Source organism: Thalia democratica, chromosome 9, assembly GCF_965202585.1.
Source record: "Thalia democratica chromosome 9, ktThaDemo2.hap1.1, whole genome shotgun sequence".
NCBI classification, from domain to species: domain Eukaryota; kingdom Metazoa; phylum Chordata; class Thaliacea; order Salpida; family Salpidae; genus Thalia; species Thalia democratica.
Window position 1 is genome coordinate 13,489,542 of NC_139173.1, and position 63,654 is coordinate 13,553,195.

Genomic DNA, 63,654 nt, shown 5'->3' on the forward strand with positions numbered 1-63,654 from the left:
TAATGATTTGTAGTATTAACCTTAACTATGTTTCTTTGTGAAATAAAAAATATTTGATTATTTTTGAAATAAAATTAAAAAAATTAGTTATACGCATAGTTTGCGTCGCATACCTATTTTTCGTTTCTGTTTATAATAAGAATATTATTTAATTACTACTTTAATTATTGTTGTTGAAAGTGCAGGCTTTTAGTTTTCTTTTATTTTTTGCACGTATATCTTTTTTTTTAGTTTTGAGGTAAACATTATACAAATAAGTTAAAGGTTCTTAACAATGACCGTTTTCCTAGTCTTTTTTGCTAGCATTTTATTTTGCTTAATGATAATAGTTTGTACAACTTTTCCATCGATTTTTACAAACATTTTTTTTAGAGTTTTGAAACGAATTTTTATACTTTTATTTTCTTTTAAATGGTGTTATTTAGTTTCTGTAATAGATAGTTTCAAATCAATTTTCCCATTTGCGTTTAACTTATCTATTTAAAACAAATTATAAAAATTAGCTAGCTTTTGGTCTTACAAAAAAAAAGATAAAAGTTTACCCAGCTTAGGTCTAAAGTTATTATATCAGCAAAGTATTTGCCAGTTTTTCAAAGAGCTAAAACTTATAAAAACTTTCTTAACTATTAAATCTGAAGCTTTTCAAAACGTCAAGAAAATTTTTGATTTTTACTTTTATAAGAATATCGAATTTCTACTAAATTTAGCACAGGAAATACTTATTGAAATATTCAAGTTATCTTATACATCATATTTATTTTTTTTGCATAAAAAGCTGTATATCTATAAAACAAAAATCGTGCAAAATTTAAAATTTTCCGAAAAATTTATTCAGGCTTATGGTATAAAAAAAAATTAAAAAAAAAACGTTTACAACATCATTAAACTCATTTTAATAAGTATGTTTAAAAAAAAAAGTTGAAAAAAAATTATTATTTTTGGAGAAAAGCTTGTAATTAAAAAAAAAAAATTCAAAATTTTAAAAGCGGCCCCACTCAAAAAGTCAAACCCCAATCCAATGGATTTTTTTAAATTAAGGACCGTTCTTTAAAAAAAAAATAAAAGTTTTTAATTAGCTATTAAGATAAGGAAAATAATTGGGTCTTAAGTTTGGACAATTTTATAAAATTAGAAAAAACACAGTCAAGCTAAGTTCACAGCTCATATATATCATTCATATATCTTAACTAGACAATTCTTAGCAAAGCTATTTGAGGGTTTTCTTGCTCAAGTGCTAAGAGTTTAGGTAAAACTTGAATGGGTCATATATTCTAAAAACAATAATTTATTGGGAAAAAAATATAATTGTGTCATGAAACTTACTATACAAGTATATTAAAAATAAAAATTATTAAAAAAATGTTTATTCTTGCATAAAAGGCTGTAAACCTTAAAATAAAAAAAATGTGCAAAATTGGAGTTTTTCTGAAAATTTTTTTAGGCTTATGGTATAAAAAAAAATTGGAAAAAAAAATTACCAGTTTAAACTTAGTACAATAAGTATGTTAAAAAAAAAATAAAAAAAAAATATTGTTTTTGGAGAAAAGCTTGTAAAATTAAAAAAATAGAAAAAAACTCATAATTTTTAAAGGGGCCTCACTACAAAAGTCAAACCCCAATTCGATGGAAATTATTTTGAAACCAAAGGAAAAGAACATTCTTTAGAATAAAAAAAAAAGTTCCAAGTTAGCATTGAAAATTTGAAAATAACTGGTTTTAAAGTTTGGTTAAAAAAAAATTACAAAAAAGCCGTTCAAGCCAAGTTTGCGCTTGTAACTACATTTCCCTCATTACAAATTTTACATTATAATGGCAATATTGTATGATTTTGGAATTCTTTTGACTGTATTTTGTTAATATATTTCAACATTGATCCTTGTTAATTGGCCTGATAGCATAAGGTACCCCAATCATGGCTTTGAAAACTCTGAGTTGAAGGTTGCAAGAATGAAACCAAGTAGAAGACATATACAAAGTAATGTCTTTTGTTGTGAACATTGTATTCTTTCAAATCATGGTTTCCCAAACTTTTTTCATCATGCCCCTTTTTGAAGAAATCTTTGATTTCCGGCCTAGTTAACCTATTTATTTTGAACTTTTTTGATAAATTTTGGCTGACTCAGGCTTGTTTAATTGTTTTTATGCAAAAAAACAATCATAAAAACACTGGGTATTTTTTTCTTAATCTTAAGTTAATTTATTTGACTTGAATTTTTAAAGTTTATTTCAAGTCCTTTTGTTATTTTTTAGTATTTTCAGACAATTAAGCTTGATTTAAAGTATTTTTTTTAGGTTTTTGCTGATTTAAATTAGTTTTATATCTGTTTCAAAAGACAGACATCCTAAATTTAGGTAAACCAATTTCATATTTTTAGTTATTTCAGTTGTTTTTAATTTTATTTGTTAAAAATTTTAATTTTATGTTTATTTAACTCACTTGAAACACTTTTATTATTATTTTATTATCAGAATATTTGTTATGTTATAACATTTTTATTTTCTAAGTTAACTGTTCAGTATTAGAGGTGATTTAATTTTTTGTAGTTTAAACAAATTTAATAAATTACTAGTGCTAGATTTTATTAATTAAAACTGAATAGTTTACAAATCAATAAAACAAATAAGACAAATTTTAATAATTTTAAATTTTTACATACCTACAAGCACATATACTAGAAATTTATAGACTCAATTAAAAAATACATTGAGCTCTTCCAGTGTTATGATAATATTTGATATTGGTTGCTATACACTCGAAATAACTCAAGAAAGATTTAAACTAAAAATAAACTCAAGCTGACTCAAAAAAGTTTTTATTTTTTTTAATAAAAATCTTAGGATAGCTCATAATTAAAAATTTTAAATCTCAGATCGTTTTTTTATAGATCTCAGATGTGATCTAGTTTATCAACTTCAAATATTTTGTTGTTTTACAACTAGTTTTGTTAAAGAACTTAACTTTTATTGATACCAAAATGTTATTTAAATTTTGATTTTAGTCTTTTTAAAATCTTGAAAAACTCAGGATAATTCAGCACATTTTAAAGTCACTCAGGGTAGTTTTTGGTCACTCAGGACAGTTTTTTTGACTCAAAGAGTGGTAACCCTGGTTATGCTGCTGACCAGTTCTTTTCTTATGCCAACTATCTACCCTGGAGTTCATTTCATAAATACTGTTCTAGGCTATCCTGGAGAACTTTTGATATGAATTCAACAACTTACAATATCTGTATTCTTTTCCACAAATATCTAGCTTAAAACAAGCTGGAAAATTATTTTGCTTTCCACTTCTTACAAAATAACCACTTTTGTTGTAAGCTAAGTTAGAACCAATTTTTAGAACGTAAACATATTCCTCTAACAAGTTGGTGTTATAACTTATTTCTATGTATATAAAGTAGTAGTCCTCTGTTATAACATCTTTCATGTAGAACATTTGATCTTCCTTATCCACAATTGGGTGATCCATTTTAACCATTAAAATCTCCTTATCAACCATTGGATCTTTCACATTAAACATTATATCTTCTATATTCACCATTGAATATTCCTCATCAGCCATTTCACATTGAACATAAGATCTTCAACTTTGAACAATCCATCTTCCTTATTAACCAATGTATCTTCCATATTTAAAGATAGTATCTTCCTTATTGACCATCAGATCTTCCATAATAAATATTGGATCTTTGTTATCAACCGCAGGAACTTCCACATTGAACATTTGATCCTCCTTAATGGGTACTGGAACTTCCTCATTGGACCTTTGATCCTTCACATTAAACATTGATCTTTAGAGGACACATTTAACCTTTTTTATAAAAATTAATATCTTAATAATAGGGGGGGGGGGTAGGCCATGTTTTTTACAAGTTGATCTTATTTTATAGAGTTTTTACTAAGCTTCAAGTTGCTTTTTACCGTTTTTAAAAATTTGAATTAGTTTTTGAGATATGACCGGCCAAAGTCGGGCCGCATAACAGGTTCCTTATGGGGAAGGAAAAACTAAAATGGCAAAAAAAGACTAATGCATTCAAAATCTATCTCCTCCTTCATTTTTTAAGCAATCTTCTTCAAACTTTCACAGTCTATTCTTTATACAATAAAAAAAAAACGTTATTTGTGACTTTAAAAAATTTCAAGTAAAAATACCTTTTTTTTTGAAAAAAAAAATTTTTTTTTGATAAAAAATCACTTTTTTTTTAAATTTTTGTCATAAAATTTTTATTTTTTAAAATTATTAAAATTCACAAATAACGTTTTTTTCTTGTAATGTAAGGAACATTTCCTGAAAATTTGAAGAAGATTGCTTGAAAAATGAAGGAAAAGATAGATTTTAAAGCCCGTTTTTAAAAACTCGAGAAAAACGGCTTTAAAGTTACCCTTTATATACCCTTTATTAAGACAACCCTTTATATAACCGGTCATAAAAAAAAAGTTACTTAATATTTTTAAAATCTAAAAAAAGCATCTGAAAGATTATGAAATTTACTATAATATAAGTCTATATGTTATTTTTGGTCGAAAAATGGCTTCTACCCCCCCTATGGCCTTAAGAGTTACTAGGTTTCACCATTAATCATTTCAATTCTTATTTGACCAAAAATAAAGTCTTTTAAGTTCTAAAAGTTGTTTTAGTCTAACAACTGCCATAAACATACTTGAAAACTTAAACAATACTAATTTTAGTCTGTAGAACAGGAATTCCCAAAATGGGCCATATGGTCCCCTTGAGGACCATCATAGAAAATAAGGGGGCTATAAGCTGCTAAGGGACCAAAGAGCAATCCATGAATAGTACATGGGCCATAATTTGAAAATTACACAAGATATCTGGAGTTGATGGTGAAAAGCAAAAAAAAAAAAAGGTCTCAGGTGTTACTTTTAAAACTTACATCACATATATCAAGATAACCAATTATTAAAAAAAAATCTAGATCCGGAAGAATACTAAATTTATGTATATTTTTGAGATATGTTTTTTGAGGAGGCCAATGCAAGTTTAGTTTCTTCAAAGGGGGTGTTATGAAAAAGTTTTGGAAACCCTACTGTGAGCTCACTGTATCATACTTTATTATCTACTATTATCTTCATAGGTAGTTAAATTATTTAAAACTAAATAAACTTAACAAAATGAATTAGGAGTTATTTTTTTAGAACAATCCCAAAAAGTTTAGTAACATTACTGTCTATATTCAGTGATTAATTACCAAACACTAGGTATCAAGTAACATTGTAAGTAGCTTGCTTAAAATTCACAAAAAAATTTATAATCAATTATCAAGTTTATTCTATTACAAAATACAACATTTCTTATTCAACCAAGAGTTGGCAAGGGTATTAGTCAATGACATATGACTAGCATTAGTCAGAAAATGCAAGGTGATTTAGTAACGATCAAATAAGGTAATGTTGTGTATGATATACACAAAGGTTAAAATGATTTTATAAGTTTTAAGTTAAAATTTAAAATAGAGAACCTGAACCAGTTAAACAGCTTTAAATCAAATATCTAACCTGAAAAATAAAGAAAGCATCATTTTTTTGGAATGCGTTTTACTTTAACTACTTTCTTAAATGATTGAAAGCTATTTTTTGTAAAAAACTGTTAATACTAAAAAAAGAATAAAAATAATAATTTTTGAAATAAAAAATACTTGAAATTTAAAAAATTAGTACACTTGTTTAATAATTTTAAATTAATATGAGATAGAGAATAATTTTATTTTTATAATTTAATATTGATATTTTTGATTGAAAATCATAATTGTTTTGATTTTAAGACTCTAGTTTATAAAAAAATGTCCAATTTTGATATTCCTTGTACTACTAATACCAATATAAAAACAAAAGTTTATGTTCAGCGTGACTATACAGAAGGAATGATTCCAAAATTTCAAGATAAAATGCCTCCTGAATTAGATGGACTGATTGATCCTGAAGTGTTTCAAAATACAATTAATAAACTTAATTTGCTTTACAAGGAAGCAGAAACTATTGATTCTAAAACTTATTGTGAAGGAATTTTATCCTGTTTATCCGGATATTTGATTTTATTATGTTCTAAAACAAAGTATGAAAAATGTCTTAAGAAAGTAAAACAGTTACTGAAAGAAGAAAATGATAATGTTTACTGGCCTAAAAATGTTCTTATTGTTGATCCGTACTCTAATGGATTACGCTCTATAGAAATTAGAATATACAACTGACAAAAAAAAGAATTGTTCAAAAGATAATTGTAATTTTAAGATTGTTTGGTAAGTTTTAAGTGACTACATCTGATTAGAAGTTCTATATTTGTGCAACTTTTGATTAAAACCAAAATAATTTAACTTAAGTATTTAAAGTAAGGTTTAAGAATTTAAGCTTTACATTATAGTCTTTAGTTTATTAAATTTCATTTTAAGTTAAGAATGCAAAAGTGGCCATTTTTTTCTCATTTTAAAGTTATTAATTTATTAATAGTAAATGTTTTTTTAATTATTAAATAATACCAATTCAACAATTATTGCTGCGATTTATAACTAAATCTTGTTGTATGTAGATAAAGTTTACCTAAGCAGTTTTTGACAACAAACTATTCTTATAACAACTTTTAAGGAAAATATACTTTAAAAAACATTGGTTTTGTGTTTGTATGTTGCTTAACATTTTTTTAGAATATTTTTTTATACAAGGTAAAATGCAATTTTAAAAATTATAAATTGTAATAACTAATTTATATTTAATAAAACTAATACTATTAGATGAGAAATAATATAGTCATTTTTTAAAGATTATAATAACCAGCCATTTATGTAAAGTTCTTGTATCAATTTACTTACTGTAAAAAAAGTTTAAAAAACTAAATAGTTTTTAATCTAGTACTAGTTGTAAATGTGCTTAACCTACTTTTTTTTGCTTGAATTTTTATTTCTCTTGTGAATTGTTTTTTTTTAGCAAACATGATTTTTTTTTCATTCCAGCATCAAGTTAGCTTATTGTCTTGGGAAAGAGACACATTGAAAGTCAATAAGGCTTTATTTTATGCAAATCTTAAATTAAGTTTTATATTTTTTAGCAAACAATGTTTTGTATACAAACAATTTAGATTTAATTTAAAGATGTGATAATTAAAGATTAAAACTTATGTTTATCTTTGACTGATCTAATTTTGAATACTTTTATACTGTATATTTAATTTGAATAAATGATTTGCTTTTAAAATTTGTATATAAAATCTGACTTAACAAATGTCTAATGTTTTTGTTAAGGAATGTCATCTCACCAAATATGTTTTAAATTTATATTATTCCTTCAAAAATAATCGCATTTTTAATAAAAAAAGAAAAAATAAAGCAATAAGTACTTAAGATAGGTGTGTATCTTGAAAATTATCTTTAAAAGTTGTAAGTTTAATAACTGCATAAAAACGAATGAAGTAAAACAATACAGCTTTTTATTAAGATATTGTTTACAGATGTCGTTTGATAGCTAAAATTAAGTTTTAGTCCTGTTAAGTTACATACAACTGTTTTTTAAGTATTCTAAGTCAGTTTTGCCCGTTAACCTCGCGATTACTAGAAAATCATGAAACTTTACCTAATTTCTTTTGAATTGTAAACGAAAATCCTAGTCTTAACATTTTTTTGTTATTTCTAACTATGTTTAACCATTTGTTAATAACAATTGTCAAATATGAATTTAGTACCTGAATAATCTAACAGACAAACACTTATTTATTTTTAAACAGTAGCAGAAAAAAAAATCTTAACTATCCAAAATGTTTTTATTAATTTATTTTAACTTGCTAATTTTAATATCTAATTGACCAAAGTTAAACTACCTTATACTGCTCGATAAAATAAATAAATTTATTATAAAATTCAATGTTAAGTCAACTATATGAAAAAATTTATATTGAATTTTTTTTTATTGATTAGTAAACATCATTCTTAGCTAAAACTAAAAATGACTTTTACAGAAAACTTAATAAATATAAAAGACTGTATAAAATAGTTTCGCATACATGTTTCAATTTAGATACTTAACAACAAGTAATTTCGGTTTAAGTTATAAAATTTGCTGGGTATCTTTAATAACAACGAAAATAGTTTTCAGAGGTTTGTAGAGATTGTTTACTTTAAAGTTAATTGTTCAAGTTAATTAATAATTATAAAGGTTTGTATTAGCAGAAACGCGTTATTAATTCTAACGGTGTTTCGATAAATTTCTATATTAGATTTACCACTTTTTTTTTTGATAAGTTATATCACTTAGTATTAAGATTTTTTTCCAAATATAAGTTGTTCGTTGAATCAGGAAAAATTAATTAGTTACCATTTTTACATATATATGTTTAATACACATTTTTATCTCCAAAAATAAATGCGCAAGCCAGATTTTACCTGCAGGGCGTATGATGTCCACCCTTAATCTATTAGAAGTTGATTGAACAAAAAATTTATTAATTTAATTAGTATTCAAAATTACAAACTAATTTACCTTATGTTTTATTACTTTTGAAATCTTTTACAACAAAATTTAGTTTCATACCGACACCATTACATTATTTTACAACGAATGTATTGAAGTTTTTAGTAAGAATTAGTTCTAGAGGAGTATAACTTTTTGGTTATAAAATTGTCTCATCGAACACTAGCATGTCAAATTTTGTCCGTTTCTAAACTTCCTACTCTTGTACAAACATTTAATGGAAGTCATATAACTCGAAAAACTAAAAAAAGCTCTTTACTTTCTTCTTAGGCTAGAGAATATAAATTAGAGAATCTACAAAAAAGATTTTCTGACTACTTGACACAAGACTACTTTCTAGTGCAGGGGTCGGTAGGCAGTTGGTGCTCGCGGGCCAAATTTCAAATTTTCAAAATCTTTGCGGGCTGCAGTTTTAGTTTTAGTGACCTTTAAATAAACTTTTGATTTTAGTTATAGTCACACTAAAGAAAGTTTTACTTTTATGAAGTTTATCATTTTAAGTAACTTTTAGCTACACATAAAACGCCTAACTAAATTATACATAAATATTGGAATAAAATTTAGATTGACTAATATACTCAAGTCTTAACAAACTACGTACTGTCTTAAACTTTTAATAAGATAAACTTAGAAATTTTATTAAATTAATTACCATCTAGTTTTCTATGATAACCGAGCTTCAAAAATATTTTCGGGGCACTTAAATACATTTTTTATATAATAAACCGCTTTTCATACTTTAAAAGTATTTAAAAGTTTTTTTTTTTTAAATAGTTTTAATTTTTTTAAAAATTAAGTAATTAGTTAAGTAAACAAAACCTATATCTACTTGTATGGTAAAATACTATTTTTTTTAATAATTAATACTCAAATACTTTCATAAAATAGCTTATTAATATTAAGTTAGTTTTTTACATGGTTGCTACTTAAAAAGCAAAAACTACTGATTTATATCAAACCAGACTATTTTATTAAAAGTTGAAAAAGCTAAAAACTTGCTGTATATCAAACGTAAGCACCTAATTAAAATATCATCATTACAAAAAAGTACATAATATTTAAGTAGGCTTGAAAAAAATACAATTAATAAACTACACTATAGTCATACAAACTATTATGTGAATTCGGAGATTTATTCAAAGTGATTGAAATAAAGGTTTTACATACACCTGAGTTTTAAAAAACGCCTTAAACAGGTTTAACTTAGTCAGAGTTTTTCAAATTTTTAAACTAGCCTGTTTTTTGGCAACCCTGTTTAAAATAAAGTTCAAAAAATAAAGAAATAAAAAAGCTTATCATTTATTAATTAAATATATTTAAAAATATGCATTACAAGTCAGCTTGAATAGACAATTAAGTTTCTTAAATATTTTTCAATAAAGTATAAAATTCATTAAGTTATTAATGAAGTAAAAAATAACATATGTTTTATTGAGCATTATAGTAATTCTTTATCTGTAATAAATTATTGCTTTTAAAAAAAGTAAATGTGAAATATAAAACGAGCAATGAGAATTAAAAACACCTTAGTTAGGAATTAATGCAAGAAATAAAAAATAAAACAAATTGCCTAATTCAGTTTCAACAAAGCACATGATAATCTTCCTGTAACTAAAGAATTATCAGAAAAAATTGTTAAGGCTAATTATAAAGTAGCAATAGTAATTACTAAAAAGGAGATACCGTTAAGAATTGAAAACTTTTTTTAACAAAATGTTTTGACGGTAGTAAAATATTTTTGTTTATTTTTTCAATGACAACAAGAATTCGTGTTTAGATGTCTGAAAATTATAAAGCCGAATAAAACATACGTTAATAAAGGTTAATACGTTAGGCTTAGGACGTTAATTAATCTGTTAAGATGAGAGCATTGATACAACAGATACTGCTCATCTGAGAATTTTTATGAAAGGTGTTTTTACTTATTATAAATTTTTGAATAATTTTTAGGTTTAATTCCAATGTCAAGTACAACAATAGATAAAGATTTCTAGGTGTTTTCAAGTTTTTGTAAACAATGTTGCTACTACAATTATTGCTAGATACATGATGGTAATATGATTTTGTTTAAAACCAGATCTTTGACTAGTGTTGTTTATCAATTAACTTCATTCAGTAATAAACTAGTAATCATTATGTGCGAAGACAACAGTCTTAAAAAGATTATGAAATTAACAATTTAAGTAGTGAACACAATTTTGTCAAACAAACTTTACCACCGACAGTTTCGAAAAGTAGTAGAAAAACAAAAGGTCAATACGTTGACCTAGTTTACTTTTAGCTTGTTCTTTGGTTTAGTTTTTGTTTGATAATATAACGAGTCTATAAGTTAATAAATGAAATTGGATTATTTCTTAAAAGTAAAATATAAATATTATTGATTATAAAGATAAAAATTTGATACTGATTTTATCATTTCTGATATGTCTTACATCGCAACTTAAAAACCTAACTCGGTATAACAAGAAAAAAAAAGTTATTTCATGAGATATGGTACAATATTACGATTTTTGAAATAAAGTTAAGATTAATTTTCAGACAAAAAAGAAAAAGCTGTTTATATTTCCACTGCTTTTGAAAATATAAAACTAAAAACAGATTTTGAATTTTTAGATGCAATTAAAAACTTATCACACGAATTTTCCAAACGACTTTCAAACCTTAAGTTATTAGAAAATAAATTTAGACCCTTTAAAACTTCCATAAAAAAGTATTTTGTTAAAGTGTAGCGCAAATTTACAACCAAAGTTTACTACGTGCGATAGCTTGACTAATTTTTTTTTAGTTATAAGTTCAGGAGAGTTAAAATTTATTAAAGAAAGCGAAAAAATGGCAAAAGAAACAAAAATTTACCAAGAAATATTGTTTGAAAAATAAAAGTATATACCTAACCTTACTATTTTAATTTATATCATATATATTATTTTTAAAATGTCTGTACACACTTGAATTTTACTTATAGAAACAATAATAGTTTAAAAATAATTTTAAACTTAACTTAATATAACTAAGTAGTAAATAAAAAAGTGGTTCAAAAAATTAGCATTTGAGTACATTTGTGTTCATAAGAATTAATTTAAAATGTACAGAAATCTTCCAAAAACTCAAAATGTTTCGAAACCAAAATATAACAAACGCAAGTTTTTATTGTTATGTAATTTTTGATGTGTTTGTGTACACTTAAATATGACATATAGTTATAAAACATCTGTAGAAGAAACATACGTATAAATTACATGTAAACTACATATTTGATTTGTAAAAAAATGATATTTTAGATAATTAATGTGCATCACTCTTGTACATAACGGAAAACATTTGTATTTAGTATATTTATAAAATAAGTATTATATATAAAACTTACTAAATCCAATCATTCTTTAAACTCCATTTCAGATAATAACTTGCTGTTGTAAATAGATTTTTTTTTTGAAATTTTGAATAGAATACTAGTCAAATAATAATCTGTGTTTTTCACATTTTTAAGCTAAAGCAGTAAAGTGTTTTAATTTGTCTAAAATGTTATACAGGGACTTAAAACGAAATTAATCAAATTAAATCAAACTACCGAAAAAAAAATTTACTTAAAATAAATTTTTGCTCAGCGGGCCACATTTACATGCTCGCGGGCCACATAACTTTCTTTCGCGGGCCGCATTCAATTCAAAAAATAAACGTGCTCGCGGGCTGCAGTTGGCCCGCGAGCCGCACTTTGCCGACCCCTGTTCTAGTGCTTTTGTAAGCAAAACTTTAAAGAATATTTTTATTATTGTAAAACTAAGCAGTTTCAGAAAGGTAAACAATTTTTTTTTTAGTCTCAGTCAGTTGTATGACCAAGACTTCATTTTAACTTGAGCTCGCTTCACGTCACATTAAAGTCTAAGCCAGGGGTCGGCAGGCAGTCGGTGCTTGCGGGCCAAAATTCAAGTTCCCAAAATCTTCGCGGGCCGCATTTTTAGTTTTAGTGGCATTTTAATTTTATTTTTGTTTTAGTTTCAGTCACTCTACGGAAAAATTTTACTTTTAATTACTTTAATATTTGTAAATGACTGTTAGCTAGACATAATTTAAGTTTAAATTACAAATATTTATTAGAATAAATTTACTTTGACTAATAAACTTAAGTTTAATATTAACTTTATATAATAAATATTTATATTATTTATAATATCTACTTAATAAATACTAACTTTCTTAAACACTTAATAAGCTAAACTTGTTTTTTTTTTACTTATAGCCTAACTTTCTATAATAACCGAGCTTGAAAAACATTTTTGGGACACTTTTATACATTTTTTATATTTTGAAAATATTGACATTTGAAAACAACTTTTTGCGTCTAAAATTTTTCGTTTTCAGTTATTAAAAAAGTCAATAATTAGTTATTTAAATCAAAATAATACCTATTTTTGTTATAGAAAATCTAAAACAAGTTCTTTAACATAATTAATGGTCGAATACTTTAATAAAATACATTGTTAGTAATTAATTAGCTTTTTTCATGGTTGCCACTTTAAAAGCAAAAAATGTCTGAGTTATATCAAACCAGCTTAAATTTATTAAAGTAAAAAAATTTAAAAATTTGCTGTAAAACAAGGTTAAATACCTAACTAAAATATCATCATTAAAAAAATAGCAACATATTTAAAAAGACAAGAAAAAAACAATTAGTGAGCTACACTGCACATAAAAATATTCTGAGATTTCGTAGATTTATTCAAAGTGTTTGAAATAGATGCTTAACACACACTTGAGTTGTTAAAAAATATCTTTAATAAGTATAAAATAACCTGAGTTTTTCAATTTTTTAAACTAGCCTGTGTGTTTGTCAACGCTGTTTAGATTAAAGTTCCAAAAAAAAAAAGAAATAAAAAAGTTTATTAACAGTAAGTTAAAAATATAGCAAAAAAATCATAATAAGTCAGCTTGAATTGACAATTAAGTTACTTAAATATTTCTAACAAAAATATAAAATTTTATTAAGCCATTAAAGAAGAAGAAAAAACTTTTTAAGCATTATAGCAATCTTTATCTGCAATAAAAATGTTGTACTTAAAAAGAGTAAATGTAAAATATAAGACAAGCTACAAGAATTAATAAACGTTAGTAAGGAGTTTGTGGATAAACAAAAAAAAATTGCCTAATTCAGTTCCAACTAAGCACATGATCATTTTCAGTAACTACAGACTGATCAGTAAAACTTTCAAGGCAAGTTACAAAGTAGAAAAATTAACTAATAGAAATAAGTTGTTCTTTAGAATTTTACAAATTTTAAAAGAATTTGTGTTGGCGGTAGCAAAATGTTTTTGTTCATTTCTTCAATAAAAACAAGAAGTCGTGTTTAGGAAATGTCTTAAGATTATAAGCCGCATAAATCAAATTAGGACTTTAATAAATATTTAAGATGAGAATACTGATACAACAAAATTTATTCATTTAATTCTAGATTCTACTAGAATACCTACGTTCTACTATAGGTGTTGTTTTTACTTTGACATTTTAGATATGTTTCAAGTTTTAGTTCAATGCAACGCACAAAATAAGGCAAAGACATTTTAAAAGCAAAAGTGCGATGCAGCAATATAAAGTTTTTTAAAATTAAACTTTTTGCTTCTCACTATAAAATAAAATTAAACTGCAGAAAATTATTTAAAAATACTGTTAAACTACTTTAAATGTGTTTTTTTAATAAAAAAAATATTTGTATGGTAGATTTCATGTGTCAAAATGAAAATTCACTACTTTACATGTATACAACATTTAAAATTCAAGGTTTTTTTTTAAATTCTCAATTTCAAGGATTTTTTAGTATTTTTAAAGCATAAATTGTAAATTTCAAAGCTTATCCGGATTTCAAGTTTTTTAACAACACTGATGTATACAATTAATTAAATAATATTTCAAATTAAATCAGCTGCAAGATTTTAAGTTTAACATATATTTTAATGAAAACGAACACTGTATATCGAACAAAACATACATCAATAGTTTAATATGCCACTCCTTAAAGCAAAAAAGCCAGCTTGAGTGACAAAAATAGTCTGATTTTTAGTATACAAAAGGCAATTCAATCCAAAACTTAAAAAATAATAAATTGGCCTGAAATTTAACGTCTTCAAATAGTCATAGTCTGAATGTTTTGCAATGTTTAGTTGTTTAGATGCTTGAATTTGAACTATTTTGATTAAAAATGTACAAACTTAATAAATTTACCATACCTAAATCTAGCTTGTATTAAATAGCTATTTCCAAAAAACAGCAACTGTGTATATCAGTATGCAACGCATAAAAAATAACTTAGTTTGCGAAAAAGATTGTTTGTAAAATGAAAATATACACCAGACAAAAACTGTTTAACTTATGTCTTATACATTTTTTATAATGTGGTTGTACACAACTAGATATTACATGTAGAAACAACTATCTTAGAAAGTTATGCATGTACTAAACTTAATCTAACTTAGTTATTTAATAAAAAATTGGTTTAAAATATATGGACCTTTGTATATTGGTGTGCATAAGAATTTGTTTAAAGTGCACAGATAACTTCTAAAAAATCTAAACGTGTCAAAACCAAAATAAAATGAACTTAATTTCTTATTGCTACGTAATTTTAAGTGTTCTTATGCTCTCTAAAATATAATACATAAAACTAAAATCATCTATAAAATAGACTTATGAATAAAAAATCTAAAAAATATCTAAACTGTAAATAAATGATATCGTAGTTAATTTTCTGTTCATTACTTTCGTACAAAATGGAAAACATATGCATGTAGTTTATTTACTAAATACATGTTATATAAGTAATTTCCTGAAACCAAGCACTTTTAACACTGTTTTTTTCAGATAATAAGTTGCTGTTGTGAGAAGTGAATTGTTATAAAACTGAGATAAAAAAAACTTGTTATAAAATCCTGATGGAATGCTAATCTGTCTTTTCACATTTTTAAACTAAAGTATCAAAATATTTTAATTCTTTTAAAATGATATACAGGAACTAAAACGAGATACTAAAACAAATTTAACAAAATAACAATTAAAAATCTTCAAATATATTTGTGCTCAGCGGGCCACTTTTACATGCTCGCGGATTAGATTTTCTTTCTAGGGCCGCATTCCATTCAAAAAAATTACATGCTCGCGGGCCGCAGATTTATCCTTCGAAGGCCGCATTTGGCCCGCGGGCCGCAGTTTGCCGACCCCTGGTCTAAGCCTTAGCTCTTATGACTTTTACTGATGCCTACTTAGATTTTTTTATTTCTTACTTATATTTGTATATTTTTTACGTTAGTTTTAACTATAACAGTTTATTAAAACAGTATACCATAGTAGATATAAAAAATGATATTTAATTAAAAAAGATTGATTATTATCGAAACTAGTCGTTTGAATTAAATTAAACTTTTTACTTAAGTGCATTTAAAAATTATAAAACTAAATACCCGTACATTGCCTTTTTAGAACCGGATCCGATCGGATCTCAATTTGAAAAAATATACGGATCCGACTGGATATGAATATGAAAAAAGATTTGGATCCAAAATTTGTTGATCCGGTAAATCACTAGTTTTTATTGAATTGATTAAGTTTGAAATGTTCTCAATGAAATTTAAATGTTTTTGCAGTTATTGATATTAAGTTCAACCAGGGAAAAATTAATTTATTACCATATTTTCATATATGTGTTTATTACAAATTTTATCTCAAAAAGAATAACTGCAAAACAGATTTAATTTCCAGGCCGTATGTTATCCACCCTTTTTTTTATAAAATTTGATTTGAAAAATTGATTCAACTGAAAATTAAAAACCATAATTTGTTTATTTAACTTTATTAACTATTAACTAGTACATAATAAAATGCTAAAAGTCGGAAAAGTATGGCCAATTGGCCGGACTTTGCTCGCCAAGCAGAATCATTTGGCATGATACGTAGTTTTCATCTTGAGAACAAATTTGTACAAAGTAACTAACAATGAGCTTTGTTAAAAAAACTGTGCAATTACTTTGATATTTCGTACTTAATACTACTTAGAATATTTTTATTTCAATAAAAGTTTGCGTTAAAAGTTTTACTAATATGTTCGGGCAACAAAATGCTTTTCTAATGATCTACTTAAAAATTATCTTGATCCGGCAGGATATTACCTTTTTAGATCCAGATTCGCCTGGATCTCAATTTATAAAAAATATTTGGCCAGAACTTAATTAAATAATGACATTTATGGATTCTATAGATAACTACTATCGAGTTAAGCTCATTTTTACCAACATATAAAGATACTGATTTAATTTACTAATGAGCAGTAACTCTTTCTAAAGACTTTAGCTAGGTATAACCAGCATTTGTTTGGCCACCATCAAAAAGTTGAGCGGTTTCGCGCCATCAATAATGAATAATGAAGTTTACATACGACCATCAACAACAGTATCCGAGGTCGTAGGTTGTTTTAGATGCTGTTGTTGATGATCGTGTGTAAATTTCATTATTTATTGTTATAATTAGTTATAACAAATATTTTTATTAATATAACATTTTCTTGTTATTACTTTTACCTTGTTTTAAATTTTTAAAAGATCATTTTTTTGAATGATTAACTTCTTAATTTTTTTATTTTATTTATACAAACAACTTAATATAGAAAGTTGAAATTAGTCAAAACTTTGTTAAAAGAAGCCTCAAGCAGGGACTTCAAAAAACTTAAAGTAATATAAAATCGTAATTTGGTTTTAAAAATATATATATTATATCAGTTTTTATGTTTTAGAACAACCGAATGAAAAGGATTTTAAAGAATTTTAATCAGAAACTTAATACAGGTTTAGGGTTTCCAATACACTGGGCTTCCTGAGTAAAGCTGAAAATTTACTAAATAAAGTAATTCTCATTGCTTTACCTTTTTGCCTAGTGCTAGCTAAATCAGTTTCTTATTATATGTTGACTTGTTAATGAACTAAACTATTGTGTAATACAATGTACTAACGAATTTTAAAGCAAAACAACTAGATTAGAGTTTTTAATGAGAATAATTTTAAAGCAATAGCATGTATATAAAACTAGTTTATCTTTCATATTATTTTCATTGTTCATTAAAATCTTTGTCATCATTAAAGAATAATGATTACTGAATATTCAATTTTTAAGAAATACTAAAATAATTACTAAGCTTGCAAACATTTGCACTTTTGGTGTTGCTCCATAAATTAAAAAAATTGTTTAAGAAATGCAAGAAAATAGTTTTTAAGGTTTTTTTTGAAGCGTTACTTTTCTTAATTGCATAAGAATTAACACGACATATTTTAACGAATGTTTATATCTCTTAGACACTGTTGTTTTAAAGACTCATCATCATCTCAATGCTACCTTTTTAGATTTTGACATTATTATTATTGATCCAGCTATTAAAGGATTGTCTTGCTGTAAACTGTTCATTGTTTTTTTTACTATGAAATGTGAGAATATAAGATTTCCTCGGCTATTCAGTTATAATAGCTGTTTCTGATATTATACATGGGCTGTTTCAAAAATTTAAAGGCTGAAAACTAAAAAGAAACTGCTGGAGCTGAAAAGAAGACTTTGTAAAATTAAAACTTGATCGCAATAGTGATATATTTCAATAAATAGTGTAAGGTGAGTAGAGTCTTAACCTATCGAGATTGAGCTGTTGAAATATGGAAAAGTTAAAAATAAATAATTTTTTGTAGTTAAAAAAAAAAAAGAAACCACCAGATGTTAAGTACTTTACCACCAAATTATCATTTATTATTGATATAATAACATTATGGTTGGTTTTAAGATTTTGAGTAATTTATAGCAAGATTGAACTTTTCGAAAATATTTAGAAAGCCTATGTTATCTTAACCTGTTGCTATTATATATTATAATATTTTTTCTACAGTTTTACTATTTGCTTATTATCTATAGCTAATAATTTTGCTTGTCTTGTTATAAGACTGTAAACTATATGTGATAACCACTATAACTGCTTAATGTGGTCTGATACTCGAAGTTGTATTATCAAACCTTTATGTTAACTTAAGTTTAGTCTTAAGGCATGCGAATGTCCAGGCATAGGCTCTGTATAATTTTGCCGATGTTTTCTTCGATTAACTGCTTTAAAGTAAACTTTATTCCAAAAAAATTATAATAAATAAAGACAAATAATCACAATGAAAAAACCACCGTTAAAAGTATGTAAAAAAGTTGAAGTCAGCAGGTCGCTAACTATTTGAAATTTGTTCATAGTAGATTTCCGAAGAAAAATTTCTGTGAACACCAGTTTCTTAAGTTATTGCAGTTTTATATTAAAAATATTCTTCAGTTGTGTTTTATTTTTATACTTGTTGTATATTTAAAACCTATCAGAAAATATTAAAAATATAGTTTGCTTTGATCCGGCCTTTTAACGATAATTTACTTATTATTTTGTACCAACGGATAACTAATTCATTAAAGGATAACTTATTCTAAAAATTAGCATTAAGTTTTTATTTTGAAAAATGGCTTAAAAAATCAGAGCAGCTGTAAAATAATACAATACATTTTAAATACCATTTAAGTATCTTCTAACTATTTTTAAACTAAAATAGAAATCTTTTTTATCGTAAATTTAATTTTTCATTAAAAAAAAATAAGAAAATTTGTAATTTAAAAGACCTGGAAGAAATTCCGAAAAAACTAGTGGTCTGCCCGTAAAGTAACAACCAAAAAAACAATTGCTAATGAAATTTTTTTCTTTTAAAGTCATACCTTTTTTTTATGTCTTTTAATGTGGCTGGAATTTTTAAATTTAGTTACTAGAAAAAAACTCAAAAAGCGATTAACTATTGAGTTAATAGTCGCTTTGAGTTTTTAAAACAGGCTACATTATTGATCCTTTATAACAATTATGTTGTTAAAAATAATTGTGGTTTTACTTTTTATTTTTGTAGTACTAAGTTTATAAAACTGTGTAATCTTTAGACAAAAAGTAATATAAGCAATATAAAATACGTTATTTATCCTATAAAAATTTCATTATACCGTTTTTTAAAAATAACCAAAAATACTTTAGTTTAATTTAAAGTATAGATTTATCGTTTTTATATAGACAGTTAAGAAGTTTTTTTGTCTGTTAATGGTAATTAGTTTAAAAAAATTCTAATGGTTTGATTACAATGTTTTTAGTAATGCTTGGGTAAAATTTTACTTTGTCAAACTTTAGGAAGCTATAGTTTTTTTTAAACCTAGAACTTTTAAATCAGTTAATTACTTACGTTTTGTAATTATTTAAGTTTATAATTTGATCTATATTGATTTACTTTTGTCTAACAAATATCTGAAGCCGATTGAAAGCTACTTTTTTCTTGGTAATACTCACAATTTTTTAAGAGATTTGTTTATTTTTTACTATCGCTGTTACCCCTAGCTCTTGGTCGGTAAGCGGTTCACAAATTTAATTTTGCGCGGGTTGGAACTGAGCGGTTCCCGTTTGCTGATATGATTAGCAATGCCAGCTTTGTCTTTTGCCCTACAACGTTTTTTACATTGTTCACTTAGCAAGACAGCTTGTACGCTCGTTTCGAACACAAAGTTTTCGGTCAAAGAAAATATAGGCGAGAGCCTAGTTCGAAGCGGTATGATTAAACCTTAATGGATAGAAATTCGATGCAAAACTTATTATTTGGCTATAATTATTGAAATCTAAATATTTAGAGAAAATTTATTCAAAATTACATCCGAGCGGCTTTAACAGTGATCTCTGACTTTCAATTTTTTTGTTATATAAAGCAAACTCTATAAAAATCAATGGTTACTTTTTGTAAATGTGTCGACGACTGAAGTTCGATATTGCAACGTTAACTTAGAGTTTTCAAATTCGTCATTAAGGACTTCTACGCCATCAAACCATACATTCTATATGCTTAACTTTTATAGATTTTATTGTGAAAACAATACATAGCCAACTTATACATATATTAAATCTTTGTGTGTTTTTAAAATATAACTTTACAAGTATTTCGCGTTTTTAAAATTTGTAAAAATTTATTTTTTTTTTGTTTAATGAAGTGATCTAAAAAATTTAACTGCAACTTTTTTTCACTAAAGCTAATGAAAAAATCATTCCGTCTAAAATCATCATCTAACTAATTTAACACTTTAAAATATCTATATTCGAATTCACGCTTTTTTACAAAACAGATTGGTGCACAGCACTGTAATAAGTAAATAATGATCAAAGTAAAAAAAACCTATGTAAAATAGTTTAGCTATCCGAGTCATAATTTGTTGATACAGTAGATCATTACTTAAAATAAAAGCTACTGAAAAGTAACTAAGTTTTTTTTCAAAAAAAAACGTAAAATCATTATAACATTTATACATGAAATAATCTGGCTCAAACTAAGTATATAACAATATTGATTTAAATTTGCTATAACTTAGATGTCTACAAATAACTTTAATATAAAATTTATGAATTATTTACAGTCACCTCTCGTAAATCTACTCACTAGGTCTGTTACGCACTCTCGTTTAGTTACGCATTTTAGAATTCTAAAATGATACAAAAGAAATTGTTTGAAAAATATTTATAAATCTATTGCATGTATTGCATTATCAACATATACATTTTTAAAACCTTTTCTTTTGAATTTAACTTTTAAAAATGTAGAAGAAGATTGAATCTTAATAAAATCAAGATTATAAATTTTAGAATGTGCCTTTGAAAAGAAACCTATGGCTTTGCTTTTGTATATATTTTAAGTACCTTTAAGATCTTTCTTTAATATCACGCAAGACAAGTTTAATCTTAGATGGTCAAGGAACAAGGTAGACAAAATACTTTGTATAGACATAAAAAAAGTTATCAGAAATCTTTTCACATGTATGTACACTGTACAGCTTGGATGAAAACTATTTTTGTAAACAAACAATGTTGGAAAGTTACCATACTTTATTTAATTAAACTCATTGTAAGAAAATAGTAGGTATATTTGCTACCTCTCGCTTAGTTATGTTTTCGTTTAGTTACGCACTTTTGCTGTGGACACAATGTGCGTAGATTCGCGAGAGGTGACTGTACTAAAACTTACACACCATATAGTCAAATAAGATATCAAATTGTTTTTAAATTTACACAAAAATTTTAAATTATTCTTAACAGTTAGGTTAAAAAAAGGATATTTTATTTTAAAAAAGAACTATTTAGTAAGTACAATTACTTTTATTAATATATTTAGAAGGTAACTAATACTTGTTTTACTACTTTATATTTCTTTTTATATAACGAAAAGAAACAAATATAGAAAGAACAAATAAATTAAATTTGATATTTTTTCTAATTTGCATTAACAAAAATTAATTACTTGCACATTGTAAACAAAAACTAGATTTTTATAAAATCAAAAGTAGCTTGAATACAAAAATACAACTATTATTGAAGTAATTCATGGTAGTATTTTATACTTAGTCAGGAAGCTATAGGTTCAAGTAAATAGTGTATACAATCAAAACACTGAGTCATTAAATTTAAAGAAATTCTTAAAAACAATAACTTTTTTATAATCTTTAATTATGTTAAGCTTTAAGTTTCATAAAACCTATAGCTTTCTAGAATACAAAACTTTTTAATTCCGATCAAGCTATATAAACTCTATTTGCTACTAAAATTAGCTTTATATGGTTTTCTTCTACATCTTGGCACTCTTTTTGGTGGTGTCGTCTCTTCTTTTATTAAACCTTTAAATATATTAAAAAAATTAACTTATCTGATAATTTTAGTTCACTTTGTATTTTTTTACCTTACTAGTATAATTTACCGTAAACTTCGTAAAAATTTAAGTAAATACTACTAAAACGTGATATACATGACTTATTTTTTTTAATAATCGATAATAAACACATATTAAGGCTCTATCAAAGAATAATTATAAGCTTTAAACACTGATAATAAAAAGTAATAACCTGTACGCAAACATTCCTCGGTATCAGGTATTCCTAGCTTCCAGTAACATTCAGGAGTGTCTGGTGGATGATATACTTTTTTATGCTTGCAAATATGCCGGAGTTTTTCAGCTCTTTCTTCAGCTGGTAGATCACTGATAAAAAAAATGTTGTTTATAATACCTTAATCTAATTTGAATAATAATAAAATAAATATCTAGAAAAATTATATATAATGAATTTAAAGTTTATTTTTTAAATTTATACTTTTTATTGTTAAAAACGTCTAAGATAAAAAACTTAAAGTTTGTACATTGTTTATACTGTAAGCTTTTTATTAAAAAAATTAAACTATAATTGGAAATATTTTTTTCAATAAGTCATTTTTACCATAGTAATAAAAAAACGTAGGAACACTAAAAATATTTTTTAGGAAAAAATGTTTAAATTTAATTTTTTAAATGTTACACAGATAATTAAATAAATTTAAATTATAGTTTTACAAATAATTATTTTAAATAAATCGTTTAACTACTTTTAACATGATTACCATGCTTCGAAGCAAAAAAGCTAGCCTGAATGATCTAAAACAAGCCTAAGTTACATTAAGCCAGCCTGATTTTATCAGAAAATTAAAAAACAATCACATGTGCCAAAGACTGAATAAAAATCTGTCAATAAAGATTAAATAAAAATACCAAAATTATAACAAAAATACTTTATAAAAACACATTTTTTAGAATAAAACTAAGCTTAAGGTATGTAAAAACAGGCCTGAGTTATGCAACAAAAAAATTAAAACAAGCTCGAGTTTTCTTTTTAATCTCAAACTAGCCGAAGTTTTCTGAGTTTGTGGCATCAATGTAGGATTTGTGTAAGGATTAAAAAAATACTTTAATTTGTTAATGATAATAAAGAACACTTATTTATATTATTGCAATCAAAACTTTAAAATTCAGACTACAAGTAATTTTTTTTGTTTTCTTATATTCTTTATATATATTTTCAATATTTACATACCTGGTAAACGAAATTCAACATTAAGAAAGTAAAATAAACTAGAGAAACATCAGATATAGACTGTATAGAAAAATAGTTCAATGCTTAAATAAAATTTAGGTTGCAGTAGGAAACAAAATACATCGAATGTAAAAAAATAAATGGTAAAAATATTTGCTTCAATATTTAAAGGCTTTACTTGTTTTATTTTGGTCTATCTTGAAGTTGAGATTTTTTGACCATTATAAAACAAGCAATTACTATCAACAGTCTACAACCTTGTTTCATTCTAATAAGAACTCATTAAAAAGACACAGTATCGAGGAACGAAATCTTTTTTTTCTAACGAGAACGAAAGTAGTTCATTGACTGTCGCAGTAACTGCTGTTGGTAGTTATGCGGTGCAGTCTTGTTTATACCATTTAAAGTCAATAAATACGACTATATTTTCCACAATCATATTTGAGAAACAATTAACAAACAAAATATAAGAAAACCTGTAGTAATTAATACATTGTTGACATTCTTTACCATCTAAAATATCTCGATTTGCTCTACCTCTAGTTACTTTATCATATCTAAAACTTTCTGGTGTACAAGTTTTTAGGTCAGTTTTTTGCACAATTTTACTCTTTCTGTGAAATATTTTAAACAATTCAATATAAAAATAAGTTTATACAAATCATGATGTACTAAAGTATTCTTAATAATACTTAATTATTTTAAGTTAGGTATTTAAAGTACTTTTAACTCTAAATAACAAATTCGTTGATAAAGACACTAATTTAAAATTTTAAGAGCATGTTTTAAATTTGTCCACATTAATAAAACATTAGAATAAATGGTATGTTTTTTAGTCGTATTTTTAGATGAGTAAATGTTTTATAAAAATTTTAATTTCAAAGGTTAATATAGGCCATTATCAGCAATTAGTACTTTAATGGAATTGGCGATAAACAAAAAGGTATAATAATATTAAATAAGGATAGCTATCGGAGTTGGATCTATCTTTTGATCATCATATGATAGAGATATAAAAAGTTAAGTACATACTACTTGTAACAACTAGTTTTCAAAATTTTTAATTTTATTAACAAAACAATGTTTCACTTGTTTGTACTAAATCAAACGAGGTCATCAGTTGAATAAAATCTGTAACAATGTGAGCTACATAATAATATTATAATTTTTAAACTTAACAAACAAATATACCAAAAACTAGCAGTAAGTATATTTATTTGTTTAAACTATAAAAATATAATTTTATTAAATAGCTTACATTTTTCTAACCTTAACAAAAACTAACTTGGTAACATTATGATTTTCCTAAATTGGTAGCTTTAAACTGTAAGTTTTATTTTGTCTTTTTGTTTTTTTTTTTACACATAAATGCCAGTTTTATTTTAAGTTTACCCTAATGTCTTCTTGCATGTTTATATAAAAAATGTTACAGATTTCATTCAACTGATGATTTCGTTTGATTTAGTTCAAACGAGTGAAACATTGTTTTGTTAATAAAATTAGAAAATTGAATTGATCGTTTTCCTTAGCATTAAGTCGGGAATTTTTATTGTGATCTATAAAGTAAAAAGTACACAAGTAGTGTTATATAATACACACTTATGCAATAAAAAAAATGTTGACAACAAAAAATTTCATAGCTGTGAAAGTTAATTGCATAAATGACTTTAAATTGTAAAGTTTATTATATAACTACACCTATTGTTAAACAACTCGTTTTTTATTTTTATTTAAGGTTAAAATCATCGATTTAAAATTTAACTAAGTAATTCAGGTGAGGTCTAACCTAACAAAAAACTTAAACGTTATTTGTTTCTTAAAAACAAACTTTATTAAAGTTAACTTTGAAAATTTAAAATACAAATGATGTGTTTGTCATTGGATTGTGTTTATATTGACAGGGTTGCCACTTGTTTTTTCAAATTTTTTTTCAGGTTTTCAACATTTCTTCCAGGTTTTTAAAAGTACACATTTTTGGGTCTCTTTTTAGTTTAAAGTTAAGTCTAAGGTAAGAAACTGAGTTAAATAGATAATGTAAAGCTACTTTAAATATGTTTTTTAATGAAAAAAATTTTTGGATGATGACAAAATTTTTTATTTATATGATAGATTTTTTGAGTCAAATTGAAATTTTACTACTGAACATGTGAAAATTGTTAAAATTCCAGGTTTTTCCAGTTTTTTTTTCAAAATATCTTAAATTCCAGGTTTTTACATGTTATTTAAGCCTAAATTTTCAAATTCCAGATTTTTCAAGGTTTTTCCAGGTAAAGTGGCAACCCTGTATTGATCACAACTATTTAATATAACTAATATTACATAATATAATAATAATATAACTAATAATATTAATAAACTAATATTACAAATTTTCAAAACATTATAAAACTAAATTAAAGATTTACTTCTTGAAAAAAATTTATGTAGTAATATATTATTGCTAAAAGGCTATAGACTAACTCTAGTGTTTCATTTTGTAAAACAGACTTAGAACAAAAAACACCAGTTGTTTTGTCAAACAAGTTTTCTAAACTTGTACTTAGCTTTTTGTTGTTTTCATCTGAAGAACTCTTATCCTATCATAAAGTCATTGACGTAAAACAGATAGGATTTAATAATATAAAAAAATTATCTTAATTTTGCTAAATTCTTATTTAAAAATGAGGAATATTATTACGTAATAAACCAACAGCTAATAGATACTTTTTTATTATTTGTAACAACATTACGTTGCGTACATTATACAGTATAAAATGTAAATTAATTTCAACATTAAACTGTTATTTTTAACTATGTATAGTTTTAAACAAACTTCAAAAGAAAAAGGAGCTATCGACTCAGTGTTTTTTGACGGAGCAATACCAGTTTTATTTGAAGTGTCTGAAAAAAAATTGTGACAAAAAAAAAACTTAATAAAGAACTATTACTTAGTTTAGTAGATAATAAAAAACTTGCAGTAACTTTAGTTTGTAGTTATGAAATATTTTTTACTGTAGAAAGTCATAAACAATGTTGTCACTTTTCATAAAGCAATTTATCACAAAGCTGTTAAACTAACACTTTCTACTTATTTGTGGCATTAAGTGTAAACTTAAAAATAAAATTGGTAACTATTAATTTATTTGGAAGTTTAAACATCAAAAATAAACATAACTGAAAAAATTATATTTAGTATATATCATTTTAAACAAAATAAGCATGAAAAACTTAATTAAAGTTCACAATGAAATTTTATCAAATTAATTCTGACAGTTGAAAGTTAATGTGAAAATGTAGAATTAAAATAAAAAACGATTATTAAAAATAAAACAGCTTCAGCAATTTAAAAAAATATAAACACACATACATGAAAATATTTACTTCATTTAACATAAAAAACCTTAATTTTTTGATACAATTTTTTTATTAACATTTTTTACTAATTATTATTTGTTAGTTACTTTTTTAAATTTAAAAGTAATAAAATTTCTTTAACTTATTAAAATTTACAACTCTCAACATTAAATTTTTTTTTTTAAAGCTACTTATAGTACTTATTTAAAATAGTTTACAAAGTATTTGAATAAAATTTTAAAATTTACAGCTTTAAAAAAAGGAAGTTATGCTAAGCTAATTTTTTTTGTAAAAATCTCTTACAGGGTTGCACTGTATAGAAAAAAGTCTTCAGCGTGCCGCAGTTAATAAAATTTATTGTTTATAAAGTATATTGAAAACACTTAATACATTAAGCCTAATGTATTTCACGCTATTTTCATCAGTAGATAGATAGCAATAAATATTAGACAAACTTATATATCAATAGGAATAATCATAATAGGCATATATTAATTACATACAAAGAAAAAAACTGATCAAAATACTAAAACTAACGACAATAATTAAATACAAAAACATAAACACAAAAAAAAACAAATAACAGGCAACACTGTACTCAAAATAACTTTGCCCACAAAGAGTAGACTTTCTATATAATATGCAGATAGCCTTCATTTTGATTAAGTTAAAAAAATTAAGTTATTTTAGATCTATCCGAATAGAAAAGTTTCACACAACTTTGCTTTTTCACTAAATGTTCAGCAATAGCCGATTTTTTTACTGCACTCACATTTTTCGAAAATTTATTTTCGTTTTCTCTCTCAGATGACCTCAGAAACAAATAGTTTTATGTTCCTTGAACCTTTTATTAAGCTGTCTTGGTGTTAGACCAACATAACTATTGTCACAATAGTAATTAAATTGGTAGACAAAGACCAGATCATTGTTACTTCTAACCCTTACTGTCGGTAATTTTTTAATTTTTTTACGTTTTTAGATTACTTTTTTGAATAATAATTTTTACTAGGTTTTTTATAACTTTTTTCTATCACTGAAATTCCTAACTCTTACCCCGGTCGGTAACTGTTTTTTTTATTAGTTTATATTTATCATTCTTTAGTTTTCTAGTTTTTAATAATTTTTTAATATTTGTTTTTACTATCACTGTTACTCCTAACCGTAACCCTCGATCAATAACTTTTTTTTATCAATTTATCTTTTTATTTTTATTTATTTTTTACTTTCGTGAAAAAATGACCCTTTGTGCAAAAGCGTCTCTTCGTGCATATTTGACCCGTCCCCGTCTTTTATATACTGTTTAAAAAATAAAAGTAAACACAATAATAAACTTCTGTGAAAAAAAAAGAGCTTAATGGTACTTTTTACCACAAAAAACACTTTCATGATTTTCTTTTAAAGTATGTTTAAAGCTGAAGAGTATATCGCGGACCGTTTTTGGTCCGAGGGATGAAGTTTTCTTGCTCATTTGCTAAGTGAAAGACATAAAAAGTATAAACATTTTGTATAATTTAGTATTACGTATAATTATTGTAAAGATTAATTTTTACATAATTCACCATTATTAGAATTTTAATAACATAAAAATATTAAAAAAACTAACCATTAGATACATCAATGTTTTTGATTTGTGCTTGCATAGATTTTGTCTAAAAAATACTATTTTATAACTACAAATAACATTAAATTGCTGTCTTAGAAAATTCGACTAATTGATAAGTTGTTAGTTAATTTTTTATTATAACTAGATTATAAGTTTAATTTAATTAATCTCACTGAAAAATTTATCTTTGAAAAATCGTTTCAGAACTAGAATACCTAAGACCACAAGTGTGTGTAAGTACATTAAAGGAATCTATAATATTAAAAAAATATACTGTAGGTAAAAAACAAGTTTTAGGTTGAGTAACAGTTTTTATATGCACTAATTAGCTGATATGATTATAAAATCTACAATAATTGTTAGAAACAATACCGAGACAAACTTAAAATTTACAAAAAAATAAAGTTGTTTATTTTAGAAATAACTAATCACTTTGTTTTAATGAAGTCGAAATAGTTTGGTTAAACAAAAACTGATCAAATTACCAAAAAATATTAAAAAAGATTAAAATAATTAAACATAAATTCGTATATGTCATGAGTAGATATGGTTTATAAAATAAGTAAAGAATTACTATAATTATTAAATTTTGCAGATTTTTTAGATTTGTATGTTTGTAATATATTATAAAATTTTATTAATACTTATAAGGGCATCACTTTTTTCACAATTTGGTCTTCATGGTTGCCACAGATCAAGCTGAAAAAAATTTCCTCACTTTTTCCTGACTTTTTACAAAAATTTTGCTGACTTTTCAAAATCAAACTCTTAATTTAAACTTATTCTAAAATACATAAGCTACCACTTGAAACTATATAAAGCTTTCAATATAATTTTAATACAGGTTAAAACAACAGTTTTTTTTTGCTGAATTCAATCAATATCAAACTTCCATTACATTACTTGAACCACCTGTGTATGATTGATGTGTTTGCAATAAACAGCTCTATCAGCAAAATACTTGTATTATTACCTTATAAACACAGCTTGTCTGAAAAGAGACACGATTTTTTAGCATTTCCTAACATGTCTCTAATAAACGAAACGATTTAAAGAACTTTTACAATTAAAACCTTAAATTACTAACGAACTTTTACAACTAAAATCTTAAAACAATAACAAACTTTTACAGTTGAATCCTTAAAACAATAAAGAACACAATTTTTTAGAATTTTCTCAGCATAAATGTATCTAAATAAACAAAACGACATATAAGGAGCTTTTAAAATTAAAACCTTAAATCAATAACGAACTATACACATCAGTTTGCTACATAAACAAAAAACACTTTGACTCTAAAATTATGCTAGATAAACTTTTATGTATGTATCACAGTTTCACTATGGAAGTGTCCTTGCTACAGATCATCAATACTAAAAAGCTTATAAATCTGCTTGTTCAATATGTTAATAGAAAATTTTTGCAGTTTTATAAAGGATATTTTACTAATTAATACCAGATGAAGGCATTGGATATTAAATAATTTTGTAAATTTCTAGGAAAATTTTGGAATTTTTTTCTGACTTTAAAGGATTTTTAATTAATTTTTACCATTTGAAGGCTTTGGAAAATAAGGAATTTTGTAAATTTAAACTGACAAAATCTGATTTTTTTAATAAATTTTATCAAAATTTCCTGACTTTTTTCAAAGCCCCTCATTTTTTCCTTACTTGTGTCATTTTTTTAAAAAATTTTCCTGCCTTTTTCTGATTTCCTAACCATGTTGCAAACCTGGGTCTTACTTTATAGAGTTTTAACTAAGCTACAAAATGCTTTTTACAGATTTCAAAAATTCAAAACAATATTTGAGATATAGCCGGTCGAAGTCGGAGGCAACAATAGGTTCCTTATGGGAGGCGCAAACTAAAACGGCAAAAAAAGACTAATTCTCTAAAATCCTATCTCCTCCTACGTTTTTTGAGATAAATACCTCAAACTTTTAGGAAATGTTCCTCGGATTATTTAGAAAATTCTGTCGGAACAAAATTAAAAAAAAAATTGATGATAAAAATAAAAAAAAACTGTTTTTTTATAAACTTTAGTTTTTAAATTACTTTACTTTTAGTGATTTCTAGTTATTCGCAGTTTTAGTTTGCGCCTCTCATAATGATCCTATTATAGTCTCAGATTTCGACTGGCTATTCGACTCTGAGCTGAAAGAAATTTCCTGACTTTTATAAATAAAATTCCTAAATAAAGCCCAGATACGGATAGGGCCGTTTTTTGCTTAGATTCGGATCCTGCCGGATCTAAATTAAAGAAAATGATCCAGATCTGGCAGGATCCGAATCTAGTTTATTGGAAAGAATTTGCTTTCCGCGATCAGGTTCTTTCAGTTTTGAACTTATACATAGAACTTGATCCAGAATTGTAGAAAAATGATTTAATTTGGTTATTTTCTGACCTTTTGTTTCTATGTCCAGCACCGGTCAAATGTATAGTGATCGCCTTTCTTCCTATATCGGACAGTGACAAGGTACATGAACACCAACTACATTTAAAATTCTTTCTAGCATAATCTTTAATGATCCATTCAGAATTTATTTTTCAGAAAGCCAAAAACTCTTGAAATATGTTGGTTTTGACTTTGACATAATTAAACTATCATATAGTTGTTATATGTATAAAAAATTTACTTAAGTATTAAAAACTCTATACATAAACTATTAGTATTCTGTACAATTATTTCTAATTAAACACCTCAAAATAATCTATTTAATTAAACACCTCAAAACTAAAAATAAACTCTCTCTACCACATAGTAAATACATACGTGAGATCATAAATGATTTTAATTTATTCCAAATTCAACTACACCCTGAAAAAAAAAAGTGAATTGTAAAAACAATTTTTTTTTAGAAAATACCATTAGCAAAATGCAGTTTTGGGTGATGATAAACTATTTTGATTAAGAGCATGTTTATATAAATTTTCCTGACTTTTCCTGGTTTTCTTGACTTAGTGGCAAGCCTGGGTATAACAATAAAAAATAAATTATGGCTGAACACAGTAAGTACAAAGACAAATATATGTTATGTATACCAATGTTTAAAAGTTTATATTAATTTTTTAAAATAAACCTAAATAAGCAATGTATCTAGTACTAAAATAATAGACATACCTTTTTTATTTTAGGTCGTTTTAACCATTTTGAACTTTGAAGTAAACTTGGACTTTCCTTACCAGATCTTCTACTCTCATTACTAGAACTTAATCTAGTTTCTTCCATAATTTTGACTACTTTATTTACTTTCTCAGGTGTGTCTGGTATAGAAAGTTGAATTTTTGTTTTTAAAGCCTGGTCAGTATGGTTTGCCTGATATCGTCTTTTCAATGATCCAACTATTTTTCGAAATTTAATTTTTTTTCAAAACTAAGTAAAATATCTTAATATCTTAAAAAATCATGAAAATAAAATTTAACAAAAAAAGTTATTAAATCATTCTAATGAAAGTTAGATTACTTCTGCTTAATTGAAACTGATCTAGAACTATTTGAAAAATATATTATTATACAATAAGTATTAGTATTGTTTTTGACGTATGATATTTTTAAGAAATAAGTATTTACTTATTTATTAAAAATATTATTTACTTAACTTGTTATATGTTTACGTTACAAATAAAATTAATTTTAAATATACAGAACGAAGTTCAATAGCAAACAATGACCTCTTAAAAAAAGATACGTATAATAAAATTGGTTTAAAAAAAACCATAGAAAAAGTCTGTCTCAAATCTTTAAAAAAACCAAAAACAACAGATTCAGAGATCTTTCGTTTTATTAAATTATTTTCAATTCTTGTTCAATTAAAACCATATAAAAAAGGCAGACTACCTTCAAACCACTCATTCAAAAAATTTTACATAATAAATAATTAACTTTACCTCGCATCCATCAACAACAGCATCCGAGACAACATACGGCCAATTTGGGATACTGTTGTTGATGGTCATGTGGTAAAGTTCACTATTTAATATTATTGGCGCGAAACATCTCTACTTTGTTAATGATGGCCGTAACAAATACTGGTTAAAATACACTGAGTAAAAAAAATAAAATGTAATAAACTAAAAAAATTGAAAGAAATATTTAACAAAACATTAAATACTTTTTACTCTAACGAAGTTTAAGATACAAAAGTACTAAAAAATTCAGAAAAAAAAACATCTCTACAAAATGAAATAAATAACGAAAAAAATGTTAACACCACCAGTTATAATTACAATTTTAAGATGAGCGCATTTGTCACAACTTAGTTTGTTTTCAAAGCTGAGCTTTTATAAATATATGTTTGTTATACCTAACAGCTTTACTTTTTTAAAGTTAAATGCGTTCAGTTTGTTACGAACAGGTGCATGACAGTATGAATGAAAAAATTAAAACTTATTGCAGTATAACTACAAATAAAATAAGAAACTTAGAAGTACAAGTTAAAGAACAATACATTAAAAGAAACAATTTAAATATTAAACTCAAAATAGCACTAACTGAATTAAATGAACAAGTAAGAAACAAAAATATAGTAATATGTAGATCAGATAAAGATGGTAAATTAGTAGTGCTGAACTTTAATGACTACAAAAAAATAATGGGTCGAGAGCTTGAAATGTTTAAAAAGTTAGACACACTAAATGAAAATAATATTAAAAAGCATTTTGAAAACATACGTGAAAAATTTAATGACTCGATTATAAATTTACATAAACTAAATTGCATAGATGATAAAATTTTAAAACATACAATCGGAATAAAACATAAAAATGGTATTTACTCAAAACTAAAAGGAACAATGGCCAAACACTTTCACTGTAACGAACCTGCATATGCTTACCCACTGTTTAAAACGCATAAATTAAATAACTCAGAAGTTTTGAATACAAACATTTTTGAAATACCAACTCGACTAGTACAATCTGCAGGTAACATAACCACTTCAAGAGTTACGAGCTTTTTAGAAATGTTATTTAAACCAATAAGTATTAATTTTTGTAAATATGATGTAAATGAATACTGTAAAGACAGCAAAAGTTATTTAGAAGATTTAGATTTATGGAAAAAAAGTCTACCGCAAAATTTTTTGAATAATCAAAAAATATTTTTAGTCGCTGCAGATGTACAAGGCTTATACCCTAACATAAGTCGAGAATTAGTTAAAATTAGTTTGTCAAATGCAATTGAAAAGTGCACAAACTATTCAAAATAAGTAAATAAAACTTTAGTCGATCTTACAATGTTTTGTTTAGAAAATGTAGTAGTGCAAAACGGAACATCATTCTATTCGCAAGTAAACGGAATTGTTACCGGAGATAACAATTCTGTTTCAATTGCCAATATTGCGCTACATCATATAATATTACAAGTTAAAAAAACTTTAAAAACATCAATACTTTTCAAGCGCTATATCGATGACATTATCTTTTTTACCCAAGCAAAAACAACCACAGATAATATCAAAGACAAACTTAAATTTGTGTTTCAAAAGTATGATTTAAAACTTATTTTTAGAGAGATTTCTCACCAAAGTAAAAACAAAGAGTTGGAGTTTTTAGATGTCAATCACATCATAGATGAAGAAGAAAAAGGTGGGTTTTATGTAAGAAACTACATAAAGCCTACCGCTATCAATAGGGTTTACATCAATGGAAGATCTTATCATCCTCGCTCAATTTACAAATCTATTGTATTTAGCGAATCTATAAGATTAAGAAGATTGTGTGAACGGGATTGTGACTATTTAGAAGCTTTGAAACTATTAAAAGATAAGTGCATAAAATCACACTTTTGCGAGGGTTTAGTTGTAGAGATGCTGGAAATAACAGAAAAATGGAAAGATCGGTTCAGACCACCATCAAAAAGAACGAAGGAAAGTAACAAAAACATAAGCATTTGGACGACAATCTTTCCAAACTTGCTTAAATTAACAGAAAGAGAAAAACAACTGAATCAAAACGTGATGATAACATACAAACGACCGCAGACTATTGCAACTTTACTAACTAACTACAAGAAATTAGCTCATGAAGTTAATAATGAAGAAGGAATTTCATCCCCTTGTGGTAAATGTTTGCTTTGCAAAGATACAATGGTAAAGAAAACAAGCTTAGTAAAGTTAAAAAACAGAAAAACGATAAAATTGAAAAAAAACTTAAATTGCAAAAATTTTGGGATATATGCGGCGAAATGTAGTGAATGCGAAGAGTTCTATGTCGGCCAGACAATCACGTCCTTTTCGCAAAGATGGTGCTCTCACAGACACATCTGGAAGAGTACAACCACAGATGATGTTAGTGATAGAGCAGCACTTAAAATACATTACGCCAAAAAACACAAAACATCAAAAAAAGATTTAAAAGAAGCTTTTTCAATTATCTTTGTAGACACCACTAAAAATTATTCAGACTTAGATTTTTTAGAAAGTAAATGGATCAATAAACTCGAAGCAACAATAAATATAAACAAAACTATATTACCACTTTACAGATAATTGACTAGGTTACTATTATTTAACATGTTTTAATATTTATAAAGTTTTTTGATTATACATTTCTAAATAACTTAACAAGTTAAGGTTATACGCCTTACTACTTTTATAGACTTATTTATTATGATTATTTACTCTATTTATTTTTGATTTTTTAACTTCAACCAACAATAAGCTCGATTACTATTTTAATTACTATTTTTATTTTTTTATTTTGATTTTACATTCTAAAATATTATAAAACATTAAATCAAACACATCAAAGTTTAACAATTTAATTTCTTTTAGTTCTTTGTCTTTGATTTTATTTCATATTTATTTATTTATTTTATTTCAATTAGTTTTTGCGAGTTTAAACTAGAGATACTAATAAGATTTACTATTTGAAAAACTTTTGAAAGACAGACTTTTAAAACATAGTTTACCTTAAAACTTGATTTATAGTTACGTAATAATATACTTTTTTGAACTTTTATATGCAAGAAGATTTTGAATTAATCAGTTCTAATTGTCTACTGAAGAAGATTTTGAAAGTACTTTAGACAATATAACGTTTACTAATAAATTTGTAGATTTTTTTGTTAAATAAAAATAACTTTTTTATTTAAAACGATCGATAAAGGCAAAAAAATCACAAAGAACTTCACACAACCAAGGGAAGATTTGAGACACTTAAAACTAAAATATTCTTACAGTATGAATGTAAAAAATAAAAAATCATTAATAAGATTAAAAAAAATAAATTTTGTAACCTAACAACAATGACTAAAAGGTTTTATACCAGAGTAACTAACAATAACAAAACTAAATAAAAATATATAACCTGGAATTACAGTTTCATCAGGATCAAAAGATTTTCTACTATCGAGTTCCATACTGCATGAATATCAAAAGTTATACTTATAGTATTAAGTTTTTTATTTGAAAAATTTTAATTTCAAAAAGTTTAAATGTACAATCTATAAAAATAAATATTTTGAAGCTCAAAATAAATGTCATCATAAAGCTTGAACAAATATCCAATTACTTAACCATTCTGTGAAAATATTTTTGCAGCATTAATGATTTATAACACATGCAAAAACTAGGATATAAATAGTTTAACCAGCTAAAAATATTGACTTTAGCCATCAGTAAGCTTTTAAGAAGAGTGAAATAGTTTTTTTAATTTGCTATAAATTGGTAGTATTAAAGTATTAAAAAAATGTATATAAAAAACCTACTTTAATAGATAATTAATAAAAATGAAAAATGTTTTATATGCATGTACTCATTGAAGTTTTTGATGTTTTTGGTCATTTTGTTGTATTTAAAAGATTTGCATTCTGATAATAAAATAATTTTACTAAGAAGTTATTAAATAAAAGTTATATAAAAATTTGAGACAACAATTCATTTTGCAGTTTATTTTATTTTTTATTTTTTGTGAACTAAAAATTTTTCAATCTACCTTTTTCAAAAGTTCTTGTAGATACCTAAATAGATTTTTGTAAAATAGTAAAATTAATAAAACTGTAAGATTATGCGTCATTATATTAATCTTACAATTTTATTATTTTACAAAAATCTATTTAGTTATCTACAAGAACTACTGAAAAGGGTAGACTGAAAAATTTTTAGTTCACAAAAAAATTAATAAAGTAAACTGCAAAATGAATTGTTGTCTCAAATTTTTATATAAAGTTAGTACCGAAAAGAAGTTATTTAGTAAATAAAAGTTACGTTTTCAATGCAAAATTAAAGCAAGAAAATAAGCACTTTTTATATATCTATTGATGCAACAATATTTATGGAGTATAAAACTAGTAAACTTTTCAGTCCGGTTTTTAATCGTTCAAAATAACTTTAAAATATATTATAGATAATCGATTTTTGGGTAAGTAAAGTTATCATTCACCTTTTCCCAACATCAAAAGTTTACTCTATTCAATTACAATTAAAACAACAAAACTTTAAATATTTATACCTAAACTTAATCAGAAAAAAATATTCTGAAAGATTGAAATCTTGAATAAAAGTTTTGAGTTATACATTAATAAATACCAGTTACAACATTATAATATCTAAAAATTCTCAAATTGTCCTTAGGTATGTATGTCAATTATTTTTTTTGTGATTTCTTTGTCTTTATCTTTATATTATATGTAAAAACAATTATGCTTAAAATAATCTACAAAGTTTTTATTTTATACTCATACTGTTTGGAGTACTTTCAGATTCTTCTTCAGGAAACAAGTTGAATATTAACTGCTGGAACACAAATTTTCATGCATGTAGAAAAGTTATTAAAAAAATAGTATGGCGTAACTATAAAATTTAAAATTTAAAGCTTACATTTGAATAATTGGTTTACATTGTAACTTTGAAAACAATAAGAAATTATAAAATACTATGTTGCTTCTAGTTTAAACCCGAATATTAAAGTAAAATCAAAGGAAACGGACTAAACAAAACTTAAATTGTTAGACTTTGACTTTAATGAGTTAGGATATATATATATTTTTTAATATATAATCACAACCTTTAAAAATAAACAGAAACAAAATAGCTTATTGTCGGTTACTATTTAAATCTATAAAAATTATAAATAGAAACAAAGAAAACGAACTATAAAAACTCTATTTGTAACATTTTGACTTTAACGTATCGATATTTTGAAATGTACATTCAAAAACTTTAAAAATCATTAAAGATTATTTTATAAGTTTATCTTAACTAATTATCTTTAAAATATTGGAAGTAATAAAGCTTATTGTTGTCTATAGTTTAAAACCTAAAAATTAAAACAGAAGTAAAATCAAAGACAAGGTATTAAAACGTAACTTAGATTGTTAAATTCAGATTTAACGTGTTAAAATATTTAAAAATATATGACCAAAACCTTTAAAAGTCATTAGCAAAAATAGAACATATTGTTGGTTATAGTTTTAAATCGAAAAAATAATAAGTAAATTAATTAATAAAAATAGAGGTAACTAAAAACTCAATATCTAACATTTTATTTTACTTTTTAAAGATGTTTAGAAATTTGTTATCAAAACTTTAAAAATAATTAAAAGTTATTAAAACTATTCAAAATAAAAATTTAATCGTTTGTTAACAAAAGATCCTAGCGAAACAAGTTCACTGGAATATATAATAACTATTAAATGATGTTATATAAATTTACTTTAATTAATTATACGTAAAGCAGTAATATAGTTTTGTTTATATTTATTGTTGCTTGCAGTTTATTGATCCACTTGCTTCCTAAAAAGTCAAAGATTGAATAATTTATAGTTGTGTTTATAAAAATAATTGAAAAAGCTTCTTTGAAATCTTTTTTGATGTTGTGTGTTTTTTGTTGTAGTGTTTTTTGCAGTGTAAAGTAGTTTTTTGTTTTACATCTGTTTTTATTTAATAATATATTAACTTAGTACAGGGTTGCCACTCTTTGGGTCAACAAATCTTTCCTGAGTGACGAGAAACTTCCCTGAGTAACCTTAAACTTCCCTGAGTTTTTTTCAAATCCTTAAAAATTTTATAATTTATTAAAAATTACAATGTCAATTCTAAGAATATTGAAGAACTAGTTGCAAGGCTTAAAAATTTCTAAATAAGCAGTTAAAAATAAATGAAATTAACTGTTTTGAAACTGGACTAACTAAATCTCGTTCTAGATCTAGAAAAAAAAAATTCCCTGAGATTTTTTAAAAAATCTTAAAATTTTCCCTGAAATTTTTAGAAAGAATCAAAGCTGCCCTGAGTTTAAAAAAAAAAGGAATAGAAATTCCCTGCATTTCACTGAAATTTTCTTTAACTTGAAAACTCCCTGAGTTTCCCTGAATTTCCTGAGTGTGTGGCAACCCTGTTAGTATTTTTTTCTATTTTAAACTATAACTAACAATATGTTCTATTTATGCCAGTGACTTTTAAATGTTTTGGTCATATATTTTTAAATATTTTAACACGTTAAATCTAAATTTAACAATCTAAGTTACGTTTTAATACCTTGTCTTTGATTTTACTTCTGTTTAAACTATTAGGTTTTAAACTATAGACAACAATAAGCTTTATTATTTCCAATATTTTAAAGATAATTAGTTAAGATAAACTTATAAAACAATCTTTAATGATTTTTAAAGTTTTTGAATGTACATTTCAAATATCGATACGTTAAAGTCAAAATGTTACAAATAGAGTTTTTATAGTTCGTTTTCTTTGTTTCTATTTATAATTTTTATAGATTTAAATAGTAACCGACAATAAGCTATTTTGTTTCTGTTTATTTTTAAAGGTTGTGATTATATATTAAAATATATTTATCTAATTATATAAAAACTATAATTTAAACAGCTGTTTCACACATTGAAATGTAAAATTTCATGTGATCGTCAGTAAGTTACAGTTTATCATAATAGTGAACAGATATTTTGATTTCAAAATTTTTATAATAATTGTGACGTAGTAATGGTACAGTTTGTTGTGCGATTAGCTGAATTTGAAATAATACGCTGAGAACGTTATTTTATGCTTTTTAGGAAAGTTTAAAAAGGTTATTTTGGAAAAATGTTTCAAGCTATTAGAAAATTTTTTTTAGACTGTTGGGAAAAATGTTATAAAATACTCGTGTTTGCCGCTTCAAATTTATTTTGTTTTAATATTTAGTTGGTTTAAACTTTGTCAAAAAAGTATTTTTGATAATGGATGCATATGTTTTGTCTTTCGCTTTTCTTGTTTAGTGTTACGTTCTTCGGATATATATAGATATATTAATATATATATGGGCTCAGTGTGAAAAATTTAATTTATTAAGTTAAACAACTTAATTCTATATATTTATATATATATATCCGAAGAACGTAACAAGTTTTATATTAAAAAGTTTATATTCAACTTGTTTGCTGAAAAAGATTCTGAAAGTACTCCAAACAATATGAGTACAAAATAAAAACTTTGTAGATTTTTTTTTGAATTAAACTTAAAACGAAAATAAGTTTTTAAAGGTAGACTTAATTATTCACTCTAGTTATATTTATTCATCATTATATACAAGATATATAAACTTTAAACTTCTTTGCCAATATACAAAATCTAACTCATTAGGGTATTGGACTGATGTTTTTTCAAATTTTGAAGTATTTCTATAAAGACTTTTCTGATCGATTTCATTTTTCTTGCAATTTTCACTATTATCTATTTGTAAATGACAAGTGTTTGGTACTAGTACTACTCTATTGGTTTTTGGTTTTGACTTCAGAGCAAAAGCAAAATCTTCTGTTAAAAATTTAGTGTTACAATTTTGAACTTAAATATACATCTTTGTTGACTTATTTAAAAAATCAAGGTACACAACAGTTATTTTTAATTTTTAAAACTTGATTTTTCAGAGAAGTTTTAGATACTTCTTTCTGCTAGCTTGTTTTAGTTTAGCAATTCTTAACCTAGGGTAGATTTACCCCTGAAGGTAAATTCCCTTGTTTTAGGGGGTAAAATTTTTTATTGAAAGTTGTGTAAATTAATCTTTATTAATAGAGTTTTTTATCCATTATAATTCAGTATTTAACTGTATTTTTTAAGTTAAATTAACTTCAATATACATCTTTGTTGATTTATTTAAAAAATCAAGGTACACAACAGTTATTTTTAATTTTCAAAACTTGATTTTTCAGAGAAGTTTTAGATACTTCTTTCTGCTAGCTTGTTTTAGTTTAGCAATTCTTAACCTAGGGTAGATTTACTACTGGGGGTAAATTCCCTAGCTTTAGGGGGTAAATTTTTTCATTGAAAGTTATGTAAATTAATCTTTATTAGTAGAGTTTTTTATCCATTATAATTCAGTATTTAACTGTATTTTTTAAGTTAAATTAACTCTTTAAATTTTACAAATTTCTAAAAGTCTATATTTTTTCCACAAAACTAAACACTGTTTTGTATATTAAGGGTATGTTTGGTAATTACCTTTCAAATAGGGGTAAAATACAAAAAAAAGGTTAAGAACCGCTGTTTTAGTTATTAAAAAAAGTACCCTACTGGACCCACTATCCAGATCCGGCCAGATACTATTTTCAAAAATAGATAGAGATCCTGCTGTGGCCGGATCCTAATTTTGTTGATCCAGTAGATAATTAGTTTATGCATATGTTATCCAAAAATAGATCACGATCAATTTATGTAAAATAGACAAAATTCCTTTTTGTTGAAAACGTTCTTAATATAAAGAAACAACCACACTAAATTTATAATAGAACGTTCCCTAAAAAGACACAAGTAAGCTAACTAGCCTAAACAAATTCACAGTATCAGTACTTTTGAAAACTGTAATAGATGCATATTGTATGTTTACAAATTACAAAATTTTAGTAAAAATAAAACAAAAGTTAAATTTCTATTTGCTCTTTATTAGAATACCAAGCACAACTGTATTAATAAAACCAAGTCGATTAGTAATTCATAGTAATTTTGCTCATTCCTTACATACTTACCAGTATATTTTTATTTTGAGTATTTTAAATCCTAATGATTTTATTTTTTTCCTAAATAAATCAGTTTTAGTATACTTTTTCAGTGTTTTATAATAAATTAGATAACTTCTCTATTTGGTGGACCAGATATGAAAGTGTATTGTACTTTTCAGGCGAGATTTACTTCACGTAGACTTTTTATTTGACAAATTTTAAACAATTGGTTATATAACTAAAAGTAGGTCCAGCATTAGGCATAAAAAGTAAAATCAAGTCTAGTAGTAGCCCCGCTAAAAGCTAAAATATATAAAAAATATGGACCTACAAAGTATTTTTAGAGTTGTACAAAAGAATAATCAATAGCAAATAATAACTTTGTAAAAAATTATACTTAAAGTTTGTTTTAATATTTATGATTAAAAATATCCATGGTTGATAATTGGCACCTTCTTAAGATACAAAATAATAATGTAATAACATTTTTTATATACTATAGTCATTACAAGCTATTTTAAGCTGGAAACGTTCATTCCAATTCCGCTTTTAGTTTCCAACTGATTATTTTCTAAACAATAAATATCTACCAACAGTAAAATCCAACTTCATCTAATTTTAAACAAATCGATTCTTATTCAAAAAATTTCCCAAAAACTATATTCTTAACAAAATTAACATAAAAAATTAATTGTAAAATAAATAATTCTTGTTCTTAATATAAATTTTTTTAATCCTAGGTAATTTACTTAGATAATTAAAGTATTTAGTCATTTTATTTTTCAAATCCAGGAATAAGCTTTTAATAAAAAACTCCAGTAGTCTAGAAAGAGTAAACTATATTAACTCTCCTCTAGACATTTAGATTTTTGAATTTGTTTTCAAAAAATTAAAACATATAAAAACTTTACGTGTTATTTATGTGTATAAGAGTTAAAGGACTGAAATGAAAGAACGTTTATAAACATATAAGATAAGTACTTATTATATACAGTTACCTCTCGCTTATTTACGCACATTGTGTCAACAGATAAAGTGCGTAGAGATACGAGAGATCGTAATGATACGAGAGGTGCCAAATATACTTACTTTAATGGCTGTTTATTGATATTGCTTCTAGTTAAAAGCAGACTGGGGACTTTCCCACTTTTAACAATTTGTTTACTTTATTTATAAATACGAAGAGAAAAGATAAAATTGTACATATTTAAAAAAAATAAATAAATTTATATAAAATAATAATACTTGTTGAAAAATATTTACTATTCTAATAACAAGTAGATTTTATCTTTATGTGACTTATTTGATACTTAACATTTATATTCTATTCTACTTTGCAAATTCAATTTATAAATAGCAATTAAGAACTAAAACTAAAAATAAAACTAATGTTTAATGAAAATTAGTAATATGTGTACTAAAAAAAAACAATTGAGATTTGTGATCAGTGTAAGTTCTATATTTATTAAGTATCACTGCTACTTTTTGTTAGGAAGTTTCATTAGATTTCTTTTTAGATTTTTTTAGATGCTTTTTCATATATAATGCTAGAGTGCTGTATTATTTATTTGTGTTTTAAACTCTCATTATACTTTCATTATTTAACACCGTCATATTTCTTTCACAATTTTAATTTAATCTTTTATTGTTAAAAAAATTTCTGATATACTTAGGTATAACTAAATGTTTATCAATAATTAATTGAACAGAAGTTATAAAGTCTAAAGATATATAGAGAGGTGAATTAGCATTTAAAAACATATTTTAAATTGAAAATATACAATAATCCTAATTTGTGAAATATTAAAAAAAATAAAATATTTATTTTAGAACTTTTTAGAATTTTAAAATGCGTAACTAAACGAGAGTGCGTAACGTCACGAGTGAGTAAAGATGCGAGAGGTTACTGTACTTGAAAAACCTAATTAAGTAAAGTGTTACAAAATTTCAACTACTTTAAAACAAACAAAGATTTATGTAAATACTGATTACCAAAATTTAAAATAAGTTTGATCTTGAACATAATTGTTTAACTGAAGTACGTACGTAATAATTCAACCAATTTAATAATTGTCACCATTAGTTTATTACCAATAAATAAAGTTGCTGTTTTTAGCTTATAAGAAGATAAAAGGTTATACACTTGGCGGTAATAGTTACTATAAGTTGTTGTCAAAAATTAAACACAGTTATCAAAATCTGAGCAACTAAAAACAGAGCAAAGTTACAAAAAATAATAATTCAGAGTGTAACCAACGAGAAGGAACTAATTTAGATTGGAATTAATTGACTGAGAGATAATTTATACGGAATTAATTAGGTTGGAATTAATTTGGATGTGAAATAACTAGGTGGGAAATGATCAAATGGGAATCCATTTTAATGGAAAATAACTCCGAAGGGTATTAATATTATATTAAGCAACGCTGTTATGTTTTTGAATAATTATATGTTTTTAGAAAATCTAGTTTATGTTTAGTGTTCAAAATTAACTGTTAATAAACGCGCTAAAAACAATAGATGAAACATGAATATGAAAAGAAAAAAATTGAAACTTACACCTTTTAGGTTAACAAAAAGAAGTTACTCAAACACTTAAATCACTAAAACAGTGTTTTAACATTTTTGAAAGAATTCATAGCTATAGATCATATTTAAATACTTTTTTATTTAAATAAATTTTTATATTGTCCTATCTATGTAATCTATTATATATGTTTTATATATAAAATATACGATATATCATGCTCCTGTGACTTTTATTGTCTTTACCGTTGTTAAATTTTATTGATTCACTAATTAATGGTTGTTGTTTCACTTTTTATTCAAAATAGATTATATACTACTTTTCATATTAAAGCGCTTTACTGCTTTCCCAAACATAAAGACTAAATTAACTACCTTTACAATAAAAATTAAATAGCTGTCTTAATGTTCATACATATTGTGACGTAATTATTAGATAAATTTTGTTTAATCATTAGCAAAGGTATAATTAATTTGAATTAGTTATTCTTTCAATTAAAGTAAGTGGTTTGTTTATATTATGAGTTGTGGTTTTGTTGTGTATTTTAGTTTACTTTACTTGATTTAGACTTAATAATTACAAATATTATATAGTTTTATAACAGTCGGATTTGACATTTTACCTATTATTAACTATTAACCTCTAAAAATCTGTAGAAATTATGTTATTTTTATTTTAATGAAAACATGTATATTCCTACTTTAGCTTCTACTCTTTCATTACAGTACTTATTTTTTTACAAACCCCAGTTGAAGTGTGTTAATTCGATGACATACAGAAACATATGTTGGTACAATAAAGGAAGATTTCTGTATAATTTATTTAAAAAAAATAAGTATAATTAAAACACAACTATAAAAAAATTGACGAATAAATAAATAAAAAGAAGTTTAGACTGGGAATTGTGCGCGGGTAGGATTTGATCGAATCGGTAACTGTCGCGGGTGGGAATTGTCAGTATACCATCTATAATAACAAAAAAAAAAACAAAAAAAAATTAGCCTGTAAAAAACTAAATCATTATACTACTAAGCTTTGGAAAAATGTAAATATTTAGATTTTATGGGGGATTTTTTAATGAAGTAGTCAAGGCAAAAACATATATACAGTAAAAAATAGATACTACAAAATAATAAAAAAGCTAAGTAAATGTGATAAGATTAATAAAAAACACACATTAAAAATGAACTGAAAATATTCCTTAGGGTAATGTAGACGCTGTGTAATTAGTTCATTTTCCCATATTTCTGACTTTTTTATGTTAGCATTTGCTATTTATAGTCTTTCCAGGTTGCATAATGAGCACATGAAGTTTGGTTTGAATTTGCTTTTAATTTGTATAACTCTTTTCCATTTTATTGTCTATTTTTCACATAATTTCCATAAGTAGTTGGCAAGCTGTGTGCAGTTGGTGAGCTTCTTCTTGTTGGGTTTGGGAAATGATGTTCTATACTCATATAATCCGTTCTTGAAAGGTCTTCGTGTGGATCCAATATATGACATATCGTCATTTTTACAAATGAGAGGACATCTTTGTATATTATATTTTCCGATTTACACTTGATCTTGGCTGGACATTGTATTTTGTTTTCCAGTTACATAATTCTTACTCTATTGGTAATTTTTTGAGAAAATTTTTGTTGTGTCCGCTGATAACTGCTCTTATGTTTGGGGAACAAGTATATGAAATCCTGAAGGAATTTCTGTTATAGATTTTTTAGACTTTGGGAAATGTTTGTCAAGCAGTTTTAAGAATAGACTTCCAAATTTTATTTTACCAATTTGCAAAAAGGAGGGTTATAGAATATGTATTTTCTTATTCTATTTTTATGTTTAATATTATCATTTGTCGGATTATATTAGAGCTTATAATTGAAGTTGCTTTTGTTTAAAGCGTTTTAGTAAACGTGTTTAGCATTATCAAATTAATCCTTGTTTTTGGTAAGCTTTGAAATTCTTTTTTCAACCATTTTTGGAATATTTTCCTTAATCTTTCTGAGGTGGTTTGAGTTTTTGAAAATATAATTGCACTTGGTTTGATGTCTGGACAGTAATCTTCGGTTAGAAGGTTTAATTGTATATCCAAGAAGTTAGTAGAGTTTTTACACCTGCATTGATTGAGATATTGAATTCAATGTCTGATAGCTTTCTTCTGATTTGTTTTTTATCTTGCAAATACTACATTTACTTTCTTGTTTGATGATGGCAAGTACATCATCTCTATAGAGTCCAATTGATTAGGTATCAATAATTGTAGACAAATGGTTTAAAAATTATAATCCTACGAGGTCACATACTTCTGAGCCGTAGAATGAGCCTATTGGGAAGTCGAAGTTGTTATTATTTTTGGTTTTTTTTCCACTTAGTTTTATAATAGAACATAACTGATTTGCATGTGTGCATAATTGCATCTATCTCAAACTCTGCGAATTTTAAGTAAGAATTACAGAAGTTGAATGCATCTAGTAGATGTTTTATTTTTATGTTTGGATAGAAGTTTTTTTATGTCGAAGTTCACGAAGCACTTGTGGTTTTTGTTGCTGATTTTTTTGATCCAATATATTACTTCGTCAGAGTTTTTCCATTTCCTAAGCTTGGACTTATTTCTTGTGATTGCGGAGTGTTTTTATAGTATGGTTCTGGATATTGTTCCTAAGCAAGTTTTCGATGAATTAATTGTTCTACAGTTAATCATGTAGAAAGTTTGGTTTAAGGTCTTTGATAAAAATGAATGCTTCGTTGATTTTGTATACGGTATTCTTTATGTTTGGTTAGAATCTAGGGTGCCTTGCTGTTAACAGTGTAAATGGTATTTTTATGGTCAATTGAATATCTGCTCTTTATACTATCCTTCATTAGCTTTTTGTAATTGTTTGCGTTCATACAATAATATCTTTTAGCAACAGTTTTAAAGTTTATATTTTTACTTTAAGGTACTTATATATCCTTACTTTTAGTTATTATAGTAACAGCAATTTCCAATGAAAAATTACCTTAATTCTTTTGATTTGTTTTTTACTTGTAAATAGCATACTTTTTTATATTTCAATAAAAAATGTTTTAAATATTTAAGTAGAGAAAAATAGTACCTTTTACGTTACTGGAAATTTCATTGGAACCCATTGAATTGGACTTGTACAACATTTTTAAATCTTTATTTTTTTTGTACTCCACAATGAGTTGCTGCTGAATGCTGTTTAACAAAATTAACTGATTATTAAATAACTGAAACAAACAGTATTTTAATGATACATATCTAAAATAATAATTGTGCTTTTCTTAAAATTTTAATAAACAAATACTTTGTTTGTAAGTTAATGAAAAATTTTTAAACATATATTTTAAGGCCAAAGAGATAAGCCTTTTTTTACAAACTGGTACAATTTTGTAAACTTTATCTAGACCTAGAGGATGGGTCTTTTTGGACGAATTCACTTTTGCACAAAGGGTTACTTTTGCAAGAAGACAATTTTGCACGAGGTTAGGTTCAAAGTCAGGTCTGAATTAGGTTTAGGACGAACACGTGCAAAGTGACACCATAACAAAAGTGGCACCCACTCCTTTATAGGAGCTACAAAACACTTGTTATAGCTAAAACATTAACTTTAGAGACCTGAGGGATTACAGACGAGTTCATTGGGTTTGTTATGGAAGGTGCAATTTAAAAAAGCAAAAAATTAATTTTGAATATCTAAATTCTTCCTTCAAAATATTTTTTTTTATAAATGTAATAGCTTATTCTTCATAAAATTTTCAAAAACATTGTGTGCAGAACTTTTTATTAAAGTTGTCTTTGATGGACAAAAGGTTTTTTCGGGAATTTTGAAAATTTCTTTTTTAATTAAACACATGTAACTTTTTCATAATATAAAAGTAATAACCATAATTTTTTAATTTGTAGCTCAAAAATTAATCAATCATATTTTATTGTATTTTTTAACTTCCAAAATACTGACAACAAAAAAACGTGGTCTATACTTTTTTTTTCGAAACTTTAAAAAAAAAAAGAGTAATTTTATCAAAAATATATAAATGATTTCTATATAAACTGATTTGTATTACACGCTTTAAACTTTGAAATAAAGGCAAAAATTAATTAAAGTAAAAAATTACCTTGGCATCACTCGATCTATTGCATCAATTTCAAATTGATAACTTGTTTTACTAGCTTTAGCTAGAAGAAGTAAATTTATTTGACTTAGTACTTGACAAAATCATATGTAATAATTAACTATATTTTTAAACAGTTCCATGTTTATAAAAATTGGTTAAAAGCATTTGAGAAAATTAACACTATGAAAGTTTTAAAGAATGCCTGTAAACAAAAAGTAAAGTTGTAAAAGGCAAAGTATTTTTGTAAGCAGGTATTATAATTACAAAAAACTTGTTTCACCACGAGTATAAACAATAACTATTAGTTTTTTTTTTAATTTTTTATGCTTTAAATTTTAAAGATTAAAACTAAAGTTCTCAACTTATAAATAAAGATAATAAAATCACTTCAAGTTTTTAAGTTTTATTTCCAAAACAATGTTTCACTCATTACTTACTAATTTAAACAACTTAAACATAACCTTCAGTTAATTAATAAAATCACACTCAAATAGATAGCTATTTCAATAAGATTTTATAAAAAAACTAAAGATTTTGTTTAAATTGTATACACTATATTTATATTATCTCTTAGCACTGCTTAGCTAAGTACAGAAACATATTAAAAAACTAATTTAGAAAGAGTCTTTCTAAGCAAAGGAAATAAAGAATTTTTTTCTTACAAAAAAGTATATTGTTGCAGACTTAGAGAAAAGTACTAAGCTAAGCGACTGGAGTGTTCTATTAGTTTTGATATGTCCAAATATCAAACAACTGTGAATTTTCAGTGCTTATGGTCAGTTGATTGTATTGCTGAATTTTAGATTAGTGGTAATTGATTTTTTAAAGTTTTTGGTTAATGCAGTAAAAACTTACAACAATGACACTGTTCTACTATAACTTTTCTGAAACAATCATTTATTAGATAAAATAAGGTGAGATTTGGATCTTCTGAAGTGCAAGAGCTTATTGAAAACTGACTCTATCAGACTATTAGTACAAAATATGATTTCTTGTACCTTTTTTTAATTGAACTAAATGCTACAGGGTGTCTTGCCAAACGTGAACTTTTTTCCTTTAAATATGCACGAGTTTTTACTGGTTCACTAAGCTTCACTTAGCACAAAACATGCAGTTAAGTAATATTTCTCAAAGTTCAACACAAACTAATTAAAGACAATATGTAAGCTAATAAGTTAATTAAGCAACAAAGAAAAAAGAAAGTGAATAATAAAATATCGTTAATTTTCGAACTAACTAAAGAAGGTATGAAAGCAAAAATAAACAAGCTACTAAATTAAAAAAGAAATTAACTTTAAAATATATTTAATTTTTTATTATAAATTGAAAAAACGATTATGTATAATGTATATGTCTTACAAACTAGTATAATTACTAAACTTTTTATTAATTTTTCTCTTTTGTTTTAAATTAACAAATTAATTTAACCTTTTTGTTAGTTTTTCAAACTAGGTTTAAATTTCAAAACACTTCAACTGAATTCATATATAAATAAACTTTTGAATTATTTACAAAATTTTTATTAGTTAACAAGAACAACCAAACGTCCGAATATATAATTTATTTTGTAAATAGTTACTCGAATGATTAAAAAATAACCTAAATTAATTTATTTTAAAAAGCATATACTTTTAATTTTTCACGATTATTTGTAAAATAGATATTATTTAAAAAAAAATTTGTATTTTACAGTAAACTCTAAATTTTTGTTCAGTTTTTATTTAACTTTAAACTACCTAACTAATGAAATATTAATCTAATTATTCACTTAAAATTAAGATTTCAAACAAAAAACGCTCAAGCATAAATACTCGAAACAATAAACATGTTTAGTACTTAAAAGGCTAGATAGACACAAATATCTTTTCAGACTTTAGAAGTTTTTATCAAAATTTTATGTTATAAGAAATATTTTTCATAATGATAAAGTCCTCACCTTATTTAGTCGGTGGTTATGAAAATGAAATTCTAATAATCATCTAATACATGTAATAAGTACTTAAATTAAAAGCTAAAAACTTATTATTTTTGAGCACATTAATATTATTTGATACATACTACCACTACTATAAAGACTACACATAGGCAAATTTTAATAAATACAATCTTAAGAAAAAATTAAATCTTTTGTTTTAGTTTATTACATCAACAAAGTTGCATTTCACAGAACATAACTTATTTTTTTATAATTTAAACCTTATACTTACATATACAACAGAAAATTTAACATTTAACCCAAAAGAGTAAACAAATGTATATCTTTATTAAAGTAGTAAGTTAAGTAACAAAAACAAACTGAACTTTATTTGTGGTCAATCAAACAGAAAATTTATTTTAACTTTTTGGTTTACTAAACAGCTTCTTAATTTGCGGATGTTTAGGTTTGATGACAATGAAATATAAAGATGTAAAAAAAAACACTAAATGTATTTACTTTTGTATTTATTTAAGTATGAGCAGTAATTCCTAAGTAGAAAAGTCCGCTCTACAGCATATACTCCATACAATTTACTTTCCTAAGTAATTATACCAATCTCAGCAACCAGTTTATATTGGTGAACAACTTCTAGTGAATAAATTACTTAAATAATGACTTAAATGTGAAAAGTAATAGGATAAAATAAGAAATAAGATGAAAATAGAAATTTTTTGAAGATTTTATACTAGTTTCAAAAGTATATGTTAGTTTTAGTTTATTATTTACAAACAACAAAATTTGATTTATCACATATTGTTTGAAATAATAGTTGTGTATGAAGTATAACCGCAATAAACAGTTTTGTTATCAAAAAGCGAGGTTTATTAAATATATAAACGCTAAACTTGCCGGTTTAGAGAAGTAATGGTGGCCGAGCGGTCAAGTACCTTACACTGTATCAACCTTTGTACAGTGCGTGGGTTCGAAACCAGTTAGTAGAATATTTTTATCACAGTTATTACAAAAATATTTAATTTTTATTTTTACTTATGGCTACAAAATATTGTTGATTGTGTGTTTCTAACTTTATGACTGTTTGAAAATAGTTTTTTTTTAACTATTTACAACAAATAAATTAGCTTCAACCACATAAAATGGACACAAAAAATTAATTCTAAAAAGAAAAATATACATCATAATTCTAACACACATGTTTTCTGGTCATAGGGGGTCTATGATGCTCCTTTTTACAAGTTGATTTTAATATATTGAACTTTATGTTCGAGCTAGCAGTTGCTTTTAACAGTTTTAGAAATTCAAATTAAAAAAGAGGTACAATGAAAATAAGTTCAAAAGGCTCTTTATATCAAAACAGAAAAAAAACTACTGCATTATGAAAAAAATATGTTGTACAGTTTTTAAAAAATAATTCTTAAACTTTTTTTCTTAAATCTTTTTCTCAAAACAATTTAACCATCCATTTTTACTTTAGGGGTACAAAATATTGTTGATTGTGTGTTTGTAACTTTATGACTGTTGAACAAAGTTTAGTTTTTAAGTAATTAGTAAATATTTCATAAATTTAGTGACATAAATTTATTTACAAACTATGAGGTACAATACAAATTTATTTCTTGTACATTACTTTGAATAGTTTGGGATATTTTCAACTTCCAAGTAGTTTTTTAACTTTGTTTGTTTTGGTTGTTAATAGTGTTATACCAAAACAGTAACATTTTATGCCCATTAAACCATTAAACCTGCAATAAAACTGGTGCATATTTAAAGCAAAAAAGTTCAAAAAAACTGGTGCATATTTAAAGGAAAAAAGTTCACGTTTGGCAAGACACCCAATACATAGCTTATCAATCTATTTTCAGTTTAAATAAAGCACTAATAAAGGCAATTCAGTCAAAATAATAATACAAATAAAATGTTTTTGTATCACAACCACTACTATTTTATAGTATTATTTTACACTTTCTATGATACCAAAGTTTTATTCTAAAAGTATTGTTATCATAAATTCTAATTGAAAACATTTAATGGAGTGCAACAGATAAAACATAATGTAAAAACATAAGATGATGCAACACTATGTTTTTAAAAAGTCCTTATGAGAAAAAATTTTGGGACAGTAAATTTAGATAATATTTAATTGATTAAATTTCCCAAATCTAAAGTAATAGTCCTTAAAATATTTTAAATTACATTTTTTTAAATTTTGTTATTCAATAAAAAATTATAAAACAAAAACAGAGTATACCTCAAAAATTTATTTTTATATTGCACTGAACGACTTTTTTCTAAATTATGTTTGTCTTGTAGACTATCAATTTCTTTCTTGTAACATTCATTTTCTTTTTGTAAGTATACAATTTTGTCTTCTAACATTGAATTTTTTTCTATTAAAACTTTGTTTTTTTCTAGATTTGTTTCTACTGTTGAAGAAAATAATAATTTAACTAAATATATAAAATATGAAATGACAATGTATTAAAATTTTGATTACAATTTTTTAAATGTTTTATGTTTTTCAAAAGGTGTTAAGTAGTATACGTTTCAGAAAAAATCAAATTATTCTTTTGTTTTAAAAGGATTTCACAAATTAATAAATAACAAAAAAAAATAAAGGATTATTTTACATATACATACAACAAAAAAATTAATTGTGATTGATTGTGGTTCAGTCTAGTGCTTATAAGATAATAAAATATAAGGACATTGAAGTAATATCTATATATTTACTACTTAATAAAATATTTAAATGTTCCATAAATTAAAAAAGTAGTCTTTAATAAAAAATTAAATTACTTGTTGTTATTTCTGATGTAGTAACAAAAATACTACCTGTTTATTAAGCAATACTAATAAAAATTAGTATATCTTTGTAAAAGTTAACTAAAAGATTTAAATAAAATTAAAAAGGTTTTTAAGTTATTTAAAAATAGGGTTTGTAGTGTTGAATACAATAGAATATAAATCATCATGTACATTTCTAAAATAAAAAATAAATATCATTGAGTTTTCTATTTATAGTTAAATGAAAGTTCCCTATTTTTTATAGATTTTTTATACTGGCATTAAACTTTTGAATATTTGTTTCTACAACAACGCCACAGTTATTGATGAATCAGACTTCAAAAGAAATTATATTAAAAGCTTTATGCTGAATTATAAATACTTGTTAAACTTTTTTTGTAAATAATTATGATATTAAGTTTTGATATATGATTTAAATATTTACCAGTTTAATTGTTTAGGTTTTGAATTGAATTAGACAAAAAAATTATGAGATTACAGATAATTTTTATTTATTTGCCATGTTGAAACTTTTTTTTTGTAGTTTTTATTTGTTTTGTTTTTTAATTATTTTTTCTATTCTACTAAAAAAATTGTAACATGTTAAATTAATTTTAACTGTGCTATTATATAAAAACATTTATAGATTATGGCCAAACAAAACTTTGTAAGAGTAAGAAAAAACTGATGTAATTAGTATTTGTAATTAATTGTCTAGCCTGCTAGGAGATTAAAACATCTTTTTCAAAATAAATTGTAAAAAAATAATTATTTGTAAACACAAACTTATGTAAAATATATTTAATTATTTCTATTCAAACTATTACTTCAATTTTTTTTTTATAATAATAAATCAATTAAAACACACTGATCTAAACTAGTCTTTAAATAAGACATATTTTTTATAACTTACTGTTTTTATGTTCTTTTGATAGACCACTTAATATCAATTGAAAACCATTTATAATGCTTTTGTCAACTTTACAATTTAGTTCAGGATTGCATATAAAGCATTCTATAGAACTATCCATGCTAAAAAACTTAGAATATTAGAAATAACTTTATAATGTTTTAGCACAAACAGAAAAATAAATTTAAAAAAATTTGTTTAAAAAGAAGAAAACTTTTTAAAATTTATCCAATGATTTGTTGTAAGTATGTTTTTAGTCAATTTAATGAATTGTTATCCATAATGACAGTGTGCCTTACTTATTAGGTATTTTATATAAGACTATTTACAAACATTATCAAAAAAATAAAAACTACCTATACACAGTGGACTGGCAAGTGGCCATTGACTATTTTCGCGACTAAGCAGTTAAAGCAAGATTTTTATTTAATTGTTTAGAGCGGGGTTTTGTCTTTTAAAAACTGGGTTTGTTTCTGTTCTGCTTAAAGTATACTAAAAGTTATGTAAGCTTAAATGTAGCCAAAGTTTGCTTTTTTTAAGTTTAAAAAAGCCTCAAAAAATGCTTAAATTTTTTTCAAAATTAAGGTCTACATCTACTGTTAAAAAACACCTTAAAAGCTTTTATACAAACACTTTTTTTTAAGTTTTTTCATTTCTTTAGTTTAGTGTTAATTGAAAAAAGTCAAAATTCTTTGAATATTTAAATGTAAAAGAATATTATTTCTCATTTAAAAAATCTTCTATTCTTGCCGAAAATTCATTGATGATTTTCTGGCAATTAAGGGTATTCTTTAGGGTTAATTTTCTCAATTTGCCACCTTAGAGAAAACATAATTTTTTTTTAAATAATTTAGTAAAAATGACAGGGAATCTATATACAAATTTACAGACAAATCTATCATGTGGAATATAACTATTTTTGTTTGAATCAAAGTTTGAAGGAATATCTAAAAGTCAAGGTGTAAATAATTTTATTGAGTCAAAAAGAAAAATTCAGAAATGTGTAGAAGAAGAAATTAATATTGCTCTTGAAAAACCGGATCCCACAGGCCATGGTGGAACTTCTACAACAGGTAACGTAGTCAAAACTTTGCTAAACACAAATAATAGGACTCTGCTGACGAAGCATATTTCTGATGTTAGTTTAAAAGAAAACATTGACAAAATTATTTTGTATGTTTCCATTATTTTATGCCTCATAAATTTTAACAGAAAGAAAATACTCAGTTTTATGTCAAAAAACAATGATGCTGGTCATGACAATTAAATGGATTTGCTTTATACCAACTGTGCATACTGTTCTTGCACATATTGCTGAACTAATTGACCAAAACAACGGTAGTGGTTTGCTAAATTACACTGAAAGTGGATTGGAAGCTAACAACAAGTTTTTAAGACAGTACAGAATGAACTTTTCAAGGAAAACTTCTCAGTATGAAAATTTAACAGACTGTTTAAATTGATTATGGGACAAGAGTGACTACGATGTTAACAACATTTTAGACAGACTGAATTGCACTTATTGTAAAGAAGTTGGACATACTGCGCGAAGTTGTTTGCAGCTAGATGAAAAAATTTCATCATGTAGTTCAGAATGGGAAACGTTGTTACATATGCTTTGTGCTACTAAAAAGAGTGTTGTATTTATTTTAGAAACTTAATTTCGAAAAAGTTTTATGAACTCATGTTTGACTTATATTTTCTAGTAAATTTAAAGTACTTTTTTTTAATCACAGGCTAAATTATTTTGTTTTTTGCACTGTTTTGCAAAGAATAAATGTTTTTATTGTTCGAAATGTTTACGGTTTTTTCTTTTGATAAACTAGTACAAATGTAACGATATTAATAATACAAATTTTGATATACAAAGATCAGCCTAAAATTAAAAATAAACTGTATTTAGAGTATAGTTTCACCCGGCTTGATATAGAAAATTCATTCATATTTAAACTAAAATGGGAGTAAATATAACTCTCTTGAGGTAGCCAATTATTATTTCCTTTTTTTCAAGTTTCTTTCTTTAAAGTTTCATTAGAAGTTAAAACTTTAACTATTTTTTAAAAAGAAACAAACATTATTCTTATTGTAACACTAAGAGTAACTTTAAATTGTATTATAGTGCTTTTTATGACAGTTTTATGACAATGGCCGCTGGATCCTCGTTTTCAGCCCACTGTGCTATAGGTGTATTTATGTATTTTTTAATAAAATACTTTATTTAAATAAACAAATTTTAAACAATTTTCATATTTCAATCATACATAATTCTAAATATTAAAGAAATCTACTTTAATTTGCCAAGGATCATGAGCTGAAGTTATTATTCAAAGTTAAACTTAAAGTTTATACTACTAAAAATTTAACTTTCAGTCTAAAGGATATGCTGAACTTGTTCAAAAAAAACAGAGCTCTATAGTTTTGTGTTTATTAAAAGTAAAATTTTGGCTTTCTAAAAAACAACAAACTTAGTAAAAGCTTTTTATTGAATAAATTTTTTAAGCTTAAGATTTTAAACAATAAAGCTCTTTTTTGATTGTTATTAAACTGCTACTACTATTTATACAGTTTATTTTTTTACACATAGGCAATTAAACAGTTTTTTTAATTTAAAATAAAATTTTATAAGCACTGTGGCTCTAAAAAGACTTTTTACTTTTAATTTGGCTTACAAAGAATTTTTTTGTAAATCTGGCCAGCTAATCTTAAACGGCTATGGATCCATGACTTAAAACATTAAAAATGAAAGAAGACATAAAAACTTAAATTAAATAAGATGCATTGAAATAGATTAAAAAATAGTACAAAATATACAATACCATACCATAGAAAAAAAAATTGTGATAAATTATAAAAATTAACAAAAAATAAAATTTTACTATTCTGAATTTTAAACTAAGATAAAGGTGGATCGTAAATTTTTGAACAAGCACCATTGTAGCCATTCAGTATTTGAAAATATTCAGTCTAAGAAACAAGAAATATATTTCATTATTTATGTTGGATTAAATTTATTTTAAATTCTTAGTGAACTTTAAGTGTGATTTTTTGACTAATTAAACCAAGTTTACAATTACTGGAATTTGTTCTAAACAGGTTGTGGCCAGTAAACAAGTACAATTAAGGGTAATTACCTAGGGTGATGTCACACCAATATCAAGCTGAAATTATATTATAATCAATGTGTTTTTAAAACCATGGTTTTAGGCTAAAAATTTATATTTTATAAATACAAAAATAATATTAAACTTACTTATTATAAACTAATAAAACTTTGATATATAATCACTTTTATTTTACAATATAAAAAAAATTATATCAATACAATAATTTATATTGATTACAATATTGTAAAATAAAATCAATTCAATATGTCAATTAAAAATAAATTTAATTCTTGCTATGTATTTATATAGCTTGTTTGAAACTAAGTATATTTTTAGATTAAACATATTAGGCTTAAAACATTGATTTTTATTTTTATGCAACAAACTATGGTTAAAAAGGTCATCAATTACAATACAATTTCAGCTAGCTTGATATTAGTGCAACATCATCCTAGGTAATTACCCAATAAAGAATTAATGTATATACAGAGTGGCCAACTTTTTTTGACAAAATTTTCAGGTTTTTGAAATTACTATCTTTTTTGAATATTTTTAGTAGTAAATTAATCTAAAGAAGAATTTACATAAGCAGTAAAGTGGCCATGAAGCCATAATTTGAAATTACATTAGATATTCTGGAGCTGATGGTTAACATAAAAAAAAAAAGGTCTTAGCTGTACTTTAGGGTAATTTTGAAACTTATACAAGATTTATGGGAAAACTTCAGAAGTTTAGGGGGCCATTAGCTGTAAAAGGGGGAGCCATGAGGGCATAATTTGTAACTTACACTAACTAGATATTTTGAAGTTGATGGTGAAAAGCAAAAAAAAATAGATGGTTTTAGGTGTATTTAAGGGAAATTTTTTGAGAAATGTTGTTAGAGGGCCATAGTTTTTTTTAATCACTTTAAAGAGGGCCTTATGAATTTTTTTCAGAAAACCCTATCTAAAGCTAAAAAATGTCTTATATAAAAGAAGTATGAGGGATTTCATGTTCAAATAATGATAATTTTAGTAACACTTGAATGGGTCATGTCTTACATAAAAATTGATTAGATAAAAAAAAACCTGGACGATTTAAAACACTCATAATTAAGTGTAAAGTGAGTGGATATTTAATTAATATATAATTAGAATGATAACATTATTGACAATTAAACCACGAATCACAAGAAATAATCTCTTCAAAGCATTTCAACCTGAAAAACAAGAAAATACCTAGGTTCTCTAAGGTAGACGCATTCCTTACAGTCAAAGATCACAAAAAAAGAGTTCCCCCTTAACATTGAATGCAGAACAATCAACCGAACCCAAGCAAGAATCCACTTGGTAAAATAAGCAAGAACATTCTTGAAAATATTGTGAATAAAATATTATATAATATAAAAAAGAAAACAACAATAATCCAATGGAGAAACACATATGAAGTAATAAAATTGTTTGATCAAATGGATAAAAATCAAGCAAATGTTTTGTCAACTTTGACATTCAAAAATCTTATCCGAAAATTAAACTGATACACCTTAAAAATGCATTAGAATTTGCAAGAAAGTTTACAGATATAAGTGAATAGGATACAAAAATCATAATCCACACATGTAATTCAGTGCTCACTTACAATGAAAAAATATGGATCAAGAAAGATCAAGGCTTATCTTTTGACATCCCTATGGGGTCATACTTCGGTGCTGAATTATGCAACCTAGTTGGCCTATACATACTTAATAGATTAAGAAAAACATACATGTCAAACCAAATAGGCCTATAAACTATTGTACTGATATAATTGCTTTATATTGTAAAATTAAAGTAATTAAATATTTATGTTTCATGATTTTATGATAAATAAGTTTAATTTTATTTGTGTATCTATAAAACAGAAATTTTTAGCTTAATTTTGATTAAAATGACATCAAACATAATATAACTTCAGTTTGATATTGGTGCAACATTATCCTAATTAATTATAAAAATATCAAAAAAAAATTTTTTTTAAGGGGCCCCATTCAAAAAATCAAATCCCAATCCAATAGATTTTTTTTAACAAAAGGCAAAGGAGCGTTCTCTATAATAAAAAAAATCTTAGTTAGCTTTAAAGTTAACAGAACTAATTGGATCTAAGGTTTAAATATTTTTTTAAAATTGCAAATAAAATGCTAATTGAGCTACATCAACACTAGTGTACTGATAAAATTATACTAATTTTAAAACAGAAAATCCCCTTAGTAGAACTTTATTTCTTATATGGACGTTTGTTACTTCAGATGAGGCTATTTAAATCAAAGCATTGCTTTAGTTTTAGTCAGAGATTCACACAACGGCACAGAGTACAGGTATGTCATTTTACAGTCCATAGATAATGTGGTAAGTGTTTTCACCCAACAGAGCTTAATTTAATTTTCAAACAGGAAATCTCAATTTAAAACTTTATCAATGAACTACTCGAACTGACTTATAAGTTATAATAATAAACAAATTTAATATAAACATAGAACTCTGAAATATCATAGTTAATAATTTTATTTATAATGTATGTTAGTTCAAGTAAATATTTTAAACACTTATTAAACTACTTTTTTTTGATTGATTTTTTATTTACAATAAAAATTGTTGACTTTACACAAAAGAGTGATGTGAGAAATTATTAGTAATGTTAAGTAGCAGTACGTCATTTATCAATTCTATTTATCTGTAAATTACAGAGTACCTACAAATCTAAGATAATTGAGCTCAACTCTTTTTGGAAATTTAATCGAAAATGCTTGAAAAAGCTTTCGTTTTAAACAATTTTATTATAAAAAATCGTGAATTTTTTTACAATAATTTTTTTTTTCGTGTAATAACTTCTTAATTAAGGTAACATTTGTTTTTTTTATCGTAATTTTTAAATATAAAAAAACTAATAGATAACTTATAAATAAACAACTATTTGTATCAGATGCAAACACGTAATACAATAAGTATTGTTGAAAATAGTATAATTTTTAGTTTAAATAAAACTTTTACAGAGGGCAAACATTAAATGACTTAACTTAATAACGTAATAAACTAATTCATGTAGTAAACTAAAGGAAATGGTATATAGAACTTAATTGAAAAAGAAATTTTAGTATTACATATCATTAAACTAGACTTAAGTGGTTATTGCCAGCATATTAAGCTGCCGGTGTAGCAAAAATAGTTTACTGAAAAGTAGCAAAATTATCAAAAGTTTTAAATAATTTATAGATAAAATAGTTTTGCAATAAGTTTTTTTTTTCTGAAATTGAATTTAAAATTATAACTTTACTTTACAGAAACAGTTGCTATAATTAAACCTTATATATAACAATGTTTTACGGCATATGAAAGTCCAGGCTTAAGCTTTGTAGACTTTCGCCGATGTTTTATTTGATTTATTTTATAGAGGTAAAATGTTAAAGGATTACATTTATACAAAACAAGAAATAATTTTTTTTTGTTTGTAAAATCTATCATAGTAATTTAAGTACTATACCAAAAAGTTGACTTTGGATTTGACTTCGTCAGGTATTTATTAAAAATATAAAATAAAACTTTTAAAATAACTATAAACTGTAAATATGTGTCAAATATGTTGATTCTGTATCAGTGTTAAAGTCTTAAAAGTTATGAGAAGGACTTTGAGAAACTTGTTTTGAAACCTTTAACAGGATGCAATTGCATAAAACAAATTTAAAACAGCCAAGTAATAATTTTTTGAATAGTTTTAAACTTAAAAAGACTTTTTATGTTAAATTTAATTTTATGCATAAAAAGTACTAAAAACTTCTTTTTAAAAAATGTAGAAAACGTTTAGAAATCAATAAAAGAATTTATTAATCTAAAAGAAAGTCTAGGACAAGTTTCTAAATAACTAGTGGCTATTCTAAAACTAGCTAACTTAAACATAGTTGCGATCATGCATGTATTTACTTCCGTAGGAATATTATACGTATGTGAAACTAAAAATAACTTATCTATAGTTAAAATTTTATTTAAACTAAAAAGTTTTTTTATAATTTTTTTAAAATTTTATTTAAAAAACCGATTTTTGTATGGTGAAAAACACAATGACTTTAAATTGTTTATTATCATAATGCTGTCAATTAATCATCTCTATCGAGTGTGGCAAGTTGTTGTGTATACAAGCACAAAAGCAGTTAGATCAGTGGTTCCCAACATTTTTGATGCCCTGCACCCCTAGTACTATATGCTGTAATTTTTTATTAACAATTTGATTATAAAGTCATTGATTTTATTAATTAATAATTTGTGTTTTAATTTTGAAAATAAATCTTTTTTTATCGAACCATCATGCACATATCTCACTAGTACAATCAATTGACTGCAATTTTCAACAACGATTGATTCGTCCAACTGGAGAGAGATTTTTCAAGAATTAGCTTTGATTTCAGCAATGACTTGATGCAAAACATCCGAACTTAAAGCTTTAATTCGACTTTGAATAATATAGTTATAGTATACTTATATAATTATACTTTGAATAATATAATTATAATATAATATTAGATAGCGGCACTAATTCAAGATTTTTTGAAACTTCTTTTCCTAGAACATCTTCTGTCATTTGTAACACACATGACTTTATCAACTCTTGAGCAATTGTATGAGACTTTTTGGATTTAGCTACTTTATACGCAACATGGATAGAAGCCAATTAAAGAAGTTTGCTAGCAGATACAAAACCGAATTTTGGAAGTTTTCCTCGTGATTCATAGCGGATCCTTTTAGATTTCAATGACTCAAAATCATGACCTGAAATATCTGCCCCACCATAACGTTTGTTAAAATGTTCTTGCAACTTAGATAGCTTCAAATTTGAGTTCGAAAATACAATGCTACATAACATGCATTGCGGTTTTCGCAGGCCTTTAACTGTTTCAGTGCAAGTAAAACCAAACTGAACATAACTATCATTCCTATTCCTTATCTTTGACATGATTAAGTACTAGAAAAATTAAACAGTCAATTACTAAGACATTTTTTTCATAAAATTTATACAAAAACAATGCTTCAGTCATTTAGTTTTTTAAGATTTGAAAAAATATTAGAAGTGAGAAAAAAGCACTAGAAAAGTAATAAATATTAAGCCTAAACTTAAAACTAAACTTTTTATACATTTTGTTATGAATATAGGTACTTTAAAAATAAAAATCAGCTGTTTTAAGTTAAGCTTATGTAATGTTTTATTTTCAAAACTACTAGCAACTAGGAGGTTTTAAAATAATAAAAGTTTGAGTTAAGATTTTTAAAATTTAAAAGATATTTAGTCTTAAATTGTAAAAAGATGTGTATAAAAGCAAATACAAAAAAAGTTTGTATGCTTATAACATAAATAGAAAAAAGTAAATTGAAAAAGGTAAACTGTTTAAGTTCAAAAAAGGGATAAATAGAAATAAAGTTGATGCATTGAATACTTTTGCTGATCTATAAAAATTGGTTTCACTAAAGCTAAAAAAAAGTTTTCTTAAATAGTATAACATACAGTAATTGCTGTGAACTTTACAATTTACTGATGTTAAATATTTAAGCATCACTTTCTGCACAACTAAGCTTAATAAAATAAAATATTTAAAGAATAAATGATTAAAATTCACAGGTGTAAAATTCTATGAAAGCTTTACTGAAATGTTAATTCTAAACTAACAGCTATTAAATGATATTAGTAAAATGAACTTACTTCTAGAAAAGCGCTCTAGCTCTATGACGTATTAATAAAATTAATTTATTCAGAAAATTAGCGCCAACTTCTTTTTATGGCAAAATGTATTTTTTAACTTTATAAACTTTATCAGAGAGTGAAAATCTCCTTATTAATAATACAAAAATGAAAAGCCATCTCGCACCCCCAAGGGGTGCGAGCACCCCTGGTTGGGAACCCCTGAGTTAGATAAACGGTATTTTTTTACGACAACCGTTTTAAAATAAGGGGAAAACATAATTTACTTAAAATTTTTAAAATATAACAACTTCTTTGTTTTTTGTTATTAAAATATAATTTTCACAGAATTTAATAGCTAAATGATAGAGCTAAAATAAATACTTTTTTTTGAGTTATTGGATTGGTGCTAGAGCCTTCAAAAAGTACATGTATTTTTTTACATTTTATTATATTCTTAATTAAAACTTTGTGGATCATTGTTTTTTTTTATATGAACTTAATACTGTTTGAGATAGAGTTTTTTTTTTCAATTTTAGTCTTGAATTATAGTCATCTTAAGTTTTTTTAAATGACCTAAATTTACTGATTAATAAAGATGTTTTGTCAAAAATTTTTTAATAAAAAAAATGCTTATTTAAATTTTTTTTTTAAATATGGTGCGAAAGCTGAAAAACATTTATGGACCTTACTTAGTTCTCGCAACATTTATATTTTAAAAGATTAAAATAAGTTTTTTTCTTTATTTTAAAATGTTTAAAAAATATCTATGTAAATAAGTGAATTTAAATTCTCTCAATTTATTATTTTACTAAGCAAGAAGACCATAATTAAAGATCAAAACTTAAAAAAGAACAAAAATGGCCTATAATTAAAAAATATTAAGTTTGTATGAAAAACAAAGACATTGACCAATAAAGTATATTAACTAAAGAAAATATAAAAAAGTTAAACAAAAAGTAAATGTATTTTTTAAAATATGCTTCGAGAACTAAAAAAGCCAAAATATTCCACTTTTTTTATGGGCACTAGCACCAACTCAATAAACCCGAACTCAAAAAGTAAACATTTCTTCTTTTAGCTCTATCATTTAGCTGTGAAAAATTATACTTTAAAATCAAAGAACAAAGCCAAATTGTGTTTTGAATTTTTTTAGTCAAGAAAAATTACTCAACTTTCCCCTTATTTTAGAATGATGTCGTCAAAGTTCATAAGAAACTCAACATGTTTCGAGGTAGTGTCAATTGCTGCATTTGAGAATGTTGGAATATTAATTGTAGAATACATTATTCATAAGCTTTTTATTGTTATCTATTGCTTTTT

General features: G+C 24.8%; 2 protein-coding genes across 2 annotated transcripts; one reads left to right on the forward strand and one right to left on the reverse strand.

Annotated features, from left to right (window-relative positions):
* Positions 1-5,801: 5,801 nt before the first annotated feature.
* LOC145844839 (golgin subfamily A member 7B-like) lies at positions 5,802-6,209 on the forward strand. The gene has a single exon (XM_082952257.1). The coding sequence runs from the start codon at positions 5,802-5,804 to the stop codon at positions 6,207-6,209; it is 408 nt and encodes a 135-aa protein (XP_082808383.1).
* Positions 6,210-22,089: 15,880 nt separating this feature from the next.
* Positions 22,090-52,233, reverse strand: LOC145844521 (uncharacterized). The gene is made up of 11 exons (XM_082951920.1): positions 52,103-52,233; positions 46,895-46,998; positions 39,920-40,097; positions 35,665-35,717; positions 31,479-31,699; positions 28,358-28,403; positions 26,234-26,301; positions 25,882-25,997; positions 23,898-24,035; positions 22,423-22,556; positions 22,090-22,197 (listed from the first exon to the last, which is right to left on the reverse strand). The coding sequence occupies exons 1-11, from the start codon at positions 52,228-52,230 to the stop codon at positions 22,112-22,114; spliced, it is 1,272 nt and encodes a 423-aa protein (XP_082808046.1). The 5' UTR covers positions 52,231-52,233; the 3' UTR covers positions 22,090-22,111.
* Positions 52,234-63,654: the final 11,421 nt, after the last annotated feature.

Bases quoted from the DNA above. Each gene is read 5' to 3' on its own strand.
- LOC145844521 (XM_082951920.1), bottom strand. From the start codon at position 52,230: ATGTTAGAAGACAAAATTGTATACTTACAAAAAGAAAATGAATGTTAC. The intron at 46,999-52,102 runs GTATACTCTGTT...TTTGTTAAACAG, and splicing joins TATAAAAATAAATTTTTGAG to CATTCAGCAGCAACTCATTG. The intron at 22,557-23,897 runs GTTTTCTTATAT...TTTTTTTATCAG, and splicing joins CAATGTATTAATTACTACAG to TGATCTACCAGCTGAAGAAA.
- LOC145844839 (XM_082952257.1), top strand. From the start codon at position 5,802: ATGTCCAATTTTGATATTCCTTGTACTACTAATACCAATATAAAAACA.